Raw genomic sequence first — 72,089 nt, 5'->3', positions numbered from 1 at the left:
ATCACTCCAGTCAAACCGATGGAGAAGAGTTTTAACGAAATTGTTGATATCCTACAGGAACACCTAAATCCTACACCGCTGCTGATAGCAGAAAGATTTAAATTCCACAAGAGAAATCAGCATAAAGATGAGAGCAATGCTGATTACCTTACGGAACTACGCAAGCTATCAAAGCATTGCCAGTTCGGAGCAGGACTGGCAGATACCCTATGGGACAAATTTGTCTGGACTCCTGAGTGAAGGAACCCAGAAGAGGTTACTCTCAGAGAAAGAGCTGATGCTAGATAAGGCTTTCAGCGTGGCAGTATCGTACGAAGCAGCAGCCAGGGGAGCTGCGGAAATACAGCAAAAGCCACAGGAATACGGCACCCATGAAATGACACGGGGATTTGAAAAATGTTATCGCTACGGCAGAACAACCCATGACCAGAAGGACTGCTGGTCCAAGGACAAAACATGCAGGCAATGCGGAAAGATGGGACACATTGCATGAGTTTGCAGGTCCGGGAAGAAGACTAACGACAACAAAAAGACTACTAAGGAAAAGTACAGGAAAGTACAAAAGATGACGGACAGTAGTTCCGAAGACCAGAAGAGCGATAGTGAATCCGGGAACAAGAGACTAAGCTGTCTCAAACTACACAACGTAATCACAAAAGAGGATCACCGAACCATTTGGGTCACCCTCACGATAGCAGGGTCCCAAGTCAAAATGGAATTGGATACAGGATCAGCCCTGACCGCCATGAATCGACGAGACTACGAGCGGCTATTCTCACACATACCCTTGAAAGACACATCCATTGTCTTGAAGAGATATATGGTGCAGAAAGTATACCCCAGAGGGAAAATAAGGGTGCCTGTCGAATACAATGGCAAGGAAATACAGAAATTGTATCTGTACATACTGCAAGATGGTGGACCACCATTATTGGGATGTGAATGGATCAGAAAGATAAGTTTAGACTGGCACTCCATTCAGGCACTGACTGTGGCTGGTAAAAAGGATGACGACGTCACACCTGGACGATTGTCAAAAATCTTGGCTAACGCTAAAGGGGTATTTCAACAAGAACTGGGAACTCTTAAAGGTTAACCGCCTCGATAAAAATAGAAGAGAATGTAATTCCCAAGTTTTTCAAAGCAAGACCGGTACCGTATGCAATTCGCCCAGCCGTCAAGGCAGAGCTGGAGAATCTGGAGAATGCAGGCATGTTAACTAAGGTAGACTGGAGTGAGTGGGCAACACCCATCGTTCCTGTCATGAAGAAAACGTTAAACAATAAGTCTGAGGAGCCAAGGAAGGTTCCCATCTGTGGGGACTTCAAGGTGACTGTGAACCCAGTCCTTCACACAGTACAGTATCCTCTTCCGAGGAGAGAAGATATTTTCGCCTCACTATCTGGAGGGAAACGTTTTACAAAAATTGACCTGGCGCAAGCATATTTGCAGATGGAGGTTGAAGAATCCTCGAGGAAATATCTCACGATAAACACTCACAAAGGTCTTTACCAGTATAATCGACTGGTATTCGGAGTTGCATCAGCTCCGGCTATATGGCAAAGAGCGATGGAACAAGTCCTGCAAGGGATTCCGGGGACTCAGTGTTACTTAGACGACATCCTAGTGACAGGTGAAAATGACAGTCAACACCTTGCCAGCCTAGAGCAGGTGCTCACTAGACTAAGAGAACATGGGCTACGAGCCAATCGCCCCAAGTGCGAGTTTTTTAAGAAACAAATATCGTATTGTGGCCACGTGATTGATGAAGAGGGGTTACGTAAGTCCCCTGACAAAATTGAAGCGGTAGTTAAGGCTCCAGCGCCTGAAAATGTGTCGCAACTGTGGTCATTCCTCGGATTGGTGAATTACTACCATAAGTTTTTGCCGAATTTGTCCACAATTCTGCACCCACTGAACGCCCTGCTACAAACTGGAGTAGCATGGAAATGGAGTGATGAATGTAAGCGGGCCTTTCAGAAGTGTAAAGGCCTGATCACGTCAAGAGAAGTATTGGCTCACTACAACCCATCACTACCGATAAGACTGGCGTGTGATGCGTCTCCCTACGGCGTTGGAGCAGTACTGTCACATAAATCCCTTGATGGTTCAGAGAGGCCGATAGCTTTTGCGTCACGCTCGTTAACTGCAGCCGAGCGTAACTACACCCAGATTGACAGAGAGGCCCTCAGCCTGGTGTGGGGGGTGAAGAAGTTCAATCACTACCTGCACGGACAGAAATTTACTCTACTAACTGATCATCAACCTCTTGTCTCCATTTTCAACCCTAAGAAGGGCGTCCCGATAATGACAGCACAACAGCTGCAGAGGTGGTCCCTTTTCCTAGGGGCACACCAATATGACATCGAGTACAAAGGAACTAAACAGCATGGGAATGCTGATGGATTGTCGCGCCTACTGTTGCCGACGGTGGAAGAAGCACCTGCAGTGGATCCTGTGGAGATATTCCACTCGACCATAGTCGAATGTCTACCTGTGACGAATGCAAACATAGAAAAGGAAACACGAAATGACTCGACACTCTCCAGGGTCTATGATTTAACGGTGAAGGGATGGCCAGCACATGGCGAACCACTGTTGCCAGCATTCTCGCTGAGAAGAGAACAGCTGTCAGTGTGCCGAGGAACCTTGATGTGTGGATCCAGAGTAGTAATCCCACCCAAATTGAAGGATAGAGTGCTCAATGAGCTTCATGAGGGTCACCTGGGAGGGGTAATAATGAAGAACTTAGCCAGAGCGTTTGTGTGGTGGCTGGGAATCGATAGAGAAATCGAAGAGATGACCAAGAGCTGTACAGGATGCCAGAAGGTCCAAAACGCCCCACCACAAGCCCCTCTACATCCATGGGAGTGGCCCTCATCTCCATGGCAAAGGGTACACATTGATTTTGCTGGTCCCTTTATGGACTCGATGTTTTTAATTGCGGTGGATGCACATTCAAAGTGGCCAGAGGTAATAAAAATGTCCTCAACCACCACAGAAAAAACTATCACAGTCTTACGAACCATATTCGCCAGAAATGGGCTGCCTGAACAGATTTGCTCTGACAATGGACCACAGTTTGTGTCTGAAGAGTTCCGGAGGTTCTTAAAGAACAATGGTGTTAAGCATTACACATCCGCCCCATATCATCCAGCCACCAATGGATTGGCTGAGAGGTTCGTTCAAACATTCAAGAAGGCTATCAAGGCAATGTGTAATGAAGACATACCCCTACAACACAAGGTGGATAACTTCTTGTTTGCCTACCGGAATGCGACACATGCGGTTACCAACCAAACTCCAGCCATGATGTTCTTCAATCGAAGACTAAGATGCCGCTTGGATTTGGTTAAGCCTAACATCAGAAGAGATGTGGAGAACAGGCAGTTTCAGAATATGAATGAAAGGCCAACCAAGAGTTTCAAGATAGGTCAACCAGTTTTGGCCCGGGACTACCGCACAGAAAAATGGCAGCCAGGAACGATATGCACACGGCAAGGACCTCTAATGTATACCGTGGACGTTGGAGAGAGCATTGTAAGACGCCATGCTGACCAGATTCTAGAGTCACTGGAAAACGTCAAATCTACACCACGATCCTATACACCTGGTGATGAAACCGAAGTACCAATTGCATCTATCTCAGAATCGGTGATATTGGAAGCAGACGAACCAAACAACGACGTTGATCCCGAATCAACTTTGCCAGAAGAACCTGATACCCCAAAGAGGCGTTATCCAGACAGAATCAGGAAGCCTCCTCAAAGACTGAATTTATAATTGATTAACTTCAACTAATGTATATAGCAACTGTAATTGTAAATATGTTATTTAATTATTAATCGAATGTTATGTAGTGTTTAGCTAAAAGTGGAGGAATTGTAGTGTATGTACCTTGAAGAAGGAACTATATTCTGCAGCCCCTGTATACTGCAGTACCAATAGTGACCACCCCTGTATATAAGCCTGTGCAGTAACTTTGTATAGTAGTTCCAGTTTTGTCTCCATTCAGTAAACACCTGTTATAACCAACTTCTGCAGTCCGTGTCTCAATTACACACGGACGTTACAGTGAGCCTGTGGAATTCTCTGCCACAGAGGGCGGTGGAGGCCAGTTCATTAAATATATTCAAGAAGGAGTTCGATATATTTCTTAAGGCTAAAGGGATCAAGGGGTATGGGGGGAAGGCAGGGACAGGGTACTGAATTTGGATGATCAGCCAGGATCTCATTGAATGGCAGAGCAGGCTCGAGGGGGCGAATGGCCTACTCCTGCTCCTATCTTCTATGTTTCTATGTTTCTATGACACCTGGGTTGGTCAAAAGAATCAAGATCTTTATTTTTGAGACAGGAAAATATACAATACAATAAAACTTATACTCTAAAAGGGTGGGGAACACTCGGAATATGCGAGGGAGAATTACAATAGACAAAATCCCTTACCCTCCCAACCCCACTATCCTAACTAGGTTGAAATCCAGAGGACCAGGAAATGCTCACCAAATGACTTTCTTGGCAGATTGTAGAGGTTCGTGATTTCGGGGTTCTCCTTAGTTGTGGCAGTTGGGGCCTGCCATACCCCGGATGTGGTAGAAGACTGCACCTGCGTTGGGTCTTCAGTTTGGGTTTATCCGCTGATGCGGTTAGTCGCGCTGTTGGATGTATCGGGTAAGTAACCAATTTCCTTTGGTTAGGGCAAGTTTTAGGGTCTTTTGTGTCAAAATCTTTCCCAGGGGTAAGTCAGACTAGCCTGTAGAGTGGAAACAAGTCTTTGGTTTTTGAGTTTTTGGCGGTTGGTTTCTTGTTGGTCGCGGTGGCCCAATATTACCTAATTGGTGGTAATATTGGTGGTTGTTGGTTTCTTTAGGCCTTTGGTTGCCGCGATCTCCATTTCCTCTTCCTTCTCCAAGTCTCCGATCTTGCTGTGTGTTGAGCTGGACTTCTTCTCCGATGATGATCTCTCTGAACTAGCGATGAAACTGACTGTACTGGCGAGCTGACCGTTGAACTGAAAAGGCAGGCCTCAATTATACTAATTTGAGGCCTGGCTTATCTGACTGCCAAATCTCGGGTTTCTTTGTTAAATTTGGCGGGCTCGTTATTTTTAATAGGTTTTTAAACTTTAATGAGCTTCGGGGATGGCCCATCTAACTCTTAACGAGTTTTGGGGATGGTCCATTTAACTCTTAATCGGCCTTTAACTGGTTTCAGGATTGCCTTGAAACTAGTTTAAAATGCAAAATGTATGTCAATCTCTTTGACAGGTTTTTGGACTGCTGTTTGATTGTTGTATCCTGTTGGGCTATGTTCTTTCCTTTGCGTTGCTGGGGGTGTGTACTGTTTTATTCATGTACCTTGGCTCTTCGGTTTTTGGCGGGAACAGGTTTCATTGTCTTTATGTAAAGGCTGGGGTGGCCCAGAACATTCCCAGACTGTCCAATATCCAAACTCGAGGGCCCACCCCACCTCCCCTGTGTCACCGCCTTTCGCAAGTCTGAACATGCCTTTTAAACCAACCAAATGTTCCTGGGGTTTTGATTTTTAAAATCCCTTTGGCCCAATATTCTCTTTCAAACAGTCCAATATCTCTCCTTTCTTCCTTTGGGGAAAAATGTGTAATTTTGCGATCCTTACACCCCCCCCGCCCCCGTGATACTTGATCACTCTAGTATCATGCAGGTGTGAGCAAATTTTCTGATCCTCGGGAGCCAACTTTCCCTTGTGTTTCCTAAACTAATACCCAAATAAAACATTCTCCCATTCCCTTTAGGTGTAGTGTTTATCAAAGTGCACAAAGTACAAAACTGTTATTACATTCACATCCAAGCACGGAGGGGGTCCAACACCTCACACCACTTGGAAAAAATTCCATACACAGAGGAAAAATAAATTGACACACACACTCATCAAACTTTATTTTTAATAACGTTCAAGGTTGATTTTATACCTGGTCATAGACTTTATTTTTGTCCCATGCTCCCTCTTGTTGAAAGCGGAGCATTTGGTCCCTTCCTTTGCACTTTGCACACAACAGGTAGAAAACTATTCCCAGCTGGCAAACCACTAAAATGTGTGAAGCCAGCCTAATCCAAGAGGGGACTTCTATACTCTCAAAAATGTCCCACCAGGGTGGAACCACAATAGGCCACTGCATAGTGTACCCCCTGGTACAGCAGCTTATCTGTTGGTACTAGGACTAAATCATTCCCTGGTCCCTTGCTGGTGGTAGGACACCTCTGGACTATAGTCCGTGATGTTGTGGTTGTGGGCAGGGGCTTTCGGGGGTGGATCACAAGTTCAGTGGCATTCACTGGGATCAGGGAATGTGGGACTGCGCACGCATGCAGGCTGGAATCCCAACCCATTCCTTCCCCGGCATCTTGCCATTGCCGGTGGAAAATGATGGATATGCCTGTGGGGCAGACCTTCTCTGAACCCCACATACAAACATAAATCCCCTGATCCGGTTCCCACCACTTGTCCCAGCACACACTCAATCCCCCTCGGGTCCCTGTAACCATCTGATGGGTATTGTTCTCCAATCATTCCCAATCGACTGCGGGGTTTCCTATATCCTTGCTCAGCTTTTTGAGCCACCACCACCTATCCAAGGGAATCTGTACCTTGCATGTCAAACATACACTTTTACCCACGGTGACACTGACCCTTGTAGCAACGACCTGTACCCTGGAGCACGGGATGGAGGCCTCCCCGTACGTGAACCTGGTCTGGCTGGAGTACTGAGTCAAGTTAGACCCCAGCCACCCTGGCCACCTTCCCTCGTGGAAGTAGATGGCGAGCTCCTCCACACCTCGTTCGCCACCCCCTGCGGTAACGATCGGTGCTCTCTCTCCCGAACACCCAAAGATATGGGAGTTCTTCATGTCTCCTCGATCACTGATGCTCACCCCTACCAGGGCAAGCAGGAGCAGAACCTTCCTCATCCCGATTTCCTTTCTGTAGGAACACACAAACAAAATAGCCATGTCCCTCGAAGGTTCTCTGGCCTGACACAGTTATCAAAATTCAAAACTTAAACTTATCCTATACTAAAAATTAAACAACTAAAATCCCAAACTTCCAAACTGTACACACTTAAAATACTTCAGAAAGCTATATACATCCGCCACCCGTCTCCGGATGGCCAGGTTAATTCCTGATAGGCCTGTACCTTTTATGGAATCTGGGCAGCTTGTACGCCTGGGCATAAGGTGACCTGTGCCACTGGACTCGGAGAGTCCTCCTTAAAACAACTGGGAGTTTTCCTGACTCCCAGTTAACCAGGGGAGTGTATCCTCCTGAGCTGCAACACACTACCCCCTTCGGTGTGGCTGCCGAGTCCCTATCCTGTCCTGTGGGTTTCCCGCAGCCTGATGCCGCAGGCTGGGGACCCTTCTCTCTCTCATTGCCCAACACTCCCTCTCCTGTGAGTCCCTCACCTTTGGAGGCTGTAGGCTGGGGATCCGTATCCTTAGACTTGTCCCAGACCTTTAGTTTTCCCCTTTTGTTAAGGGTTCTCCTGGGGCTGGACCGTTTAATATAATACTCGGGTGACCAAGGTAGTCTAGGCTGTGGTGTACGAGGAGACCTTCTTAAGGCTCCGGCTACTGGGAGTGTACCAGAATCCCACTTGATTGGTGGGAGGACCTCTCCAGTCACACAATTCACTGCCCCCACCTTTGCGGTCTGTGAGTCTGCCACAGCTGCAGGCTGCTGCACTCTAGCCTTAGTGCGGTTAACCCTTGCTGACCATTCTCCACTCTCAGCCTTAAACAGCTTGCACTGATTAATGTGGAACCACTTTGTGCGGCAGGGCATCTTGATGGCATACACCATGGGGCTTGCCTTGTCCACAATGCTGTATGGTCCCATATACAATGGTTCGAAACTTCCCAACCGGGCGAAGTTCCTGACTATGACCTGATCCCCTATCTCCCACTCGTGGTGCTTGTTGGGTTCCAGCAGCAATCGGTTACTCCGATGCTGCTTTCCCGTGTTGCTAGCAGCCTGCCAGTGAATCTGTTTAAGGTGTTCAAACGGATTCCTGACAAAGCTGTCCCAGTTCACCTCTCTGAGCTGGCCTTCTGTCAGCACTGGTGCTAGCACATGGGTGGGGGTCCGCATAACCCTGCCAATCATCAGCTCATGTGGGGAATATCCCGTGCTCTTTGACTGGCTGGCTCGGATCCCCATCAAGACCAACGGTAATGTTATGTTCATAAATAAATAGGCGTTTTATTATGAACAGCTAGCTTGAGCTAGTCATTTATTCAGCCATGTGGACCAGTGTACAGGCATCCATCTTGACTACTGCCTTGTGGGTAGCCCACTACTAAACATACAGCTCCACCTAGTGTACCATTCTAGAATGACATGTTACTGATCATTACATCCCCCTTCCTTAGAGGTTAAACAAAATCAATATCAATCAATATCAATCAATCATAACGACATAAACACCTTCACAACAGTCAACACATTTTCAAAGCTTTACTTTATGAACTCTAAGCTTTTCATTCTTTTATTAAAGTTTTCTTTGTACTCAAAGATTAAGTCTATCAGGCTTTTTTACTTCACGTGTGGATCTTCTCAGCACAGGTAAGTCTGATGTGTTTTCATGAGAGCCTGTGTGTGTGTTTGTGTTAGATTGTTCTGGCGGTGAGTGACAAGATTCAGTTGCAGCATTGTCATTGATTTGCTCTTGGATAGTTTCTTGTGTTTTCAGGAGGGAATGGCAGTTCCTCCTGAGAATCTGTCCTTCCTCAGTTCTAACAGTGTATGACCTTGGTCCTACTTCCTCAAGAACTGTAGCTTTTCTGTTCCATGCATCTGGATCCTCAATCCTGACAACATCATCCCTTGTCAATGGTTTCAGAGTTTTGGATGACTTGTCATAGTATGATTTCTGTTTCAGCTTTAACAGTTGAAGTCTCTGTCTCAGTTCCTTACTCTGCTTTTCTTTTGCACAGCAGGGTAGCATGGTGCGCAACTTGTGACCCATTAGGAGTTCAGCAGGTGAAGAACCACAGTCTAAAGGGGAGGCTCGGTAGCTCAGCAGAGCGAGATAAGGATCAGACTTGCTTTCTGTTGCTTTCTTCAGTAGCTGTTTGAGAACTTGAGCACCTTTCTCTGCCTTACCATTCAACTGAACATACAGAGGACTGGATGTGATGTGTTGAAAGTCATAATGTGCTGCAAACTGTTGCCACTCCTTACAGTTGAAGCATGGACCATTGTCACTAACGGCAATCCTGGGAATTCCATGTCTGGTGAAGATGGATTTAACGTGCATTATGACACTGCTTGCTGATGTGCTTGAGAGCAGCGCCATCTCAGGATAGTTAGAATAGTAGTCAATCACTATTAGATAGTCTTTACCATTCAAATGAAAGAGGTCCATACCAACCTTTTGCCATGGTGCTGTTGGTATGTCAGCTACTATCATTGGTTCCTTTGCTTGTTTGTTTTGGCATTTCTGACATGTCTCACATATGCCTATCATGTTCTCAATGTCCTTATTTATGCCAGGCCAATAAACAGTGTCTCTTGCTCTCCTTTTGCATTTTTCAATTCCGAGGTGTCCCTCATGAATCCTTTTGAGCATGTCTTGACGTAGAGCCTGTGGAATGACTATTCTGTTCTGTTTTAGTAATAGTCCACTTGCGACACTTAACTCTGACCTGATGTGATAATACTTTGGACAGGAACCTTTTGGCCAACCATGATGAATGTTCTCTATTACTGTTTGCAACCCTGTATCTTTTACTGTTTCTTCTGCTATTTGCTTTGATCTTGTGTCTGACACGGGCAGCGCAGCAGTGACCATACTCACATGAACATCCACGTCTTGCTCAGTAGAGCTCACATGACACATTGTGGGTGCTCGGGATAGTGCATCTGCTAACACTGTGTTTGCCTGGTGTGTAGATCAGTTCAAAGTCATATCTTTGCAGCTTCATCATGAGTCGTTGAATCATTGGAGACATCTCATTCAGATTTTTTTTTATGATGGCAACCAGTGGGCAGCGGTCTGTCTCAACTGTGAAGTTGGGAAGTCCATATATGTAGCCATGGAACTTTTCTAGTCCAACTACCAAGCCTAGACATTCCTTTTCAATCTGGGCATATCGACACTCAGAATCAGTCATAGACCTGGAGGCATAGGCAACAGGCTTCCAATCTTCACCCTCTGCTTGTAGCAAGACCACGCCTAGGCCATCTTTTGATGCATCCGTTGACACTTTGATTCTCTTTGTTGGGTCAAAGAAGGTGGGTACAGGTGTGGTTGTCAGCACTGTTTTAAGGTTTATCCACTCTTGTTCATGTCTTTCTGTCCATGCAAACTCATTTGTTTTATGTAGCAGGTCTCGCAGACAGGCTGTCTTGGCTGACAAGTTAGGAATGAATTTTCCAATGAAGTTTATCATCCCCATGATGCATAGCACTCCTTTTTTGTCAGTGGGTCGGGGCTTTTTGAGTATGGCGTTTACTTTTTTCATATCTGGCTCTATTCCTTTACCAGATAGATTATCTCCTAGGAAAGTGACTTCCTGGATGCAAAACTGACACTTGGCTTTGTTGAGCTTCAGTCCATTCCGGCGTATGCTCTGTAGCACTTTAGTCAGTCTCTCATTGTGTTCTTTCAGTGTGGAGCCCCAGATGATGATGTCATCAACATAGACCCGAACTCCTTCCAGACCTTCAATTATGTGTTCCATTGCTCTATGAAAGATTTCAGATGCAGATATTATCCCGAAAGGCATTCTGAGGAAACAATACCTGCCAAATGGTGTATTGAAGGTATAGTATTTGGTGCTCTCTTCATCCAGTTTTAGTTACCAAAATCCTTGTGAGGCATCGAGCTTTGTGAAGTATCTGGCACCTGACATTTCACTGGTGATTTCTTCTCGCTTGGGAATCTGGTAGTGTTCACGTTTTATGTTTGCATTTAAGTCCTTTGGATCCATGGATACTCTTAGATCATTGTTCTTTTTCTTTACACATACCATGGAGTTAACCCAGTCTGTTGGCTCTTCGACTTTTCTGATGACTCCTGGTGTGGTCATTCTGTCCAGTTCTTTCTTGAGCCGGTCACGCAGGGGTGCTGGAACTCTCCGTGGAGCATGTACCACTGGCTGAGCATCCTCCTTTAGCTGGATCTTGTAAGTGAATGGTAGAACTCCAAATCCTTTGAACACATCCTGGAAATTACTCACTACAGAATCCACTGAGTCATCTGGTCTGCTTATGGCACAATTTATACGGTAGACACTCTTGACCAGTTCTGAGTCCTCACAAGCTGTGTCACCTAGTAGTGAATCAAGTCCTTCAGCCACAACAGAAAACATGAGATGATGCACTTTGTCTTTGACTGTCACTTTAAGTCTGCATGCACCTAAGCTATCTATTTTCTGTCCGTTATAGTTCTTCAGTAGTACTGACTTTTTCAGTATTTTGGGCTTTTCTTTCATATTTTTAATGTCACTCATACTGATTAAGTTTGCTTTTGCCCCAGTATCAAGTTTCAATGTAACTAATGCTCCATTTACCTGCAGTGGCATTATCCATTTGTCCTCTTTTACTGCATTAACTTTATGTTCAGCATTGTCCATTCCTGAGGGCTGCACATTTTCTGTATCCTTTTCGATATTGTCACATGACACCATTCCTACAAAAAATGTCTCACTTAAATCAGTGTCCTCAATCACATTGACTTGTTGCCCTTTCTTTGTTTTTACTTTTGAAAAGCATTGTTTGGGAAAGTGATTCTTTCCATTACATTTTGTGCACATTTTTCCTAACGCAGGCCATTGTCTTGACTGGTGCTGGTAACCACAGCATTTATAATTAAAAATTCCATCCTCCTATTGCTTTGCATTTCTGTTCTGCCCATGTTTATTCCCTTTGTAGGACACAGCACCGACAGCAGCACAGTCACTCATTACAGTCGCATCATTATTAATTTCACTGAAAGTCTTTGCGTGCTGTTGAGCTAGCTCACTGGCATGGCATATTTTCACAGCATTCTCCAATGTTAGTTCGGTTTCTCTCAACAAACGTTCCCTGACCTTTTTATTATGAATACCAAACACAATCTGGTCACGAATCATGGATGATTTCAGTTCAGAGAAATTACATGTCTGCGCTTTCAGTTTCAGATTGGTCACAAAGCTATCAAAAGTCTCATTTTGCTGCTGTCCGTGAACGGAACACGTACCTCTCATAGGTCTCGTTCTTTTTGGGCGAACAATGTGTGTCAAACTTCTTTAGCACATCATCCATTTTTTCTCTGTCCTCCTCTTGATCAAATACAAACGTATTAAATACCTCTATCGCCTGCGGGCCTGCAACGTTGAGCAGTAACGCTATTTTTCTTGCCTCTGGCTTTGTACCGAACCCGATGGCAGCAATGTAGAGTTTGAATTGTTGTTTGAAAGTCCGCCAATTGCAGTCGACATTCCCCGTGAGTTTCAAACCCTCCGGTGGCTTCAAATTCTCCATGTCGCATTTCGCAATATTCAGCAGATATTACCAATCCTGGTACCATGTTATTATGTTCATAAATAAATAGACGTTTTCATTATGAACAGCTAGCTTGAGCTAGTCATTTGTTCAGCCATTTGGCCTAGTGTACAGGCAACCATTTTGACTACTGCCTTGTGCGTAGACCACTACTAAACATACAGCTCCACCTAGTGTACCATTCTAGAATGACATGTTACTGATCATTACAGGTAAGACTTCCACCCACTTCTTGGGTGAGTCTCCTGTCTCTTTGCGCAGCTTTTCCTTTATTGTACGGTTTAAACGCTCTACAGGACCCAAAGACTGTGGGTTGTAGGCGACGTGCCATTTCCCTTCAATGCCGAGTACCATGAGGGCCTCCTGCATGACCTGTCCGGTAAAGTGACTCCCTTGGTCAGACTCCACATACTGTGGGAGTCCCCATCGTGAGAACACTTCCCTGACCAGGATCTTGGCTGTACCCAATGCGATAGCTGTACGGCAGCGAAAAGCTTCTACCCACTTTGAGAACACATCTACCAGGACTGGGCAATACTTGTAGCCTCCCTGGATGGTGGGTAGAGGCCCGATGTAATTGAGCTGGATCAACTGCCATGGTCCCTCTACCCTCCTGGTGTGTCCCAAAGATACCTTCCTTTTCTGTGGGTCAGGGTTATTGGCAGCACACACCAAACAGTCGGCACAGAACTCGCGGTCCTGTTCCCTCAGTCCTGGCCACCATCCTGCCTGTTCCACCCTCTGCCAGGTGGCCTCAGGCCTGGGATGCCCCACTCCTGGACCCTAATGGGCCAGTTGGAGGAATTCCCTTCGGTGCTGCTGCGGCACTACCCATTGCTCCCCCCTGAACAGCATGCCTTCCTTGACGGTGATGGCTGCTATACCGTATGGGCCCTCTACTTTCTCCCCTTTTGCGATTGTGTTCAAGACGGCTCTGAGGATGGGATCCTGTACTTGGGCCTGCTTTAGGTCCGGGACCAAGGCTACCACTTGTGTGCCTCCCTTGTCCTGGATTGCGGCTACTGACCCTGTCTGGTAGGGGTCCCAAAACTCTCCATCCCTAGCTCCCTGCTTGACTAGTTCATCTGCCCTTTGATTTCCCTCTCTCAAGGGCTCTGTCTTCGAATGGGCCTGAACCTTATGGATAAAGACCTTCCTGTTATGATCAATAACATGTCATTCTGGAATGGTACACTAAGTGGTGCTGTATGTATATAAGAGTGAGCTACCCAGGATGCACTAGGCTACCCACAAGGCAGCAGTCAAGATGGAGGCCTCTACAGATACTGTGCCTAGTCCACATGTGCTCAATAAAGTGCCTAGCAAAAGCTAGCTGTTCTTAATAAAAACGACTAGTTATTAATGAACATAACATGGTACCAGGATTGGTAAGATCTGCTGAATATTGTGCAATGCGACATGGAGAATTTGAAGCCACCAGAGCGTTTGAAACTCACAGGAAATATTGACTACAATTGGCAGACTTTTAAACAACAATCTGAACTCTCCATTGCTGCCATCGGGTACGGTACGAAGCCAGACGCAAGGAAAATAGCATTGCTGCTCACGGTTGCAGGCCCACAGGCGATAGAGGTATTTAATACATTTGTATTTAATCCAGAGGAGAACAGAGGAAAATTAGACGATGTGCTAAAGAAGTTTGATACACATTGTTGTCCCAAAAAGAATGAAACCTATGAGAGGTACATCTTCTGTTCTCGGACACAGCAGCAAAATGAGACTTTTGATAGCTTTTTGACTGGTCTAAAACTGAAATCACAGACATGTAATTTCTCTGAGCTGAAGCATCCATGATTCGTGACCAGATTGTGTTTGGTATTCATGATAAAAAAAGTCAGGGAACATCTGTTGAGAGAAACCGAACTAACATTGGAAATTGCTGTGAAAATATGCCAAGCCAGTGAGCTAGCTCGAAAGCACGCGAAGACTTTCAGTGAAATCAATAATGATCCGATTGTAATGAGTGATAATGCTGCTGTCAGTGCTGTGTCCTACAAGGGGAAGAAACGTGGGCAGAACAGAAATGAAAAGCAATCGGAGGATGACATTTTTAATTGTAAACACTGTGGTTACAAACACCAGTTAAGACAATGCCCAGCATTTGGAAAAATGTGCACAAAGTGTAATGGAAAGAATCACTTTGCCAAACAATGCTCTTCAAAAGTAAAAACAAAGAAAGGGCAACGAGTTAATGTGATTGAGGACACTGATTTAAGTGAGACATTTTTTGTACGAATGGTGTCATGTGACAATGTCAAAAATTATACAGAAAATGTGCAGCCCTCAGATATGGACAATGCTGAACATAAAATTAATGCAGTAAAAGAGGACAAATGGATGATCCCACTGCAGATAAATGGAGCATTAGTTACACTGAAATTGGACACTGGGGCAAAAGCAAACTTAATCAGCATGAGTGACATTAAAAACATGAAAGAAAAGCCCAAAATACAGAAAAAGTCAGTACTACTGAAGGACTATAATGGACAGAAAATAGATAGCTTAGGTGTATGCAGACTTAAAGTGACAGTCAAAGACAAAGTGCATCATCTCATGTTTTCTGTTGTGGCTGAAGGACTTGATTCACTACTGGGTGACAAAGCTTGTGAGGACTTAGAACTGGTCAAGAGAGTCTACCGTATAAACTGTGCCATAAACAGACCAGATGACTCAGTGGATTCTGTAGTGAGTAATTTCCAGGATGTGTTCAAAGGATTTGGAGTTCTACCATTCACTTACAAGATCCAGCTAAAGGAGGATGCTCAGCCAGTGGTACATGCTCCACGAAGAGTTCCAGCACCCGTGCGTGACCGGCTCAAGAATGAACTGGACAGAATGACCACACTAGGAGTCATCAGGAAAGTTGAAGAGCCAACAGACTGGGTTAACTCCATGGTATGTGTAAAGAAAAAGAACAATGATCTAAGAATGTGCATGGATCCAAAGGACTTAAATACAAACATAAAACGTGAACACTACCAGATTCCCAAGCAAGAAGAAATCACCAGTGAAACGTCAGGTGCTAGATACTTTACAAAGCTCGATGCCTCACAAGGATTTTGGCAACTAAAACTGGATGAAGAGAGCACCAAATACTGTACCTTCAACACACCATTTGGCAGGTATTGTTTTCTCAGAATGCCTTTCGGGATAATATCTGCATCTGTAATCTTTCATAGAGCAATGGGACACATAATTGAAGGTCTGGAAGGAGTTCGGGTCTATGTTGATGACATCATCATCTGGGGCTCCACACTGAAAGAACACAATGAGAGACTGACTAAAGTGCTGCAGAGCACACGCCGGAATGGACTGAAGCTCAACAAAGCCAAGTGTCAGTTTGGCATCCAGGAAGTCACTTTCCTAGGAGACAATCTATCTGGTAAAGGAATAGAGGCAGATATGGAAAAAGTAAATGCCATACTCAAAATGCCCCGACCCACTGACAAAAAAAGAGTGCTACGCATCATGGGGATGATAAACTTCATTGGAAAGCTCATTCCTAACTTGTCAGCCAAGACAGCCTGTCTGCGAGACCTGCTACGTAAAAGAAATGAGTTTGCATGGACAGAAAGACATGAACAAGAGTGGATACACCTCAAAACAGTGCTGACAACCACACCTGTACTCACCTTCTTTGACCCAACAAAAAGAATCAAAGTGTCAACGGATGCATCAAAAGATGGCCTAGGTGCGGTCTTGCTACAAGCAGAGGGTGAAGATTGGAAGCCTGTTGCCTATGCCTCCAGGTCTATGACTGATACTGAGTGTCGATACGCCCAGATTGAAAAGGAATGTCTAGGCTTGGTAGTTGGACTAGAAAAGTTTCATGGCTACATATATGGACTTCTCACCTTCACAGTTGAGACAGACCACAGCCCACTGGTTGCCATCATAAAAAAGAACCTGAATGAGATGTCTCCAAGGAGTCAACGACTCATGATGAAGCTGGAAAGATATGACTTTGACCTGATCTACACACCAGGCAAATACATAGTGTTAGCAGATGCACTATCACGAGCACCCACAATGAGTCATGTGAGCTCTACTGAAGAAGACGTGGATGTTCATGTGAGTATGGTCACTGCTGCGCTGCCCATGTCAGACACAAAATCAAAGCAAATAGCAGAAGAAACAGTAAAAGATACAGTGTTACAAACAATAATAGAGAACATTCATCATGGTTGGCCAAAAGGTTCCTGTCCAAAATATTTTCACATAAGGTCAGAATTGAGTGTCGCAAGTGGACTATTACTAAAACAGAACAGAATAGTCATTCCACAGGCTCTACACCAAGACGTGCTCAAAAGGATTCATGAGGGACACCTTGGAATTGAAAAATGCAAAAGGAGAGCAAGAGACACTGTTTATTGGTGTAGGGTTTTTTTTCCTGCTCTCTTGCCCGTTCTGGCCTCCTGCCAGGCTTCGTGCAAGAATTACCCTTGAGTGGTTCGACCCACTCCCCCTACGGTTCTAGACCTTGGACTTAGATGCAGAGAACAGTAGTGCAGAGAAAAGGACTCAATAGACCAGGCTGAATAGCACGAAATGGATGCTTTTATTTTTAAACAGTTTGAAGCATTACAAAATACATGTCATAGGCACAGATTAAAGTAACTACAATCATGCACAAATTTATGAACTTGACTCTATGGAAATGGGGAACACACGGCACATCGTAAAAGGGGAGACACATTACGATTTCCCTTAACTCCTTCCCCTAAACCTAAACTAACTTTCGACCTGGGGAACCTGGGATCATGCTCACCACTCTCAAAATCGCGAGAAAGGGGGGTTCGCAGCCTTTTTGGCACCGCTTTCCGTCGTCATGTGGATTTGGAAACTTCTGGCGCAGTCGATATTCTCTCTCTCTCTCTCTCTCTCTCTCTCTCTCTCTCTCTCTCTCTCTCGAGGCGATGGGGTAGACACAGCCTCGATGAGCGCTCTTCAAGGTTGAGATCCACTAAGCCTGTCGTGGATTTTTGTTCATGGAGTAGAACAACAACCCAATGGGATGTTGAGACACGGAAGTGTCAGGCCCGGACTGTCTTTTTGTCTCCGGCCTGGTCGGTTCTCCAGAGGGTTTCTTCTCCGTCGGCCTGGGTCGGCGATGATCTCCCGACCCCAGTACCCGGGCCACCCTCATCGTCTTCTCGTCGTGGCCGAGCCTTGTTTGGCTGAACACCGACCACGTTGTCTTTTTACCGAAACCGTCCGTCTTTAAAAAGACGAAAACGTTTTCATCGATTCTGCATCTGCCGAAGTGGAAGAGGCGCCGATCCTGGCCCCGTCCGAAGAAGTTGAAGTAACGTATATGGACTTTCAATCCATAGTTATACTCTTTTGGAACAGTCTTATCTCCCGCCAAATCATAGTCCTGTCTTTGTATTAATTTTGGCGGGCAGAAATCTCTGCAGGGGCGCTTTGTCTTGTAACGGAGCCGGTGATAACTTAAACTGGCCTTCCTGGCCGATAATGTCTTTTAATGTCTTTTGCATTGTCACCGCGGCTCGGTTCGCATATTGATCAGTCCGGAGATTTTCCTTGATGGCTGCTAAACGGTTTTTCCTTTGTACAATAAATGGGTATGAGTGATTTTGCATTGTCCGCCCATATCTTGATGGGCCCCATCCTGTACTTGTAATCCATTGAATATGTATGCTGTTCCTCTGAGTTTCGGTTCCCAGATACTGGCTTTCGCGGGCTCACTGTCTTCAATCCACAAGCCTGTCTGGCTTGCAGTAACAGAAATAAAATGGTTCAGAAACTGATCACGGGGCCTGGCAGCCATTTTGTATGCCCTTTTATCAAAGGTTTTTCTGTGCAAGCTTACTTTGGTCAATAAACAGTCTTATTTTATCCAGTTTTCTTGCATGATTTTTGCTGAAAATTGCGAATCTTACAGGCCCCCCTGTGATACTGATAGCTTGCTTAAAGTATCAATAATCCTTGATGAGCAAATTTTCCCTGATTCCCCACATCCAAACATTCCTGGCACTTAGCTATCTATGACCCTCACGACACATGCAGTTCCCATTTCCGCAGAAAACGAAAATTACCTTTTGTACATTTGGGCAATCATAGACAGCGTATTTTAAACTATAACACATTCACTTGTCAGATGTGCGGGGGTTGATACCCCCTGGCACCATCTGCATGCATCTTTTATTAATCCAAAAAAAACTTAAGAACGACTAATAACATAACAATACTTATTTCCTTATAACCCAGAACAATCACAAAAAAATTTAAAATGGAGGGACGCTTAATCTTATACTAGCAGCTTAGAGTGGGGTATCTGCTTCCCCCATTCGCACATAGCGTTCTCTCCATTCTCCTGTGTTCTCATGCCTCTGGAGGCGTTTGCCTCTTTTGCAATGCACGAAGAGCAAAAATATCACAATCAAAACCTGACATACTACTAGGATATGGGATGCTATTCTAATCCAGGCGGGGACCTCTATGTTGGTGAACAATTCCCACCATGGTGGGATGGTTATGTCCAATATGTCTTTTCCTATCTCTAAAGTCTTCTGCTCCAGTGTGTAGAAATGTTTCTGTGAAATTCTAACGGCTTTTAAAATCTTGGTGAGGTGTTCGGGAAGAGGGGGAATGACATAACCAAAATGCGCGACAAATCGTTGTAAGTCTGTGAAATTCTCTTTGATAGTGATGTGAACGGTGGAGGGCGCAGGAATGGGGACGATTCGTTGTTGTGCCACTTGAACCTCGGCCCTGGGTTTGAAACAGAAACTGCTATCACCGACCGAACACCACTCGTGTTGTCCATATCGGTACTGAGGCGCTGCAGTGGTGACGCAGTATGTCCCACCCCCGATATATGCTACCTGTGGGGGCACATGGTCCTCTGCCATTGCCTCCATGGTGCAATTCACCGGCTTTGCGCTAGCAGTCCTGAACCCGCACTGCGGTTTCAGAAAGGCGTTCAAGTGCTGGGGACACAGGATGATGTTTGCTCCCCGGCTCCGACATCCCGAGAGGTCGGTGCCTGTCATCGTACGCTCCCATCTGATGACGTAAGGCGGGACCGCTGCGTAACAAATGTGTGCGCCCCCCCGAATGACTCCAATGTTCTCTACTCTGTACACCGGGGCGGGCTTTGCTGCGGGACCCAACACCGGCATTCTTACTACTATTCCCATAATAGTGTGATTTGAATGTCCGCAGTCCACTGGGACTGGGTATGCTTCTGCGGCTAGTCTGAGCTGGCACGGGCTTAATGCATTCTCAAAAGGGTGGAGCGCTTGCAAGTGCTTGTTGCTGATCCAGGACGGGACCAAACCCTGTTTTAAATCCTCAAGATTACTGCGGCCCTCGCCCAGTAACCACGCCCCGTACAGCACACAGGCCTCGTTTTGCGCAGCTTGATCGGACGTATTCCGATCCTCCTTAATGAGTGCATTTGCCGTTCTCGCGTGTTTCTCCAGCTCAGCAATTATGTCCTTAAAGTGTAGTGTCATGGCCTGGTCCTCATGCAACTCAGAACCCACTACCTTGTTTTCATCTGTCAATATGTTCCTTAACTGGGCTTTTAAACCGTTGACCTGTGTCTGCAGCTCCACGTTATCTAGAGCGTTGACAACAGATGTCCCGGTATTAAAAGCAGTGAATATGTCATTTACAGTACCCCTTCTTTGCCTCCCGACTCGATCCAAAACTTCTGGCGGTGTGGTGTATAATTTGTCTCTGTCGATGTCGGCAAAGTCAAATTCGTAAAATTGTCTAAACATACGGGTTAACAGGACCTGGTATAATTGTTCCGTTTCTTTGGGACACCACTCCGGCAATCTTACCTCAGTGAGATTTAAAATCACTGAGGCCACCGCGTAGTGTACTCCTTGGTACAGCACCTGACCGGTGGGTACCAATACTAAACCATTCCCGGGTCCCTTGGTGGTGGTTGGGCACCCTCCTTTCTGGGCTAGTGCTACCGGAAGCGTGGGCAGGGGCTTGCGTGGGCGGGTGATGAATTCAGTGGCGTTCACCGGAATAGGGGAGTATGGGGCTCCGCACGCTCGAGTGCTAACATCCCATCTCATCCCCTTCCCTTCATCCTGCCACTGCCTCTGGAAGAAGATGGACACGCCCTTGGGGCAGACGTGTCTCGAACCCCACATACAGACATATATTCCCTCATCTGGTTCCCACCATTTGTCCCAACACACACGTAATTGTCCGTGAGTTCCCGTAATAGTCCGATGGGTATTATTACCCAGTCGCTCCCCCTCGACCGTAGAGTTTCTCATGTCCTTTCCCAGCTTTCGTAGCCACCACCATCGCCTTAGTGGTACGTTCCCATTGCACACCAGACAAATCCTCTTTCCCACGGTGACGCTGACTCTGGGCGCAAGGATCCTCACTCGAGGGCACGTTAACGAAGTCTCTTGGTAGGCAAAACCGAAGTTGCTGGAATATTCCGTGGAATTTGTTCCCAACCAACCTGGCCATCTCCCTTGGTGGAAGTAGGTGGCGGTTTCCTCAACCTCTCGCTTCCCCGTCCCATCCGTTGCGATGGGGGCCGTGTCCCCGGAGCATCCGAAAATGATGACGTCCTTGGTGCGGCCTCGGTAGGCCCACCCGCACCCGATCGCCATGAACGCGATGAAAATCCTTTCCATCATATCCCAGGTTTCTGTAACCAACAAAATTATGTAGCCGGGCTCCCGATAGGTGCTGGCCTAAATTAATTGGACGCGCGGGTCCCTGGACCCCGCTCCCTAACAAACACACATACTGGGCAGACCTCAGAATTGTACTCTTAACACCATATACTTTACATTCCTTAAAACTATGACCATAATTACCTAACTTAACTTATGTACAGCGCCGCCCTCCGTGGGGCGGCTTTCCGAATCCCTATGAGGCCTGTCGTGTGCCACACCCTGCGGTGGGGCTGCATTGATCTTTGGCTTTGATCCCCCGCAGCCTGTCACTGCTGAACGGGGATCATGCCTTCCTGGGGCTGCTCTAAACCGTGGTTGGGAAGGATGGGGAGAATCTGGCCAAAATTTTCTGGGCTGTGGCGCTCGAGCCGACCTACGAGGGGCTGCTTAGGGTCGGGCTCCCGGGGCCGATGGACCGGGGGTTGGGACTGTTACCGTCACAGCCTGTGGTTCCTCCACAGCTGCCGGCTCCAGCTCCACTTCCTCAGGCTCCACCCCCCCGGGGTCGGGATCTGTGGCTTCTGACTCCACCTCACCTGTCCCTACAGGTAGTGGGTCTCCGCCCCCATTCCCTACCTCCCCCAAGCTTGAGTCGAGGGCGGGATCGTCGCCCTCTGACTCTTCCTCCTCCATGACTGGGTCTAAGGCGGGGTCGAGCTGTTCGTGCTCTCTCCTGCCTAAATCCCATTCAAAAGATGAGACCTCCCACTCCAATGGGATGGCCTCTCCCTTTACGCAGGCTACGGTACCAGCCTGTGTGGTCTGTGACTCCGTTACAGGCTGAGGATCTTTGTTCTCCGACCTGGTCCCCTTTGATGGCCCTTGTGCACCTGATTTAAATAGTTTACACTGGTTGATGTGAAACCATTTGGTGCGTCGGGGCGTTTTCACTGCATAAACCATGGGGCTGGCCTTGTCCACAATGCTGTTGGGCCCCATGTACAGTGGTTCAAAACTCCCTACCCTGGCGTAGTTTCGGACCATGACCTGGTCTCCGACTACCCACTCTTGTTGTTTCCGAGGTTCCAACAACAGTTTATTTCCCTGGTGCTGTCTTCCCATGTTCCCAGCCGCCTGCCCATAAATCTGTCTCAGGCGCTCCAAGAGGGTTTGGGCGAATTTGTCCCGTTTCACCTCTCGGAGCTGGCCCTCAGTGAGCACCGGGGCTAGCACATGGGTGGGTGTTCGCATGATCCTTCCAGTCATTAACTCATGCGGGGAATACCCTGTGCTTTTGGACTGGCTGGCTCGGATCCCCATGAGGACTAAAGGCAGGACCTCCGCCCATTTCTGGGGCGAGCCCATTGTCTCTTTCCTCAGCTTTTCCTTGAGGGTCCGATTCATACGCTCAACAATCCCGGATGACTGAGGATTGTATGCTACGTACCACTTTCCCTCAATGCCCAAGAGCATGAGGGCGTTCTGCATTACTTGACCGGTGAACTGACTCCCCTGGTTGGACTCTACAAAACGGGGGAGTCCCCACCGTGAGAACACTTCCCGAATCAAGATCTTAGCAGTACCCAGTGCCGTAGCTGTTCTGCACGGGAAGGCTTCTACCCATTTGGTGAACACATCTACCAGGACAAGGCAGTACTTATAGCTTCCCTGGGCGGCGGGCAGGGGCCCTATGTAGTTGACCTGAATCGACTGCCATGGTCCCTCTACCCTCCTGATGTGCCCCATGGGCACCTTCCTTTTGTGGGGGTCTGGGTTGTTAGCAGCACACACAAGACAGCTTGCGCAGAACTCGCGGACATCGTCCCGAAGTCCCGGCCACCATCCCGCCTGCTCTACCCGTTGCCAGGTGACCTCAGGCCCAGGTTGTCCCGCTCCTGGACCCTCGTGGGCCAGTTGCAGGAATTCCCTCCGGTGCTGCTGCGGCACAACCCACTGCTCCTCTCGGAACAGCATACCTTCTTTGACTGTGAGGGCTGCCGTACTGTACGGACCTTCTACCTGTTTGCCCTCTGTGATGGCTTTTAGGACTGCTTTTAGGGCGGGATCCAGGGTTTGGACGGTCTTTAGGTCTGGGGGCGGTGTCACCCCTGTGTTCCCGGGAATTCCCTCCCTGCCTTGGATCGCCGCCACGGGTCCGGGTTCGTATGGGTCCCAGAGAATGCCGTTGCGGGCACCCTCCCTGGCTAGCGCATCCGCCTGCTGGTTGCCCTGACTGCGGGGTTCTGTGGTGGAGTGAGCCTTCACCTTATGGATGAACACCTCTCCTTTCTCCCCCACAGCTGCTAGGATCTTCTCCAGCAAGGGCTTAACTGTTAAAGGCCGCCCGTCCGCGGAGGTGTACCCGTGTCGGGACCAGATGGCGAGGTACTCTGTACACGAATTGCACGTGAACATGCTGTCTGAGCAAATCGTGTATGGGGTTGGGAAAATCTCGGGGTGGGTAACCACGTACGCCACTGCGGACAGTTCAGCCTGCTGCGTGCTCATAGTGCTGGGGAGCTTAATTGCCATGGCAATGTTTGCCGCAGGGTCATAAACTCCACACCCTGTGAGTCGCTTGCCGTCAGCTACAGTGCTAGAACCGTCTACGTAGATCTTGCGGCCTGTGGGATGTATCCCGGCCCGTAAACCTATGTTAACTTCCCATACCCCTTCTACGGAACATTGATGGGCTGTCCCGGGATATGCCATATTGGCTGCGAGCCTTGGCGCGCAGAGGCCTTTAACTTTGAGATCCATCTGGGAAAGGAGGAGTGTCCAGCGTGCAATCCGAGCGCTGCTTACGGTCCCATCCTTAATCCTCCCATTCAGAAGCATCTTCGTGGGGGTGTGATGGGTGAGGAGCGTAATGGGAGAGGTCCCTGTGAAGATCACTGATCTGTTCACAGCCCAATGCGTGGCCAGGAGATGCCGTTCGCAATTGGAGAAACTCCTCTCCACATCCGTGAGCACCCTGGAGGAATAAACTACTGGTCTTAGCTTGCCGTGCCGCTCTTGGAGCAGCACTGCGCTCAGGCTGTCCCCACTAGCGGCTACCTCCAGAAAGAACTCCTCTCCCCCATCTATGGCCCCTAGGGCTGGCGCGGTCTGCAGATCTCTTTTCAACTTCTCGAGCGCTGCCTGGCACCCCTTGTCCCAAGACCACTCGACTCCCTTGTGTAAGAGTCGAAGTAGCGGGGCCGCTGTGGCAGCATAGTCCTCGATGAAATCTCTGCAGTACCCGGTCAATCCCAAAAAGGACCTTACACCCGTTACTGTGTTGGGAATCGGCAGATCTTGTATAGATTCCCGCCTGGCCTTATCTATGGCTCTTTCTCCCTCGCGGATGGCCAGACCCAGGAATTTGACTTCCTGCTGGCCGATCTGGGCTTTCTTTGGGTTTACTTTGAAACCCTTCCTTTCTAACAGTTCCAACAATTCGGCTAACAGTGGGCCGTGCTGCTCCCTTGTATCTGTGAACAGGAGTAAGTCGTCCACATACTGCACTATCTGGTTGGGCTGGCTGAACTCTTTCAAACTCCCCACCATGCACTGATGGAAAATGCTGGGGCTGTTGTGAAAACCCTGTGGTAAGCAGTTCCAAGTGTACTGTTGCCCTTTGAATGTAAAGGCGAACTTGTACTGGTCCTCCCGCCGCAGCGGAATGGACCAAAAATCGTTCGAGATGTCCAGCACCGTGAATGTGGTCGCCGATGCTGGAATACTCCCTATTAAGTCTGCAACTGCTGTTACCGTGGGCGCGCAGGCCGGGATATTACTATTGAGGACTCTGTAGTCCACCGTGGCTCTCCACGAATTGTCCGGTTTCTTTACCGGCCATAATGGGGAGTTTACGTGGGTGGCTATCGTCCTCAACACGCCCTGCTGTACCAATGAAGATGTTGCTGTCTCCATGTCGGGTTCTGCCTCCTTGGGGAAATTATACTGCTTTTGGGGTCGGATCATGGGGTCCCCGTCTACGCTGACTTCGAACCCAGTGACTCCCGCAGTCGTGCTTGTGGGTGGCGAACGCGGTCAGATTTTCTGACACACACGCCTGCAAGTCCGTTGGGACGTTTGTTATCATGAGCTCGAGATCGTAACCTCCTGACGGCTTCATAGTGCACAGGGTCCCCTTTTCTTCCTTCCCCGGGATTACGACTACCTGACCTAAACCGCCCTCGGCTCCCCAGAGACAGTGATTTCTCAGGTCCACGAGGATCCCGTGTTCCACCAAGAAATCAGCCCCGAGGATGCCTTTCCCCCCCCCCTCATTCCACTTCAATAGGATGCACGTCCATGTGGTGTGGAGTGCTCCCAACTGAATGGAGAGCGGGAGGGAGTACGCGCCAGCCTGTTCTCTACCTGTGAAACCCGCTACTAAATATGGAGCCTGGGCGGACAGAGGTGAGGCAAAAGGTTTGTCCGTGTGGATCACGGTACACGAAGCTCCCGTATCCAACAGGTAACTACCCCTTTGTTTCTCCACCTCCATCTCCACCACAGGTCTTCTCCAAGCATCATAGCGGAGCGGACACAAGTAGACGGGCTGCGCGGGCGTCAGTCATTTAGGTGTTTCGGCTGGGGTCTCGGGGGCGATAGGGCTGTTAGCAACCGCTACCTTCCCCTGCCAGGTCATCAGAGACCGCATAGTCTCCAAGACTGACTCGATCGCAGCGGGGTCCACAACCGCACCACCCCCTTTAGTCGGGGCAGAGGCTACGGTTGGGTTCTGGACTGGTGTTGGGGCAGCGGTCTGCACTTGTGGTTGTGCTGGTGTTGGGTAAACTCTCGGGCCGTTGGCGACTCGGGCTTGGGCTTGATCTTGGGCTGCGGCGAACGCTCTCTCCCTCTTATCCTTCCAAGGATTCCTACAGTCCTTGCGCCAATGACCCTCCTTCCCACACCCGTAACAACTGCTATTGGCTTGAGGAGGGCGATATCCCTCCTGACGCCATTCCCTTTTAGCAGAGGCTGCGGGCCTCACCTCATGCACCTTTCCTTTTACAACAGGCGTTTTCTTGCCCTTGTTATTCCTATAACTGATCGTGAGCTGATCTAGCACTAGATCCTCCGTGGAGCGGGCGTTGGTGGGGTCAAACCATGCTTTGGCCTGTTCCTTCACTACTGGCAGGCAACCTGCTACCAGGCACCGAAGCCAGTGAGCCCTTTGTTCGCCATCCAGCCCGGCCCGGGCCGGCCCGCCCGTGCAGCTGCGCCGATACACTGGCCACAACCTGTCGGCGAAAACCCGTGGGGGTTCTCCCTCTAGCTGCACTGTCTTTTCTAAATGGAGGAACGGAGTTCCGTCCCCCTCTCCCATGATCTCCAGAATCTCATCCCGTAGCAACTCATAGTCCCTGTGCCCTCTCTTGCTCTCGTCAGGGAGACACTGGAGGAGCGAACTGTCCAGGGAGAACAGCAGCATTTTAGACTGTTCAACCCCGTCGCAGTCATTGACTGCTGCGGTCTGCTCCACGTCCCTGAAATGCACGGAGGGATCTCCTGACTCAGAGAGTTTTGGGATGTGACTTATCATCTCTCTTAGCTGTCGTGCGCTATGTGGCATTATGATCTGACTCTCAAGGGGTCCGTCATCGCCATTTTCTTCATTTGGACCGAGCTTCCGGTGCCTCGTTGGACACAACGGCGCTGGCCCCAACTCTACTGTCTGGGGTTGCTCTACCTCAGGGCTCTCTTCCTCTACCGCCTCCGTCTCCTGTCCCAGAGTCCAAGACTCCTCATAGGCAGGAGGCGCAGAGGGTTCGGGGGTTGGTACCCCAACTGCCTCTTGTGGAATCGGTCTTTTGGATTCCTTGGCTAGCAACAGCTGACTCGCTGGTGGATTTATGAGACACACCAACCCATTTGCCTTCGCTAGGGCCTTTCTCAGGTCCTCTAGCTCCCGGCGGCAAGCGCTGTGGTCGGTGTTCTCAGATCTATCCTCCATGGCCATCTTATATGCTGCCCTGGCTCCCAGGAGCTTTTCCTCTTGGGCATCTACTTGTTTGGCTAGACGGAAACACCTCTCTCTCATTCTACCTTCACTGGCCTTGGCCTCAACGACCTGGCATTTTAAATATTCTACCCGGGTTTCGTGGCGGCAAATTACGGAGCGGCGTTCCTGATTCAGCGCGTCAAGCAATTCAATCAGTTTTTGACCTCCCGCAACCTTTTCCTCTACGTCTTTAAGCAAGCCGTTGATCTGGACTGTCTGTGCTGCAACTACCTGGTCCAAAAGCTGGACTTGCTTCTTGTAGTACATCAGCCAGACCGCCTTTTCTACAGATTTCTTATGCTCTCTACCCGCTGTCCACTTGATGGCTGCGTCTAGCGGGCGCCTATCCCTTAATAGATCAGATATCCATTGTTTTGTGAGGTTGACTTTTCCGAAAACATAATCTGCTATTCTTTCATCCATCACATTTCGTTTATTCAGATCTTGATCTAACACACTACTTTCCTGCTGCCAAGGTCCTGCTGTGGTCGCCATTTCTGTCGGGGTTTTTTTCCTGCTCTCTTGCCCATTCTGGCCTCCTGCCAGGCTTCGTGCAAGAATTACCCTTGAGTGGTTCAACCCACTCCCCCTACGGTTCTAGACCTTGGACTTAGATGCAGAGAACAGTAGTGCAGAGAAAAGGACTCAATAGACCAGGCTGAATAGCACGAAATGGATGCTTTTATTTTTAACAGTTTGAAGCATTACAAAATACATGTCATAGGCACAGATTAAAGTAACTACAATCATGCACAAATTTATGAACTTGACTCTATGGAAATGGGGAACACACGGCACATCGTAAAAGGGGAAACACATTACGATTTCCCTTAACTCCCTCCCCATACCTAAACTAAGTTTCGACCTGGGGAACCTGGGATCATGCTCACCACTCTCGAAATCGCGAGAAAGGGGGGTTCGCAGCCTTTTTGGCACCGCTTTCCGTCGTCACGTGGATTTGGAAACTTCTGGCGCAGTCGATATTCTCTCTCTCTCTCTCTCTCTCTCTCTCGAGGTGATGGGGTAGACACAGCCTCGATGAGCGCTCGTCAAGGTTGAGATCCACTAAGCCTGTCGTGGATTTTTGTTCATGGAGTAGAACAACAACCCAATGGGATGTTGAGACACGGAAGTGTCAGGCCCGGACTGTCTTTTTGTCTCCGGCCTGGTCGGTTCTCCAGAGGGTTTCTTCTCCGTCGGCCTGGGTCGTCGATGATCTCCCGACCCCAGTACCCGGGCCACCCTCGTCGTCTTCTCGTCGTGGCCGAGCCTTGTTTGGCTGAACACCGACCACGTTGTCTTTTTACCGAAACCGTCCGTCTTTAAAAAGACGAAAACGTTTTCATCGATTCTGCATCTGCCGAAGTGGAAGAGGCGCCGATCCTGGCCCCGTCCGAAGAAGTTGAAGTAACGTATATGGACTTTCAATCCATAGTTATACTCTTTTGGAACAGTCTTATCTCCCGCCAAATCATAGTCCTGTCTTTGTATTAATTTTGGCGGGCAGAAATCTCTGCAGGGGCGCTTTGTCTTGTAACGGAGCCAGTGATAACTTAAACTGGCCTTCCTGGCCGATAATGTCTTTTAATGTCTTTTGCATTGTCACCGCGGCTCGGTTCGCATATTGATCGGTCCGGAGATTTTCCTTGATGGCTACTAAACGGTTTTTCCTTTGTACAATAAATGGGTATGAGTGATTTTGCATTGTCCGCCCATATCTTGATGGGCCCCATCCTGTACTTGTAATCCATTGAATATGTATGCTGTTCCTCTGAGTTTCGGTTCCCAGATACTGGCTTTCGCGGGCTCACTGTCTTCAATCCACAAGCCTGTCTGGCTTGCAGTAACAGAAATAAAATGGTTCAGAAACTGATCACGGGGCCTGGCGGCCATTTTGTATGCCCTTTTATCAAAGGTTTTTCTGTGCAAGCTTACTTTGGTCAATAAACAGTCTTATTTTATCCAGTTTTCTTGCGTGATTTTTGCTGAAAATTGCGAATCTTACATTGGCCTGGCATAAATAAGGACACTGAGAGCATGATAGGCAAATGTGAGACATGTCAGAAACACCAAAACAAACAAGCAAAGGAACCAATGATAGTAGCTGACATACCAACAGCACCATGGCAAAAGGTTAGTATGGACCTTTTTCATTTAAATGGTAAAGACTACCTAATAGTGATTGACTACTATTCTAACTATCCTGAGATGGTGCTGCTCTCAAGCACCACAGCAAGCAGTGATGCATGTGAAATCCATCTTCGCCAGACATGGAATTCCCAGGATTGCCGTTAGCGACAATGGTCCATGCTTCAACTGTAAGGAGTGACAACAGTTTGCAGCACATTATGACTTTCAACACATCACATCCAGTCCTTTCTTTGCTCAGTCGAATGGTAAGGCTGAGAAAGGTGTTCAAGTTCTCAAGCAGCTACTGAAGAAAGTGACAGAAAGCAAGTCTGATCCTTATCTCGCCCTGCTGAGCTACCGAGCCTTACCTTTAGACTCTGGTTCTTCACCTGCTGAACTCCTAATGGGTCGCAAGTTGCGTACCATGCTACCCTGCTGTGCAAAAGAAAAGCAGAGTAAGGAACTGAGACAGAGGGCTGGATTTTGCTACGGGGGCGGGTTGGAGGTGGGAAACCCACATTCGGGCTTGTTGTCCCGCCTCCATGGAGATGTGGCCAACCCACTGGATTTTCCTCTGATTGTCCTTGTTGAGCCCGCCCTGTGGGCTCAGCAGGCCAATTAAGGGCCACCCGGCAACAGGTGACGTCAGAGATTGACATTTCATCTGTCAAAAGCTTTTGGCAGATGAAAGATCAGTGTTTAGCAGCTGTTTGAAGCTGTCAAGCACTGAAAAACTACTAATTCAGCCTCAGTCCTTTCTCAGGATAACTTTAAAATCATTTTGCTGCAGAAACCAAGAAGCTGATTTTCTTTTTAAATCGGAGCTTCTGTGGTTCTTGCAGCCGACTCCCAACACCGGAATGCAGGACTCCTGTAAAGGTAAGTAAAAGTAAGATAAACTTATTTAAACACTTTAAACACTTGCAAAACACTTACCTATGCACTCCTGCACCCCTCACTCACCTGAACACTGGGCATCTCGACCCGTCCAAGGCCTCAGACCCACGTCCCGCCTCGAAAACTTTTCGTGGTTTGGAGCTGTCGGGAAGCCCACAAACCAGCAATAAAAATCGCGAATAGGCAAAAAACTACCTGTTAACTACCTGTTAACAGGCAGTTTAATTGCCTTTAATCCCTTCCCGCCTCTGGGAGTCGGGTTCCAGCACTTGTCGGCAACCCGACTCCTATGAAATTGACATGGAGGCGGGTTGGAGGCGGGATGGGGTCGGGACCCCCGGATCTCCGATTTTTATCGCCCGCACGCCTCCAACCCAACTCCAGGGGCTTAGGAAAATCCAGCCCTGTGACTTCAACTGTTAAAGCTGAAACAGAAAACACACTATGACAAGTCATCCAAAACTCTGAAACCATTGACAAGGGATGATGTTGTCAGGATTAAGGATCCAGATGCATGGAACAGGAAAGCTACAGTTCTTGAGGAAGTAGGACCAAGGTCATACACTGTTAGAACTGAGGAAGGACAGATTCTCAGGAGGAACCGTTGTTCCCTCCTAAAAACACAAGAGACTATCGAAGAGCAAATCGATGACAATGCCGCAGCTGAATCTTGTCACACACCACCAGAACAATCTAACACAAATACACATACAGGCTCTCATGAAAACACATCAGACTTACCTGTGCTGAGAAGATCCACACGTGAAGTAAAAAAGCCTGACAGACTTAATCTTTGAGTACAAAAAACTACATTGAAAATGTATTGACTGTTGAAGATGTTTATGTTGTTATTCATTGAAAGTTGATTGATGTTGATTTTGTTTAACCTCAAAGAAAGGGGGATGTAATGATCAATAACATGTCATTCTGGAATGGTACACTAGGTGGTGCTGTATGTATATAAGAGTGAGCTACCCAGGATGCACTAGGCTACCAACAAGGCAGCAGTCAAGATGGAGGCCTCTACAGATACTGCACCTAGTCCACATGTGCTCAATAAAGTGTCTAGCAAAAGCTAGCTGTTCTTAATAAAAACGACTAGTTATTAATGAACATAACACTTCCCTTCTTTCCCTACTGCTGTCATGATTTTCTCCAGCAGAGGCTTGATAGCCAGAGGTCTCCCATCAGCGGAGGTGTATCCCCGACGGGACCAGATGGCCAGGTATTCCGTACACGAATTGCACGTGAACATGCTGTCCGAGCAAATTGTGTATGGGGTAGGGAATTTCTCTGGGTGTGTAACCACGTACATTACCACGGACAGTTCAACCTGGTGGGCGCTCATGGTGCTAGGGAGTTTAATTGCCAGGGCAATATCTGCCCCTGGGTCATAAACTCCACACCCTGTGAGTCGTTTCCCAGCAGATACCGTGCTGGAACCATCCACATAGATTTCGCGGCCTGTGGGGTGTATCCCGGCCCGAAAACCTATGTTGAATTCCCATACCCCTTCAATGGAACACTGTTGGGCCGTCCCTGGATAAATCATGTTGGCTGCGAGCTTTGGCTCACAGAGTCCTTTCACCCTTAGATCCATCTGGGAGAGAAGCAGGGTCCAGCAAGCAATTCGGGCTCTGCTACCTGTCCTATCTTTAATTCTCCCATCTAGGAGCATCTGGGTGGGGTGTGATAGGTGAGGAGGGTGATGGTCGAGGTGCCTGTGAAGATCAATAATCCTTTCACAGCCCAGTGAGTGGCAAGGAGGTGCCTCTCACAGTTGGAATAGCCCTTTTCCACCTCTGTGAGTATCCTGGAGGAGTAAACCACTGGTCTCAGCTGACTGTGCCGCTCCTGGAGCAGCACTGCACTCAGACTGTCCCCGCTGGCTGCTACCTCCAAGAAAAACTCTTTCTCCACATCAATCGCCCCTAGAGCTGGTGCGGTCTGCAGATTTTTGTTGAGGCTTACAAATGCTGCCTCGCAATGCTCATCCCAAACCCACTCCACTCCCTTGTGTAGGAGTCGGAGCAGAGGGGCTGCTGTGGCAGCGTAATCTTCAATAAAATCCCTGCAGTACCCTGTTAGCCCTAGAAAAGATCTCACTCCTGTCACTGTACTGGGGGCTGGTAGCTCCTGTACTGCTTCCCTTCTGGCTTTATCTATGGCCCTTTCCCCTGCTCGCACAGCCAGCCCTAGGAACTTTACTTCCTTTTGGCCGATCTGTACCTTCTTGGGGTTTACCTTAAAACCTTCCTGCTTGAGCAACTCCAGCAGTTCAGCCAGTAGTGGACCGTGTTCCTCTCCTTCATCAGTGAATAGGAGCAGGTCATCCATGCACTGGACTAATTGTCGGGGTCGGATGAAGCCTTTTAAGCAATCTGCCATACACTGATGGAAGATGCTGGGGCTATTCTGGAACCCCTGTGGTAGGCAGTTCCAGGTGTACTGTTGGCCCTTAAATGTGAAGGCGAACTTGTACTGGTCCTCTCTCTGCAGAGGGATGGACCAAAATCCGTTGGAAATATCCAGCACTGTGAAGGTGGTCGCGGAGGCTGGAATACTTCCAATGAGGTCAGCGACAGCTGCGACCGTGGGTGCAAAGCCGGGGATGTTCCTATTGAGCACCCGATAGTTCACCGTGGCTCTCCAGGAGTTGTCCGGTTTCCTAACCGGCCACAACGGAGAGTTTACATGGGTAACTATTGGTCTCAATACCCCCTGTTTGACCAGAGAGGTCATGGCCATTTCCATGTCTGCCTCTGCCTCTGCCTCTTTGGGGAAATGATACTGCTTTTGTGGTCGGGTCATGGGGTCCCCATCTACACTTTCTTCGATCCCGTTCACCCTCCCACAATCATGCTTGTGAGTGGCAAATGCGCCGAGGTGTGCTCGCACAAATGCCTGGTACTCCACTGGAGTGTTACTGACCATTTGCTCGAGGTCGTAACCCTCCTTCGGTTTTAGGGTACGCAAGGTCCCCTTTCCCTGTTTTCCTGTGATAACTGCTACTTCACTCTCTTTGCTGGTGCATGCTCCCCACAGACAGTGGTTCCTGAGATCCACTCGGATCATGTGGCCTATAATAAAATCAGTCCCCAGGAACCCTTTCCCTTCCCGCTCCCACTTCATTAAAACAAAAGTCCACTTGGTGTGGGGTGCTCCTAAATGAATGGACAGCGGGATAGAGAACGAGCCAACCTGCTCGTTACCTGTGAACCCCACTATGCTGTACGGGACCCCGTTAGACAGAGGTGAGGTAGCGGGGTTATCTGAGTAGACTATGGTGCTTGAAGCTCCCGTGTCCAACAGATAGGTCCCTTTTACCTTTTCCACCTCCATCTTAACAAGCGGTCTTTTCCATACATCCTACTCAAGGGGACACAGATGGACAGGCTGTGCTGGCTCCAGTCATAAGTCTGTGTTAACTGGGGGGGCAGATGGAGTTAAAGCACCCGTGGCTGTGGCTACCCTCCCTGGGCCAGCCAACAAAACTCGAAGTGCAGCTACTATCGAATCTACTGTGGGGGAAGAGGTCTGTGTTTCTGCCTTTGGGGCGGGAGCTGGGGCATTCTTTCCTGCACTATCCTTCCAAGGATTTTTACAGTCCCTTCTCCAATGCCCACTCTTCCCGCACCCGAAGCAGTTACGCCTCACATCGGAAGGGTTACCCCCTTCCTGGTGCCATTCCTTCTTACCCTGGCTGGGTTTTAACTCGTGAATTTTCCCTTTTGCCTGTGGTTCTTCTACCCCCCTACCGTTATGGTAAGCCAGGGTCAGTTGGCTGTCCACTGCCTCCTCGGTGACCTGGGGACCCTTTTGGGTCGAACCACAGCTCGGCCTTGGCTCTGATCCGTGGCAAGCTGTTTGCCACCAGACTTCGGAGCCAGTGAGCCAGCTCATCCTGGTTCAAGTTAGTCCAGTCAAGATCCCCATTACAGGCACTCCTGTACACAGGCCACAGCCTGTCTGCGAAAGCCTGTGGAGTCTCACCTGCTAACTGTGTAGTCTTCTCCACCCGGGAGAACGGACTACCATCATTCATCCCCATCGCCTCCAGAACTTGATCCCGGATGGCAGCGTACCCTCCCTGTCCCTTCTTGCACTCAGCAGAGAGGGACTGGTACAGCTTGCCATCCAAGGTGAACAGGAGCATCATGGCCATTTCTGAGTCATCGAACTCATTAATGCCTGCTGCTTGTTCCACTTCCATAAAGTGGACTGAGGGGTCTCCCTTGTGTGTGAGCTTACTCAAGTGGCTTACCATAGCCCTAAGCTGTTGGGTCCCATGGGGAATCACAAACTGGCTTTCAAGGGGCCCCAGGCCCCCACCTACCCCAGGTGGGCCAAACTTTTGCTGTCGAGCTGGGCACATCGGCCCCGGCTCCGACCTTTCCTGCATTTGTTTGCCCACTTCTGCCTGCTGCCAAACCGAGACAAAACCCGGTTCCACAGGTGGCGGTGGTGTGCACTCCGCCCTGTCTTCCCTTCAGATTGCTTGTCCCTCCTGCTGCCCAACCGAATTGCTCCCCGGCGCCACAGGTGGCATCTGCACAGTTTCTACTTCTACTTCTAGGTCTACCTGGGCCGCACCCGGGCTCACTAGGCATACCATGCCTTTTGCCCTGGACAGAGCAAGTTTTAAACTTTCTCTCTGCTTTTGACAGGGGCCGTGATCTCCCGCTTCAAAATCCCTAGTGCTTGCTACTTTATAAGCTGCCTTTATATTTCTGTACTGCTCCTCCTGTTCCCTTAACTGTCTGGTTAGGCGCGCGTTCTCCTCTTTCAGTACCAGCTCATTTAGTTTTGCCTCAGTGACTTGACACCGAAAATACTCATGCCTGTTTCTGTGTTTCTCTACTAGCTGTAATTTCTGTTGGTTTTGGGCTTGTAATTCCTGCAGTAGTTCCTCCCCTGCTAAAGCTCTTGCCTGAGACAGTTTGGCTGCCTCCTGCAGCTCTGCTGTCAAAGCTTTAACCTGCTGATCTAAAAGCTGGATCTGTCATAGGGCACAGACCAACCAGATGGCCTTCTCTATCGACTTCTTATGATCCTTGCTCTTAGTCCATTTGGCTGCAGCACCCATGGGAAGCCCAGCATGCAACAGACTGGTCACCCACTTCTTTGTGATATTCACCTTCTCAAAAACATAAGAGGAAATCCTCTCTTCCATCTTCGTTCTCTCATCGAACACAGGGTCTATTGCATTACTTCCCTTTTGCCAAATCCTGCCGTGGTCGCCATGCTGTAAGGGGTGGTGTGTGGGTTGTTTGTCAGCTTCACCGCTGACTCCTTTGAGCGGTTTGAATTGCTCCCAATCCCTTTTGTTCTAGACTTTGGACATATTTGGGGGGTTGTAATGAACTTGCAACAGACACCGGGGTTGGTCAAAAATATCAAGATCTTTATTTTTAGACAGGAAAATATACAATACAATAAAACTTATACTCTAAAAGGGTGGGGAACTCTTGGAATATGTGAGGGAGAATTACAATAGACAAAATCCCTTACACTCCCAATCCCACTATCCTAACTAGGTTGAAATCCAGAGGACCAGGAAATGCTCACCAAACGACTTTCTTGACAGATTGTAGAGATTCGCAATTTTGGGGTTCTCCTTAGTTGTGGTGGTTGGGGCCTGCCTACCCCAGTAATGGTAGAAGACTGCACCTGCGTTGGGTCTTCAGTTTGGGTTTATCCGCTGATGCGGTTAGTCGCGCTGTTGGATGTATCGGGTAAGTAACCAATTTCCTTTGGTTAGGGCAAGTTTTAGGGTCTTTTGTGTCAAAATCTTACCCAGGGGTAAGTCAGACTAGCCTGTAGAGTGGAAACAAGTCTTTGGTTTTCGAGTTTTTGGCAGTTGGTTTCTTGTTGGTCGCGGTGGCCCAATATTACCTGGTTGGTGGTAATATTGGTGGTTATTGGTTTCTTTAGGCCTTTGGTTGTTGCGATATCCATTTCTTCTTCCTTCTTCAAGTCTCCGATCTTGCTGTGTGTTGAGCTGGACTTCTTCGCCGATGATGATCTCTCTGAACTGGCGATGAAACTGACTGTACTGGCGAGCTAACCGTTGAACTGAAAAGGCAGGCCTCAATTATACTAATTTGAGGCCTGGCTTATCTGACTGCCAAATCTCGGGTTTCTTTGTTAAATTTGGCGGGCTCGTTATTTTTAATAGGTTTTGAAAACTTTAACGAGCTTCAGGAATGGCTCATCTAACTCTTAACGAGTTTCGGGGATGGTCCATCTAACTCTTAATCAGCCTTTAACAGGTTTCAGGATTGCCTTGAAACTTGTTTAAAATGCAAAATGTTTGTCAATCTCTTTGATTGGTTTTTGGACTGCTGTTTGATTGTTGTATCCTGTTGGGCTATGTTCTTTCCTTTGCGTTGCTGGGGGTATGTATTGTTTTATTCATGTACCTTGGCTCTGCGGTTTTTGGCGGGAAGAGGTTTCATTGTCTTTATGTAAAGGCTGAGGTGGCCGAGAACATTCCCAGACTGTCCAAGATCCAAACTCGAGGGCCCACCCCACCTCTCCTGTGTCACAGCCTTTCACAAGTCTGAACATGCCTTTTAAACCATCCAAATCTTCCTGGGGTTTTGATTTTAAAATCCCTTTGGCCCAATATTCTCCATCAAACAGTCCAATATCTCTCCTTTCTTCCTTTGGGGAAAAATGTGTAATTTTGCGATCCTTACAACCAAAGGAAGCTGTCTACATTTACACATGGTCAGTAGTAATGATAAGCATTCCAGTACTATACAGAAAGAATAATGGATGACCATTCTCGTTTGAAAGTTGATGAATGATATGTTTTTCTTTCATAATGTACTGAGTGGAGTAGGAACTCAGTACTGTGCAGGTCAGATATACAAGTGATTAACTTGGTTTGCCATCAACAATAAGTATTGTGGATGATTCCGTATCTGTGACAACAGTTGGCAGTTCCTCCCCTCCCTACAGCAGGCTGATGCCTTCTCTAGGTAATGAGTGCCACTCTCAGCATCCAATACACTCGATGGACTGCTGTGTTTGACACTGGACCTGACCTTGGATAACAACAAATTGTTGTAAAATCTGTGGAACTGGTGGAATACTGAAGATGATTGAGAGAACAGGATGAAAACAAGACAAAAAGAGAAACAATCGGCAGTAAGAACATCCATTTAGCTGTCCCTTAACTGTATTAAACAATGGCTGGTTTAATAAGGGCTTTGTGTAAGCCTGAGATGATAAAAAAGCAGCTTGGTGGCAGAGGTCATCTGAAATGTGACTCAACAAACTAGTTAGATGTGCAAACAAAGCAGAACTAGCTAAAGTCATTTACTGATAACGTTTACAGTAACAGCTGTACATCAAAACATTACTGGCAGCTACTGAGGACATCTGGTGGGACTCCTAAATCACTGGTGATCTTGCCTAAGAATGATTACTATTTATATTACAGTAAAGGCTAATGCAGAGTTTTTGAATCGTGTCACTTTTGAGTCTCAGTTTAATGATGGAGGCAGGGAAGTTCCAGCTGGAGAATTAAATGTCAGAGTGGTACCCTTCATAATATTGGGGCAGATGTTCAGAATGTTGAGTGTCAAGTGTAAACGCACTTTAGACAGCTTTCCAATGAGCCATGAATGTTAAATATTCTGATCCAATCCATCCTACCCTTTCACTGGTGAGGGAGGGAGTAGATGAAGATATCCAATTGGATAGTTGTTGAAATTATTTAAATTTGCCACTCTAATTAGCAGAAATAAGGCTCTTGACCTATTTGAAATAATGTGATTTATTACACTAGTGCTGATAAAGGGCACAAAATGGTAAAGAAATACAGGGAGACGATGGCATTTTAGTGAAGCTGAGCTGTTTGTATTTGCAAACAATACATTAAATTCAAATATGAATTATTTTGGTAACAAAATAGCATTGCAAACACAAGCCAGAGATAGCCAGCAAAATTTCAGTGTGTTGGTAATAGTTCAAATATCTGTGTTGTTGATAATGGTTGACGTGCTGAGAAGAACTGCTCACCAAACTCCAGAGGAGGGAGGGCACTTGGAGCAAGCAAATAACACAAAGGGAATATATCAGTAGCTTAAAGCAAGTAACAAATTTTAAAGGCACACATAATAAAAACAAAAACATCTTCAGTGCACAAGCATACGCATGAAAAGGCTCCCCAAATGGCTTACTGTGTAAAGGTTTAATCCAGTGTAGGACTAACGTGTATAGACCAGAACATCTCAGGTTTGATTCCTGGTCTGTACTGAGATAGCTGAGCTCCACTCACGGTGGCAATTACACCACAACATTAGGCCTTAGTGTCTCTGGGCTAGAGAGGTACAAAAATCATCCAGAGTTCCTGTTCCTACTTGTTAACCCCTGACTTCTGGTGTGTGCGCATGCGTGTGTGTGCATGCATTTCTGGATGCAAATGTAAGATGAGGACAAGATCATATTGTTTTTATGCATGGTTATGTGGCCATCACCAATAAGGTTGACATTTGTTACCCATCCTTAGTTGCCCTTGAGAAGGTGGTGGTGGTTGTGGGCCACCTTCTTGAACCACTGCAATCCATGTGGTGAAGATACTCCCACCATATTATTGGTAGGGAGTTCCAGGATTTTGACCCAGCGACAATGAAAGAATGATGATATATATCCAAGTTGGGATTGTGTGTGCCTTGAAGGGGAACTTGAAGGTGATGGTGTTCCTGTGCCCCTGCTGCCCTTGTCCTTCTAGATGATGGAGTTTGCAGGTTTGGGAGGTGCTGCCGAAGAAGCCTTGGTGACTTGCTGAAGTCATCAACAAACAGTCCCACTTCTGACCATTTGATGGAGGGAAGGTCATTGAAGCAGCTGAAGATGGTTGGGCCTAGGACACTGCCCTGAGGAACTCCTGCAGTGATGTCCTAGGGCTGACATGATTGGCCTCTAACAAGCACAACCATCTTTGTTTGTTCCAGGTATGACTTCAGTCAGTGGAGAGTTTTACACCGATCCCCATTGACTTCAATTTTACTAGAGCTTCTTGGTGCCACACTCGGTCGAATGCTGCCTTGATGTTAAGGGCAGTCACTCTCACCTCAAGAAATCAGCTTTTGTGTCCATGTTTGGACCAAGGCAGTAATGAGGCCTGGAGCCGAGTGGTCCTGGTGGAACCCAAACTGAGCATCGGTGAGCAGTTATTGTTGTGTAAGTGCCACTTGATAGCAGTGTTGATGAATCTTTCCACCACTTTGCTGATGATTGAGAGTAGGCAAATAGGGCGATAATTGGCAAGGTTCAAATTGTTCTACTTCTTGCGGATTGGACATACCTGGGCAATTTTTCATATTGTCGGGTAGATGTTGTAGTTGTAATGGAACAGCTCAGTTATGGTGCCCTATAATGATTGAACATCCTGTATCACACATGAAATTGGTCAACTTGGGAAAGTATCGAAGAGCATATCCACCAATGGCAGTGTAGGGAACAGTACCCGAGTCTGAAGCCCCAGGAATACAAACATGTTTTAGTGAAGAAACATAAGTAGCCAACAGCCTGAGACAAATTTGCATATTTTATTTGCAATTTGCAAAAAAAATGGAAATTTGTTCCAGGATATTCACCTTGTGAAGAGTGGCCATTTGTATGAGATACTTACTGCCATCTAGAAAACCATAAGCAAGCATAAGTTATCATCTTTAAGAGAGGAGGCATATCTTTGAAGGTGGCACGACAAGTTGATAAGGCTCGGCTTGGCAGAGTACAAAAGCAAGGAAGTTATGCTGAACCTTTCTAAATCACTGTTTAGGTCTCAGCTGGAGTACTGTGGCCAATCCTGGGCACCACACTTCAGGAAGGAGGCCCTGGAGAGGGTGCCGAGGAGATTTACCAGAATGATACTAGGGATGAGGGATTTTGGTAATGTGGAGAGATTAGAGAAGCTGGAATTGTTCTCCTTAGAGCAGAGAAGGTTAAGGGGAAATTTAAAATAGGTTCAAAATTATGAGGTGTTTTGATAAAGTAAATAAGGAGAAACTGTTTCCACTGGCAGGAGGGTCGGTAACCAGAGGACACAGTTTTAAGATAATTGGAAAAAGAACCAGGGGGACATGAGGAGAATTTTTTTTACGCAGCGGGTTGTTATGATCTGGAATACACTGCCTGAAAGGGTGGTGGAAGCAGATTCAATCGTAATTTTCAAAAGGGAATTGGATATATATGTAAAAAGGAAATATTTGCAGAGCTATGGGGAATGAGCGAGGGAGTGGGGCTAACAGAACAGTTCTTTCTAAGAGCCGGGACAGGCACAATGGGCCTAAAAAGCCTAGGTTTGTGTGTAACAACACATGGGAGGAACAGTGAAACAGAAGGGGGAAGGACCTTTACAATTCCTTCAGTGAGAAAATAAGGGACAGTAAAGTTTAAAGTAGCCTAAAGTATTGTGTAGGACAAAATTCAAAGGAAGGAATGATATGGAACTGATGAGGGAGGCTAAAGGTCACCAGGAAAGGCCATTACAGGAAAGGTTAAAAGGTTTAAGAAAGAGGAAAATCGAACTGAGCAATTCAAAGAAAGGTTAAGTGAAAAAAAATATTTTGAGGATCTTCTAAAAAGATTGGAGAGAAAGCACAGTATGAAACAATTTAAAGAACTTAGGAAACTGACTGAAACAGTGGAACAAAGTCAAAGAAGTAATGGAGAGGAGCAGGGAGTTTGACAGAATCACTAAGGCTTACACAAGACTTGATCATTGAGTTGGACCAATGCATATGGCAAATAACTGCTTAACCCTTAAGCTGCCGACATGCACAGTGAAACCCCAATTGAGCCAATTGTTTTTGTTTCACGTCACACACTGACGCTGAAATCTATCTGTATAATTCAAAGTCTTACATGCATTGCATGCTGTAACAAATATGTAGGTCACACCCAGAGGGTGACAGATATGTGCAGATAGTACAAAAAGTGATCCGTCATACTTTTCTTATTGAGTCAAATAGCCACCATCTGTTTAGTTAACTACACTAATTTATTCAACTGTTTGACAGCTAGGAAAGCTACAATTACCTAAAGGGCTCAGTGCCCTTTACAAGCTCTGTTGGTATCTGTGCAAGCGCGCCATTGGTGTTCCTTAATAACCCAGACTTTTCTGCTCTGATTTGTTTTTGTGTGTTTTGTATTTCTTTTTGCTGCTCCCCAGTGCTTTCGAGGGAGCTTGCTCCTGAGTTCTGCTCACCTCCTGTATATTATTCTCATAGACATTATATGCATGTATGTGCAGGTGCAGCTATTGTTCAGTTTTTTTTAAATAGCAAGGGAGTTGGATTAATAGAATCAAATTCTTCTTGATGCCATTTGGAGCCAAGGGAATGTTCAATTGGTGATTACATTTTGAAGGGAAAGAGTCGTCACCATTCACATTGTGCCACTGGCAGTATACTTCTGTACCACTTTAATCTGTGCACAATGTTATAGATTCAGCCTCTGCCGAGTGGCATTTTCATCTGCAGCCACTGCTCACCACATGGTGAGCATCCAGTTCTCAAAGAGAGAAGCCGGGAACAAAGGAGAAGGTGTCATGGCCGTGCTCCTTTAACATAGTCAAAATTGGGGACGGGAAAGGGAAAGCAGGCATGTTTAACCCTTGAATGATTTTTTGAAAAAAATGTTTTAAAAAATTGTCATTGTAAAAAAACAAAATGAATAATATGGTCTGTAATTACTATATACAATAATGTAAATTAAACTGAAGCATGAACCAATTCGGAACCTGGACAAAATCAACAATTTTTGTCTTGGACATAGTGCAAAATATCAATGCACTGCACTGCTTAAAGGGTTACATAATGAAAGAAAGAACTTGCATTTATATAGCACCTTTCATGACCGTAGGATGTCCCAAAGCACTTGATAGCCAATGAAGCATTTTTGAAGTGTAGTCATTGTTGTAATCATAGAATCTTACAGCACAAAAGGAGGCCATTCGGTCCATCGTGCCTGTACCAGTTCTTTGAAAGAGCTATCCAATTTAGTCCCACACCCAATGTCAACTGCATCATTAACTTTATCCCCTTCTTTTGTGAAGACAGGTGCCAAAGTATTCATTCAGTACCTCAGTCATGCCCTCTGCCTCCACAAGATTTTCTACTTTGTCCCTAATTGGACCCACCATTAATTTAACTATCCTTTTACTTTTTATATGTTTATAAAATATTTTTGGGTTCCCTTTTATGTTACTCACTAATCCTTTCTCATACTCTCTCGTTCCCTTCTTATTATTCTTTTTTCAATTTCCCCCTGCACTCTCTCTATATTTTGCATGGTTTTCTATTATATGCTGTACCTGGCATTTGTCATGAACCTCCTTTTTCTGTTTCCTTTGTCATCCAAGGAGCTCTAGCTTTGGATGCCCCATCTTTCCACCTTATGGAAATATGCTTGGTTTGTACGCGAACTAGCTCTGCCTTGAATGCCTGCCATTACTCATTTACTGTAGGAAACGTGGCAGCCAATTTGCGCACTGCAAGCTCCTACAAACAGCAATGAAATAAATGACCAAATAAATGTCAGGTATGGTAGCATATTGGTTATGTTACTGGACAGCCATATCCTTGCCAAGAATGGCCAGCACTGTCTCCTCCAAGTGGATGAGGTGAAGCTAGGAATGGGAGATGTGCCTCGTGATTGGTACAGATTGTTGGTAGGAGAGTGATTGCAGGGGGCAGTTGTGCATTGAAAAGTGTGTGAGGGCTAGTGATGCAGTTGGTAGGAAGTGGCTTTTGAACATGCATTCACTGACCTTGACCACTGGTCTGAGGTCATGAAGCTTCTTTGGGCACTGGAGCCAGGGGTGAGAGCAACACTGCTAGCAGTGACGGCCTCGGTAATCTGGCCCTACATTGTTCTTTCTGGAGGACCTCCTGGCTCCTGTGGGTAGAGGGCCTCTCTTGCAGTGTTGATCCCCTGCTCAAAGCTGGAGTGCTGCATGCAAGACCCTGGGTTCCCCTTCCCTGGCTTTAAGGGCTGAAGACTCTCATTTGGGAATTCTTTTCAATGTTAATTTTTTTTCAAAGGGCAGTTGAGCTGTAAGAGCTAAAAGCTACATATTTTTACATCATTTTTATTTTTACCATTTCAGAAGGCATTGCACTTTTAAGAAAACGGCAATGCATTGCCCATTTAAGATCCCACAATGCTTTGTGAAATCACAGCCTCGCTTTCAGAGGCTGTTGAAGCAACAACGCCGCTTGGACACACCACATTGGGACCTGTTGCCGGGACAAACGCCACCAGGACGGTGTTACACTGTGAGTTTAGCGCTGAACTAATGATAATTAGTCCTCAACACCAATTTTTCAGTCCTGCTAGCGCCACCATTTTCGGCGGCTGTTAACCCCCGGCTCTGGTGGCGTGGCAGCTTTTGTGGATGCCAAGAATTTCTAGGCCCTAATGTCCTTAAGGAAACCTGCTGTCCTTACCTGGTATGGCCTATATGTGACTCCAGACACACAGAAATGTGGTTGACTCTTAACTGCCCTCAGAAATAGCAAGCCACTCAGTTGTATCAAAACCGCTATGAAAAACTATAATAAGAATAAAACCAGATGGACCAATTGGCCACTCTAGGACTGTGAGTCTGACAAGACAAAGGCACACCCAGCCCAGTCAACCCTGCAAAGTCCACCTCACTTTGAAGGACATCTGGGGACTTGTGCTAAAATTGGGAGAGCTGTCCCAACAGCCTGACATAGTCATACTCACAGAACATGATTCAGCCAACATCCTAGACTCCTCCATCACCATTCCATTGTATGTCCTGTCCCATTGGCAGGACAGACCCACCAGAGATGGTGGCACAGGGGTATACAGTCACCCTGGGACCCCATGAAGTCTCATGGCATCAGGTCAAATCCTATTAATTTCCACCTACCTCTCTCAGCTGATGTATCAGTACTCATGGTGAACACCACTTGGAAGAAGTACTGAGGGTAGCAAGGGCATGGAATCTATTCTGGGTGGGGGACTTCAATGTCCATCACCTAGAGTGGCTCAGTAGCATCAATAATGACTGAGCTGACCGAGTCCTGAAGGACATCACTGCCAGACTGGGCCTGCAGCAGGTGGTGAGAGAACCAATGCGAGGGAAAAACCTACTTAACCTCGTCCTCACCAATCTACTTATCGCAGATGCATCTGTCCATGACCACCACACAGTCCTTGTGGAGGCGAGCTCCCGTCTCCATACTGAGGACACCCTCCATCGTGTTGTGTGGCGCTACCACCTCAAATCTAGGCATCCATGAGGTGCTGTGGGTCATCATCAGCAGCAGAATTGTATTCCTCCACAATCTGTAACCTCATGGTCCGGCATATCTGTCATTCTACCATTACCATCAAGCCAGGGGACCAATTCTGGTTCAATGAGGAGTGTAGAAGACCATCTCAGGAACAGCAGCAGGCGTACCTAAAAATGAAGTGCCAACCTGGTGAATCTACAACACAGGACTACACGCATGCTAAACAGCGATCCGACAACCAATGGATCAGATCAAAGCTTTGCAGTCCTGCCACATTCAGTCATAAATGGTGGTGGGCAATTAAACAACCAATGGGAGGAGGAGGCTCCATGAACATTCCCATCCTCAATGATGGCGGAGCCCAGCACGTGAATGCCAAAGGCAACGCTCTATTGTTTGCAAACATCTTCAGCCAGAAGTGCCGAGTGGATGATCCATCTCGGCCTCTTCTTGAGGCCCCCAATACCACAGAAGCCAGTCTTCAGCCAATTCGATTCATTCCACATGATATCAAGAAACGGTTAAACACACTGGATACATCTAAAGCTATGGACTCACCTCCTGACTCCCCAAAGCCTTTCCACCACCTACAAGACACAAGTCAGGATTGTGATGGAATACTCTTCACTTGCCTGGATGAATGCAGCTCCAACAACACTCAAGAAGCTCAAGTCCATCCAGGACAAAGCAGCCTGCTGATTGGCACCCCAGCTACTACATTAAACATTCACTCCCTCCACCACCGGCTGCAGTGTGTACCATCTACAAGATGCACTGCAGCAACTCACCAAGGTTTCCTCGATAGCACCTCCCAAGCCCGCGACCTCTACCACCTAGAACGACAAGGGCAGCAGGTGCATGGGAACACCACCACCTCCACGTTCTTCTTCAAGTCACACACTGTCCTGACTTGGAAGTATATCAACTTTCGTTCATCATCGCTGGTACAAAATCCTAGAACTCCCTACCTAACTGCACTGTGGGAGTGCCTTCACCACACAAACTGCAGAGGTTCAAGAAGGTGATTCACCACCACCTTCTCAAGGGCAATTAGGGATGGGCAATAAATGCTGGTCTTGCCAGTGATGCCTACAATCCGTGAATGAATAAATAACATTTTAAAAGGAAATCTGTTTTTAAGTGTTGCTTGAGGGACACCGAAGAGAACTCAACTGCTTTTATTTGAAATAGTGCCGTGGCATCTTTTATGTCCACCAGAGAGGGCCGATGGCACCTCCGTTTAATGTCTCATTGAAAAGATGCCACCTGCGACTGTACAGCACTACCTCAGTACTGCACTGATGTGTTGGCCTAGATTTTGTGCTTAAGTTGCTGGGTTAGGACCTGAATCCACAATCTTCTGACTCCAGGCGCAGCACCAGACATACCTAAAAATGAAGTGCCAACTAGGTGAAGCTACATACATGGGAACAGCTTGCTATTGACAGAGCTATGTGATCCCACAACCAACAGATCAGATCAAAGCTCTGCAGTCCTGCCACATCCCGTCGTGAATGGTGATGGACAATTAAACAACTAACAGGAGGAGGAGGCTCCATGAACATCCCCATCCTCAATAATGGCAGAGTCTAGCACGTGATTGCAAAAGAAAAGGCTGAAGCGTTTGGAACTAACTTCAGCCAGAAGCCAGTCTTTAGCCAATTCGATTCACTCCATATGACATCAAGAAACGGCTGAGTGCACTGGATACAGCAAAGAGTCTCTGGGCCCCAACAACATCCTGTCGTGCTGAATACTTGTGCTCCAGAACTAGTCATACCTCTAGCCAAGCTGTTCCAGTACAACTATAACACTGGTATTTACCCGACAATGTGGAAAATTGCCCAGGTATGTCTGGTCCATAAAAAGCAGACAAATCCAATCTGGCAAATTACCGCCCCATCAGTCTACTCTCAATCATCGGCAAAGTGATGGAAGGTGTCGTCGACAGTGTTATCAAGCGGCACTTACTCACCAATCACCTGCTTAGCAATGCTCAGTTTGGGTTCCGTCAGGACCGCTCGGCTCCGGACCTCATTGCAACCTTGGTCCAAACATGGACAAAAGAGCTGAATTCCAGAGGTGAGGTGCGAGTGACTGCCCTTGACACGAAATTAACTAGACATTTTGCGGTGGGGCTAACTACTACCGCCACGATCTCCTGTGCCGGCAGATCATGATGTCAGTCGAGTATGCAATGTCCCGGTAGCGCCCTGGATCGGATATTAAGTGGCGCCCCCCTGCCTTACCGCCTGCCGCTAGCAACGACAGGTTGAGGGGAGCGTTTTGCAGTCAGGAAGGGACTGGGAGAGTGCTATTTAAAGGCGACTGCTTCCTGCCATTTTTTGTTGGTGACATTTTTGCACCATGCATTCTGAGAGAAAGAGAGACTTCTGGAGAGATTCAAGTCTGTGTGAAGGAGTTTTGGGTACTGAGCAGCACTTTGCAGGTTCATTTTGATTTGCCCTTCCTTGTATCGATTTAGAAGAGACTGTGGGGGCTGAACTCTGAGCTCTTTCCCTGGGCCTCTCCATTGCTCTTTCCAGTAGATTTGATGTACAGGTCTCTCCAGGCCAAGATTCAAGGCTGCAATGAGCAGGATGTGGATGGAGAGCAAGATCAACCCTCCGCTTTAAGAACTGGCCGGCGCCATTGTGTCTGTGTTCCATTGCTGACTGACATCACATGAGCTTCGCCAGCGCTCTGAGGCCTTTGCACCTTAAGAGAGGTGTGTAGCGCCTGATTTAGCGCTCCAATCAACTCCGGGGGCGGTAAAAGCTAAGGTTGCAGTTGGAGGCAATAATTAGCACCAGGCGCTAAACTTTGCGCACGGCCGATAATCGCGCCCCAAACGGGGCGATACTGAATTTTTCCCCCTAAAGCTTTTAATGCAACATTCGGCGTGTCAAGTGCCATTCTGCACCCTCCTTTCTCCTATAAGCCTGACGCTTGGTTCCCACATATCTGTCAACACTGTGGGTCTATCTGTTAACATTGTAAGAGAAAACTCGGTGCTTCCACTGATTGGAGCACCAGACTCACGTGATCCCAGGTACGCTTCCGCATACGTTGCCCCCATGGGATCTGTGGGCCATTACACTGCCCTCTAGTATGTAGTGTCAAACAGCAAGTTCGTGAAGGAGGGTCCCCATTAGGTAAGTTTGCATTCTATTCGGATGCTGCCGATCACAAAATCTAGGCCATTAATATATTCAACAGATCTTCAGATGGTGGCGGAAACATTTCATGCACCATATTCAATAAAGGCAGGACATCAGCTGACTGTTAGCTGGACCCATCTTTTGAACTTTCAATAGCTTTTATATTTAATAACATGGAATCTTGGTGAAGTCTCCAGTATCGCTTCGGTATGGTTTCCAACAGAAAGATAACCTGATTTGAGACCATTCAATCTACAGCAAAGAAGATAGGGCAGATAACTCGACCCCTCAGAATATTTGCCAAATGAAAATTCAAATGATGATACATAAGAGTTTTATTCAACTATAAGTTGGACTATTTAGCAAGAGAATTTCCACACTGTCACATTGTGACAATATCCAGAGATGATTGTTAAGAAACATGAAGCTATCAAAAAAATGAAGAAACAAATAAATAGGATTCAACGCCTTGTTGAAGGACAGGAAGCTGGATCATCCTGCTTCCTGCATGCGATGCTTAATCCCATTTACTGAACCCTAACTATCACCGCCAAAAATATAATTCAGGCATGCACCAAATGGTAACCCATAGGGGAGTAATACCAACTTTTGTCGATAGTGTAAAATGGCGATATCGAATTGGCGTCCTGTTATACACCTCTCCCGATTTTTGCTTCCATAGAAGTGCTGGAAATGAAAATGGGTCAACATTACCTCCAAGTGATTAGAACGGAAGATCAAATGCTATTGGTTATTCCTGTAATGAATGGTACTGCAGAGGTAATAGTATCACCTCTATTTGGATTTGAAATTATGAACACACCAAATGTTAAGGGAAATAACCAGAAAATATATTAGTACCAATGGGTATTGTGGTTGACATTGCCTTTCATATTCAGCCTTTTATAGCCTGTTAATGTAATGTATGATTATATTAAGGGAAAATAGATCACTCACTTTCAATGCTGATGTATATTAACATTGTAATTGAATAACATTGTATAAACAAATAGCAGCTGGGCTCAGGGACAAACTGGAAATATACAATAATAGACTTGGGTTGGGAGGTAAATATCAACCACTGTTCTGTTCTGAAAGTTTTAGGTAATATATCTTCCAATTACAAAATATTCCAGTTAGAATATTTGATAATCTAGTGAAACAATAAATGGTTTCTTTAACACATTCCTAGGTATAACACACACTGATCAAATAACAACAACAACTTGCTTTTATATAGTGCCTTTAACGCAGTAAAACATCCCAAGGCACATCACAGGAATGTAATCAGACAAAAATTGAGACTAAGCCAAAGATGGAGACATTAGGACAGGTTGGCCACAGAGGTAGGTTTTAAGGAGTGTCTTCAAGGAGAATGGAATGCGGAAAGGTTTGGGGAGGGAATTCCACAGTTTAGGGCCTAGACAACTGAAGGCACGGCCACCAATTACATGGAATTATATTGAATGTACAGCACAAAACAGCCACTCGGTCTAACTAGTCTGTACTGGTGTTAATACTCCACACGAGTCTCTTCCCATTCCATCTACTTCATCTCAAACTTTCAGCATATCTTTCTATTCTCTTTTCTCTCATGTACTCGTCTAGTTTCCTTTTGAAAGCATCAAGCTATTTGCCTTAACCACTTCCTGTGGTAGCACATTCTAACTACTATCTGAATAAAGAAATTCCCTATTAGATTTATTAGTAACTATCATGAAATTATGACCCCTAGTTTGGATTCTCACACAAGTGGAAACATTCTGTCCACATCTACCCTGCCTAACCCATTCATAATTTTATAGACTTCTATCAGGTCTCCTCTAAGTATTCTCTTTTCTAAAGAAAAAAGCCCCAACCTGTCCAAACTTTCCCGATAGTTGTAATCTCTCAGTTCTGGTACCATTCTTGTAAATCTTTTTTGCGCTTTCTCCAGCGCTTCTATGTTCTTTTTATAGTATAAAGACAGAATTATGCATGCTACTCTAAGTACAGCCTGACCAGGGTCCTATACAAGTTTAATATAACTTCACTACTTCTGAATTCTATACTCCTAGAAATAAATCCCAGTGCTTTGTTAGCATTTTTAATTGCTTTGCTGACCTATGATGCTGCTTTTAATGATTTGTTCACCTGTATTCATAGATTCCTTTGCTATTCTACCCCTTTCAGTTTTTAAGGCGTAGGTGATGTTTCTGCTTTTCCTATCAAACTGTATCACTTCACAGTAATTTATGTTAAAGTTCATTTGCCACTTAACTGCGCAGTCTGCAAGTATTCTAATGTCTTCTTGTATTAGGTTGCATTCTTCCTCAGTGTTAGCTATTCTGGGAGGGTTGTAGGGCTGAAGGAGAGTACAGAGATCGGGAGGAGCGAGGAGCAAGGCCATTATGGGATTTGAAACACAAGGATGAGAATTTTTAAATTGAGGCGTTTTCAAAATGCACAGCTTCCATATTGCATTTCTTGTGTGCTACTTATTTTGTAGATGTGCCTAAATTGTAGCAAATGCTTACTGCAGGCTATTTAGATAGACTAGTGGAGTAAAGGCTGAGATTGTGCAAATAATAGAATAGCATGGAGAGTTGGCATGAAATTATGAAGCTGAAATCATTGTGGATCGTAACTGGCAGTTGTAGGGGGTGGCGGGTTGGCACGTGTGCCCAGTCAGTTATGCTCCTGACTGTCTGTGAGCGGTTCAAATCGCTCCCACACCCCTGGGTTCTAGACACCGGACTTAGGTACAGGAGGCGATACAGAAAACTCGAGTAGACAAGTGGTTTGGATGTAAGAAAACCAAGATTTTATTAAAACAGAAATAAAACACAGTCTTATGAGAAATTACTAGTATAAAATACAGGCAAATACAAAATAACTATACTTATACAGGGAATGGGGAACACATGGCACAGCGAGGGAAAAACAACTACGTTAACAATCCCCTTATCCTTATCCCACCCCTATACCTAGCTAGGTTAAGCTATGAGGGGCCAGAATTCATGCTCACCAATCCAAAGCAAAGCCAACTGTTTTAACGGATGCAGGTTTTGAGGTTTGGTCTTCTGTCCTTTTAGGTACCCCGTCACCATGAGGTCTCAGGGGCGCGGTGCTGGAGTTGCTGCTGCGACACACCTTTCTTATCCTCAGCTACCGTCGTCATCTCGTCGCGATGGGTTCTCCTCTTCTACTCCCTCGGGCGGTCGTCGGCGGTAACGTTGTGCCTATAGGGTAGTTGGCAGTCTTAACTGCTTAGATTTTCCTACCCAAGCGTCAAAATGCCAGTATATTCGTTGTGGCATGGACACCTGCATTTTCGCAGTGCTCAACAAGATGTTCGCCTCCCCAAGCGCCAGCTTATAACTAGGCGCTTGGCCTGATCAATATGATTTTCGCTGCCCTGCTCTGCTCTTATCGAGTTGTTACCTTCTTCTTCGTCTCTTTTCGTCTCATCTCATTCGGCTGCTATACAAGTCCTGGGCTGCCCGCTCAGTTTCGTCTCCCCCCCCCTCCTTTTTGCGGCCTGGGTGTCCTGGGTGACTATGGACTCGGGTCTCGTTCCCCTCCCCTGCAGTTGGTATGGTGTCCTTGACTGTTTGAAAATTTGTCACGGGGAGCGAGGAGAGAACCCGCCACAAGGCCAGGGCACGAGTATGGGCGGTGACAGCCCAAGAGGCCGGAGCCACGAGAGCAGGAGTAAGGGCAAGAGCAAGAGAGAGATTGTTACCCGGGGCCTGCAGTTATACTCCTTTCGATAGCCCCTTATCTGCGCGCCAAATCAGGTTAGTTCATTGTTTCAATTTTGGCGGGCTGTTTTAAGTGATTATAGCAATCTAAGTTAACTGGATTTAGATAGCCGTTTATCGCACCTAATGGCCTGATGTCCGGGCTGTATTGTCATTAATGCATTCTAATCGGCCTGTCCAGCCTTGATGGCTCCCATGAGCTGTTTCGATTATTTATGCGGACAACCTAATGGCCTCAAGTATAGGCCTAACTGGTTTTGATCTGTCTACGATCTGGCGTAATGCATATTCAATGTTTGCTGTCTGGCTTCCAAAACAGAAAGTCACTTTTCACAGAAACTGCATTTTAAGTTTTGATTTCCCCAAAGCTGCTTGTGCTGCTACAGAGTCCAAGCTTTTAAAATCTTGCAGGCTTTTGGTCACGAGGTGCGGATGCCATCTTTTGGGTACCCTTTTTAAAATGTCCATGCAGGGTCCCTTTTCTTAATAACCTTGGGGGAAATGTGGGAATTTTGCAAATCTTACACTCCCCCCTGTGATACTAAAACTTGCTTAAAGTATCATTCTTACAAGGTGAGCAAAATTTTCTGACCCTCCATAGTCAAACTTCCCCTGTAATTACCTATCTAACACACCCACGACACATGCACTTCCCATTCCATAAAAATGTAGTGTACATAAGCATACATAGGATAAATTACAGACTTTTACATGCATCCAAGCATGGAGGGGTCCAACACCCCTGCACCACTTGGTACACATACATCTTTATTAACCACGTCGCAAAAAAAAAACTTTATTAAAAACAACAAACACAAAAAATACCCACAATCTTTAATCAAAATACAAGGAAAAGACTCAAACAGGCGTATCTCCCTCCACCTTCACATAATGTTCCTTCCAGATCTTCTGGTTTTGGAATTCTAGTATCTGACCTTTTCCCATGCACTGAATGCAAACTAGATACAGCACTATCCCTAACTGGCAAACCACGAGAATGTGGGAAGCCAGTCTGATCCACGAAGGGACCTCGATGTTATTGAAAATGTCCCACCAGGGTGGAATCACATTATCCAATATCTTACCCCCTATCTCTACTGTTTTCTGCTCTAGAGTGTAAAAATGTTTCTGTGAAACTATAACGGCTTTGAGTATTTTGGTAAGGTGTTCAGGGAGAGGGGGGATTTCGTAGCTGAATTGCGCTACATACTTCTGCAAATTCATAAAATTCTCCTTCACAGTAAGCTGAACAGTGGAGGGTTCAGGAATGGAGACAATTCGCTCCTGGGCCACTTGAACTTCTGCCTCGGGTTTAAAACAGAAACTGCTGTCACTGCCCGGACACCAGCTATGCTGTCCATGCTGGTAGTGGGACGCGCCGGTGGTGACACAATATGTCCCACCTTCTATATATGCTACCTGCGGGGGAACATGGCCTTGTGCCATTGCCTCCATTGTACAATTTATAGGTTTCGCGCCAGCAGCTCTGAACCCACACTGCGGTTTTGAATAGGCATTCAAGTGCTGGGGACACAGGATTATGTGTGCTCCCCGGCTCCGGCACCCCGAGAGGTAAGTACCTGTCATAGCGTGCTCCCACTTTATGACGTAAGGCGGAACCACGGTGAAATGAATGTGCGCACCCCCTTGAATGACTCCAGTGTTCTCAACCCTGTATACCGGTGCGGGTCGGGCTGTCCTACCCATGACCGGCATCCTAACTACTACTCGCATGATCTTGTGGTTGGACCGCCCACAGTCCACGGGGACTGGGTAGGCTTCGGAAGCTAGCAGGAGTTGGTACGGGCTTAATGTATTCTCAAATGGGTGGAGGGCTGCGAGGTGCTTGTTGCTGATACAGGAGGAGATTAAACCCTGTTTTAAATCCTCCAGATTACTGCGGCCTTTGCCCAGCAACCACGCCCCGTATAACACGCACACCTCGTTCTGCGCAGCCTGGTCAGAAGCATTTCTGTCCTCCCTTATGAGGGCATTTACTGTCTTTGCGTGCTTCTCCAACTCGGCTATGATCTCTTTTAAATGGACCATCATGGCCTGGTCCTCATGCAACTCCGAGCCCACTACCTTGTTCTCATCCATTAATATCTTCCTTAACTGTGTTTTTAAACCATTTATCTGGGTCTGCAGCTCTATGTCATCCAAACTGTTGATGACAGAGGACCCAGTATTAAACACAGTAAAAACATCATTCCATACTCCCCTTCTTTGCCACCCTGCATTACCCAAAAACTCTCGGTGTGTGGTATACAGTTCGATTTTGTCAACATGGGCGAAATCGAACTCATAAAACTTCTTGAACATGTCCTTTAATAGGGCCTGGTATAGCTGCTCTGTTTCTTTGGGACACCACTCCGGTAAATGCACCTCGGTGAGATTTAAAATCACAGAGGCTACCGCGTACTGCACCTCATGGTACAGTACGTGATCCATAAGCACCAATACCAGCCCATTCCCTGGTCCCTTGGTGGTGGTGGGGCACCTCTCTTGGCGTGTCCTTGCTACCTGAGTCGTGAGCAAGGGCTTTCGGGCGCAAGCCACTAGCTCAGTGGCTTTAACTGGGGTTGGGTACCGTGGGACTATACATGTGTGTATGTGGGAATCCCATTCTACCCCCTTCCCCTTATCCTGCCAGGCTGCAGAGAAGATGATAGATACGCCCGTAGGGCAGGCCCTTTTCGACCCCCACACACAGACATAGATCCCCTGTTCCGATTCCCACCACTTGTCCCAACATACACTAATCCCTTCTTGGGTCCCGGTGACCGTTCGGTGGGTGTCGTTTCCCATCCGTTCCCAGTCAGTGGTGCGATCCCCCATGTCCATGCTCAGCTTCCTGAGCCACCACCATCTTCCCAGGGGAATCTGTCCTGTGCAAGTCAGGCACACGCGTTTCCCCTCAGTGACCCCGATCCGTGAGGCCACAACCTGTACGCTGGGACAGGGGAGCGAGGCCTCCCCGTAGGTGAATCCGGTCTGGCTGGAGTACTGGGTGGAGTTGGATCCCAACAACCCGACCCATCTTCCCTCGTGGGCGTAGACGGCAGGTCCCTCTGTGCCTTGTTCGCTGCTCCCGGCAGACACCACTGGAGCCTTTTCTCCCGAGCACCCGTAGATGTGGGAATCTTCCACATCGCTTCGCCTTCCAACACTCATCCCTATCAGGGCGAATAGGATTACGCTCCCCTTCACCCTGAAATCCTCTCTGCAAAGAGCTACAGAAACATGCAGCCAGGTCCCCAAGAGATTCTCTGGCTTGGTGAAGCATAGTCGGGCGCCGCAACCTCGACTCAAATAAATACACGCTTAGCAGATTACTACTTAATTAAAACTACCCATCACCTTACTTAAATTAAGCTAAAACACCCAAACTTAAGCTAAATACTTAAACTTAACAATAACCAAAACTTAAATTACCTAAATTATGTACATCCGCCACCCGTCTCCGGGTGGCCAGGCTAATTCCTGGTTGGACTGCCTACCTCCGGCATGGCCGCACCGTCCTGCACTGTTGGTCCCTCGCAGCTCGTGGCTGCTGGCTGAGGACTTCTATCCTTGGACCTCCCCCTGACTCGAGGGGTGGCCCTTGGTAATTGGAGAGCTGGTGATCATGGCTTTCTCAGCTGGAGCGGCTGTGGGGACCTTCTAGGGGCCTTGGTAGTTGGGGCTTTCTTGGCCGATGAACCTTTAACCCGAACCGCTGCTCCCTCAGGCTTGACCTCTCCCGAACCTTGGCCAGGGGCAGGTAACTATTCACAGCCCGCTGCTGCAAGCTGAAAGTCTCCACCCCCAGGTCCCATGGCTGGGTTCGGGCCGAGGTTTTTGACCTCGGGTCCCTCCCCCTCTACACCTGGGTTAGGGGCAGGGTTTTTGCCCTCAGGTCCCACCTCCTCGTCTGGATCCCAGAAGAGTGGGGGAGTGTCCCAATCGATCGGCAGGATGGCCCCTCCCTTTAAGCAAGCCACAGCGCCTGCTTGTGCAGTCTGTGAATTCACTCCTGCTGCAGGCTGAGGATCTCTATCCTCAGACCTTTCCCCAACTGGCTGTTTTCCCCTTTCAGGACTAAACAGCTTGCACTGGTTGATATGAAACCATTTTGTGCGCCCGGGCATCTTCACGGCATATACCATGGGGCTGGCTTTATCTACAACTAGCTGGAGTGCCCGGCGGTGCTGAGGGTTTTTTGAGGGCATGTTGTTATGAAAAAAGTACAAATAATTTTAATATATATAAATGAGTTTGTCTGTCTGTCTGTCTGTGTGGGAAGGAGAGAGAGAGGGAAAGAGAGGGGGAAGGAGAGAGAGAGGGAAAGGGGGAAGGAGAGAGAGAGAGAGGGGGAAGGAGAGAGAGAGAGAGGGGGAAGGAGAGAGAGAGAAAGGGGGAAGGAGAGAAAGAGAGGGAGAAGGAGAGAGAGTGTAGGATTCGCAAAATTGGACTTTGTATTAATAAGGGTCAAATGGCAGAAGAGGCCGTGATTTTAAAGACTGTTTTAAAAGAAGCCCAGAAAAAGAGGCATACAAAATCGCCACCATACCATGTGACCAGCTTATTGGGACACTTTAAAATGGTTCCTGCGCAACCTCAGACAGCTTTGTGCATTCAACCCACAGTAAGTTCTGGAAGCCGTTTCTGAGAGAACGAAACCAGACCCACACGTATACATATGGATTAGATGCAGATCCAGTCAAGATCGGCCTGGAGACAGAGGCCATCTAAATGTTGACCCAGACAAAAGGGGACAATTTCATATTCATGAGAACAGCACCCAGGACTAGATAACGAGATCAGCAGGACATTAAAAACAATGAAGGTCATTCCAGACCAGAGATGGGCCTTTACCGGCCATCAAGAACATTTTAAAATATAATAACTACCCCACTGTGCGCCCAGCCCACCAAAAGTTACACAAAGACTAACCTGATTTTGGGCGGGAGACGGAAGTTTCTGGAAGAAAGGTATATCTGGAAGACTTTTCGGCAGTTGGGGCAAGCTTGAATCCGGACACTCAGAAGAAGAAGCAGGCACTCGGAGGAGGAAGAAGAACCAAGCCAACATCAAGAAGGCCGTCTTGAAGCCGGCATCCCGCCCCGGGGAAACACATCGGGAGATCATCGACCATCCCCGGGCCATTGCCGGAACGAGAGGCCATCGACCCAACTTGGGAGAAGAAACAAAAAAAATAAAGCCCCAAGAGAAGAAACCTTCCAGCCACTCCGGCTTGAAAAGAGACAGTAATGAACCAAGGAAATCTAAGGGAGCCAGCCCAAGGCTCCTCTGACCAGGGTCGAGCCGACGATCCTCGACCCCGCCGGCATCCAGGCCCGCCGGTGTCCAGCTGCCCCCGACCCCCACCTCAGGAGAGAGGTGTGGCGCAGCTCGCAGGGGCTCCACGATCCATGTGGAGACGGACAGCCTGAAAGGATCAAACGCAGACTGGTTCAAAACCTTGCACTTCCTAGTGGGATTGTTGAGCATGTTTCTGGCCCTTCACAATCAGATCTAGATAGGTTTAATAAGGGGGTGGATTTAAGGGTACAATTAACATGAGTTGTTGTCCCTCGATGTTCCATGTGTTTCCTTATTTCATGATGATCTTTGTAGAGTATAAGATGCCTGTATTTGCCTTAGTTAGCACTGTGTCGTTATGATTTGTTCGTGTGTTTTTCCCTCCCATGTATTCTCTTATCTGCTTGCATTTGATTTGATATTTTTCCTTATGCAATAAAATTTCATTTTGTTTCATCAAACTTGGTCTACAAGAGTTTTCTCTACATTGTAGTTCCTGCACCTAAGTCCAGAGTATAGAATCTAAGGGGCGAGTGGGTCGAACCACTCAAGGTTTTACTGTGCAAGAGAGAGAGGCCTCTAGAGAGAGAAACCTCAGGGACATCTCTCAAGGAAAACCCCTTACAGAAAATGGCAACCGCGGCAGGACTCTGGCAGCAGGATTGCAATGTAGTAGATCCAAGTTTGAATGGTCGAAATGCAATGCATGAGAGGATAGCGGATTATGTCTTTGGCAAGGTAAATCTCACTAAACAGTGGATTTCCGATCCCTTGCTTGATGGGCGTCCGGTGGACACAGCCATCAGGTGGACAGAGAGCAAAGAGCATAAGAAGTCAATGGAAAAGGCAGAATGGCTGATGGGTTACAAGAAGCAGGTCCAGATCTTGGACCGGGTCGTTGCAGCACAGGCAGCCAAGATCACAACCCAGGCAGCAGAGATAGAGGAAAAGGCCATGGGTGGGGAAAAACTCATCACAGCGCTTCACGCGCTGAATCAGGAACGCCAAGTGGTAGCTAGTCAACATCATGCTTGGATAGAGTACCTGGAGTGCCAGGTTACTGAGACAAAGATTAATGAAATGAGGATACGGGAGAAAAACGCCCGCCTCGCACAACAGCTAAGAGCGCAGGAGGAGAGAGTAGTGGAGGTTAAGGCAGCTTACAAGCTAGCCCTCGAGCGCGGGTTTGAGAGCACAGACCACGGCCCCTGCCAAAAGACCATAGAGGACCTAAGTACGGCCCTGGTTAAGGCAAAAGGCATGGTGTGTCTCGTCAGCCCGAAAGCCAGTCACATGGAATTTTTAAAGGAATCAAAACAGCCGATTCCAGCTGAGGTAATTGTGGTACGAGCCACCGAGCCCTCAGCACTGCCGAGCTATAGTGAGACTTGGCCGGAAAAGGAGGGGGTAGTGAAAGAGGAGGTAGCCGAGGTGGAGTGTGAGGAAGAACCACTGGTAGCAAAGCCGGGACCGGCACCAATGTGTCCCGCTCGGCACCAGAGGTTCGGTCGCAACGCTGCCGATGGCAGTATCGGACCCCACCAGAACCAGCTCGTGGTGCCCTACGCTGGCCCCCAATTAAGGTCCATGGTGAGCCATCTCGCACGACTCACAGTAAAGGGAGATCCCTCGATTCATTTCAGGGAGATAGAGGAAACAGCAGCCATTAATGACTGTGATGATCAGGAGCAGGTGAAACTGTTGCTTTTCTCCCTGGATTGCACGATCCTTCAGTGCCTCTCAGAGGCTAGTAAGAGGGGACGGAAAGGGTATACGGATCTCAGGGAGGAAGTTTTAGAAGTAATGGGAGTGGACGACGGTAGTCCGTTCGACCGTGTGGAAGGGACCGTGCAACTATCTGGAGAACCCCCACGGGTTTTCGCAGAAAGACTGTGGCCGGTGTATCGACGCAGCTGTCCGGGCATGCCTGAACGGGCTCTAATGAGCGACGAACAGCAGGTTCATGGGCTCCATTGCTTGGTTACCAACAGCTTGCCAGAGATACGGGCCCTAGCCAGATCTTGGTTTGATCCCCAAGGTCCCGGCGTCACGGAGGAGACGGTACTCCGTCAGCTCAATGTGGCGTACAAGAATTGAAGGGGTCAGGAAACACCTCCCCAGAAAGGAAAGGTGCATGAGGCAAAACCCGCAGCCCCAAGCAAGAAGGAGTGGCATCAGGAGGGGAATCGCCCTGTCCAAGCCAAGCTCAATTGCTACGGGTGCAGGAAGGATGGACATTGGTGCAAGGACTGTAGAAATCCGTGGAAGGATCGTAAAGGGAGATTTTCCGCAGCCCAAGCCCAAGCCCAGACCACTGCCCCAGCACCAGCCCAAACCCAAGCCGTAGCTCCTGCCCCAGCACGAGGAGCTGGTGCAGTTATGGATCTGTTAGAATAAAATTTTGCTGGACAAGATTGCTGGACAAGATTTTGCTGGAAAAGACACAAACAACAAATTCGCTGACTGGGACTAATTGAATCACTGCACAGTGAGACATGCCACGCTTACGCATGGCTGGAACAAAGTTCGTCTCGTGTCCTGACTGGGACTAATTGGATAACTGAGGACTAACAAGGTTCACTGGTATCCTATCATCAAACTAATCACTTGTATCCTATTATCGAACTAATCACATTCCGCCGGGGAACAAGACGGAACGGAGACCTGAAGAGGCAGAATTGGCAACACAAGTGTGTAAACTCCTGACTGGAGGAAAATAATGATATGCGCTAATAAACGAATTGATTGGATGAATGTAAATGATCTAAAACCAACTTCTTGGAATTGTATATAAGCTCGGCACGTACTACAATCGGGGAGAAGGTGCTCTCGCAGACCGCGTGGTTGCAGACGCTTCTCCCAGAGCTCTGCCATTTAATAAAGTTGTCTCTCTTACTCAAAGTCTAGTTTCCGAGGAATCATTTTTCCTACAACAGATCCCGCTGCGATTGAATCAATTTTAGAGACAATGCGGTCTCTGATGATTTCGCAGGGGAAAATAGCCGTCACCACTGGTCTTGTCGCTCCCGAAACCCCGACCGCTGTGCCCAAATGACTAGAGCCGGCGCAGCCCGTTTACTTGTGTGCGCTGCGATATGATATATGGAGGCGACCCCTCATGGAGATGGAAGTGCAGGAGGTAAAAGGGACCTATTTGTTGGATACGGGGGCATCGTGCACCGTGATCCACACAGATAACCCCACCGCCTCGCCTCTGTCCACCGGTGTTCCATATATTCTGTCGGGCTTCACAGGCAAGGAACAGGCTGGCGCACATTCCATTCCCCTCTCCATTCATTTAGGACCACTCCGCACCAAGCGGAGGTGTATACTGATGAAATGGGAGGTGGAGAATGGGAAAGGGATCCTCGGGTCCGATTTCTTGGTTCAACACAGGATCCTCGTGGACCTAAGAAACCATTGTCTTTGGGGTGCGGGTAAGGGTGAGCTGGGCCAGGTAGTCGTTATCCCAGGGGAAGGAGAAAGAGGGACCCTGTGTACTGTGAAGCCAAAAGAGGGCTATGACCTTGAGCTCATGGTCACGGGCTTCCCACAAGATTTGCAGGCATTCGTGTGCGACCACCTGACGACGTTTGCCACTCACAAGCACGATTGCGGGAGGGTCACCGGGTTTGAGGTCAGCGTAGATGGGGACCCCATGGCCCGACCCCAAAAACAGTACAACTTCCCCCGGGAAGCGGAGCCCGACATGGAGACAGCAATATCTTCACTGGTGCAGCAGGGCGTGTTGAGACCGATAGTCACCCATGTGAACTCTCCGTTATGGCCGGTGAGGAAGCCGGACGATTCCTGGAGAGCCACGGTGGACTACAGAGTCCTCAATAGCAACATCCCAGCCTGCGCGCCGACAGTAGCAGCAGTTGCCGACCTGATAGGAAGTATTCCAGCCTCCGTGACCAAGTTCACGGTACTGGATATTTCTAATGGGTTTTGGTCCATCCCTTTAAGGAGGGAGGATCAGTACAAGTTTGCCTTTACATTTAAAGGGCAACAGTACACCTGGAACTGCCTGCCACAGGGTTTCCACAACAGCCCCAGCATTTTCCATCAATGCATGGCAGGGAGTTTAAAAGAGTTCAGCCAGCCCAATCAGCTAGTGCAGTATGTGGACGGCCTGCTCCTGTTCACAGACTCAAGAGAGGAGCATGGCCCACTATTGGCCAAGTTATAGGAGCTGCTAGGTAGAAAGGGTTTCAAAGTAAACCCAAAGAAGGCACGGATCGGCCACCAGGAAGTGAAATTCCTGGGTCTGACCTTCCGCGCCGGTGAGAGAGCCATATATAAGGCCAGGCGGGAATCGGTGCAAAATCTACCGATCCCCAACACCGTAACGGGTGTGAGGTCCTTTCTGGGACTGACCGGGTACTGCAGAGACTTTATTGAGGACTATGCAGCCACAGCAGCCCCGCTGCTCCGACTCCTACACAAGGGAATGGAGTGATCCTGGGATGAGGGTTGCCAGGCAGCATTTGAGAAACTCAAGAGAGACTTGCAGACCGCGCCAGCCCTGGGGGCCATAGATGGGGGAGAGGAGTTTTTCCTGGAGGTAGCGGCTAGTGGGGATAGCTTGAGCGCTGTACTGCTTCAAGAGCGACACGGCAAGCTGAGGCCAGTGGTCTATTCCGCCAGGGTGCTCACTGACGTGGAAAGGAGCTTTTCCAATTGCGAGTGGCATCTCCTGGCCACGCATTGGGCTGTGAAAAGGTCTCTGATCTTCACAGGCACCTCTCCCATCACTCTCCTCACCCATCACACACCTACCCGAATGCTTCTAGACGGAAGGATTAAGGATGGGACAGTAAGCAGTGCACGCATTGTGCGCTGGACCCTCCTCCTTTCACAGATGGAGCTGAAGGTGAAGGGTCTCTGCGAGCCCAAGCTCGGGGCCAACATGGTATATCCCGGAACAGCCCATCGGTGTTCCGTAGAAGGGGTATGGGAGGTGGACGTAGGTTTACGGGCCGGGATACATCCCACGGGCCGTGAGATCTACGTGGACGGTTCCAGCACGGTATCCGCTGGCGAGTGTCTCACGGGGTGTGGAGTTTATGACCCCACGGCAAACATTGCCCTGGCGATTAAGCTCCCCAGCACCATGAGCGCCCAGCAGGCTGAACTGGCCGCGGTAGTGTACGTCGTTACACACCCCGAGATCTTCCCCACCCATACACGATTTGCTCGGACAGCATGTTCACATGTAACTCGTGTACGGAGTACCTAGCCATCTGGTCCTGCCTTGGATATACCTCTGTGGACGGGCGACCCTTAACCGTGAAGCCCCTGTTTGAAAAAATCTTAGCTGTGGTGGGAGAGAAAGGGGAAGTCTTTACCCAAAAGGTAAAGGCCCATTCCTCCACGGAACCCCGTGGCGAGGGTACTCAGCGAGCGGATACGCTAGCCAGGGAGGGTGCCCACACCAGTACCTTTTGGGATCCCTATGGGGCCAAACCCGTGGTAGTGATCCAAGGCAGGGATGGGACTCAGGGAACCACAGGGGTAACACTGCCCCCAGACCTCAAGACCGTCCAAACCCTAGATCCCGCCCTAAAAACAGTCCTCAAGGCCATCGCTGAGGGCAAGGAAGTAGAGGGTCCATACGGTACAGCAGCCCTCTCCATCAAGGAAGGCAAGCTGTTCCGAGAGGACCAGTGGGTTGTGCCACAGCAGCACTGGAGGGAATTCCTTCAACTGGCCCACGAGGGTCCAGGAGCAGGACACCCCGGGCCTGAGGTCACCTGGCAACGGGCGGAACAGGCGGGGTGGTGGCCGAGACTTCGGGACGACGTCCGCGAGTTCTGCGCCAATTGCCTAGTGTGCGCTGCAAACAACCCAGACCCCCAGAAAAGGAAGGTGCCCATGGGGTGTAGTGTATGTGCCTTTAAGAGCCCCCTGTGTACTGTAATGCCGGTAATGGCCACTCGGGCTATATAAGCCTGTATATTGTGTTGTATCAGTTAGTTCCCCTCCAGACTTTGTTCAGTAAACACCTGTGAAACCAACTCCTGTCTTCAGTGTTGTAGGGGGTTTCTCTTGCTTGCTCTGGTCTCCTGCCAGGCTTCTTGCAATAATTACCCGTGAGTGGTTCGACCCACTCGCCCCTACGGTTCTCGACCTTGGACTTAGGTGCAGGGAGCTGTAGTGCAGAAAAACTCAATAGACCAGGTCGACTAGCACGAAATGGATGCCTTTATTGAACAGTTTGCAACATTATAAAATACATGTCATATGCACAGATTAAAGAAACTACAAGCATGCACACATCTATGAACTTAACTCTATGGAAATGGGGAACACACGGCACATCGTAAAAGGGGTAACACATTACAACTACCCTTAACCCCCTCCCATAGACCTAACTAAGTTTCGATTTGAGGAACTCGGGATCATGCTCACCACTTTAAGAATTGCGAAAAAGGGTTTGCAGCCTTTCGACACAGCTTTCCGTCGTCACGTGGGTTTGGAAAGTTCTGGCGCAGCTTGTTTTCCTCTTGGTTCCCCTGCGATGAGGCAGCCGATACAGCCTTGGTGAGTGCTCGCCACGGATGCATCTGTTACCGACGTGACTTTAAGAACTGGATGCACATGGGTGAATCCATTACCGATGTGATGTTGAGACACTGGAGTGCCGGGCCCTGAGTGTCCTCTTATACAGTCATAATGATTGTCCTTCTGAGGGTGTCTTCTTCTTCGGCCTGGGACGTCGATGATCTCCCGACCAAAGTACCCGGGCCACCCTCGTCGTCTTTTCGTCGTTGCCGGGCCTTGCCTGCCCGAACACCGAACACGGTCTGAACCGAAATGCTGCTTGGTTCCGATGGAGTCTGTCCCGAAGCGTTTTTGAAGCGTCCAAGAAGTGAAGCCGAAGTGAAGCTCGAAGTGAAACGTAGTGAATCGTGAAGTGAAGCGTCAAGTGAAGCGTACTGATGGACCTTTTCAATCCACAGTTATACCTTTTTGGAACATTCTTATCTCCCGCCAAATCATAGTCCTGTCTTTGTAATAATTTTGGCGGGCAGAACTCTCTGCAGGGGTGTTTTGTCTTCATAACGGGAGTCGGTGATAGCTGAACTGGCCTTCCTGGGCCGATAATGTCTTTGCTTTGTCACCGTAACTCGGCTTGTATATTGATCGGTCTGGAGATGGCCCTTGATGGCTGTTAAACGGCTTTTCCTTTGTACAGTAAATGGGTTAAAGTGTTCATTCAATTGTCCGCCCGTTTCTTGATGGGCCTCATCCTGCTACCCAAATCTGTCCTGTACTTATAATCTAATCAATATGTATACTCAGTTCCATGAGTTTCGGTTTCCCGAAACTGGTTTTCGCGGGCTTTAATGTCCTTAATCCACAAGCCTGTCTGGCTTGCAGTAACAGAAATTCAAATGGTCCCAGAAGCTGGTCACGAGGTCTGGCGGCCATTTTGTGTGCCCTTTTATCAAAGGTTTCTCTGTACAAGCTTCTTTTTGGTCAATAAAGCTGTTTTATTAACCCTAACTTCTTGCGTGATTACTCATGAAAATTTCGTGAATTCTACAGTCCCTCCTGTGATACTGATAGCTTGCTTAAAGTATCAATAATCCTTGGTGAGCAAATTTTCCCTGATTCCCCACATCCAAACATTCCTGGTAATTAACTACCCATAACCCCCACGACACATGCAGTTCCCATTTCAGAAATTACATTGTGTACAGTTGGACAACCATAGGCAGTACTACCTTAAACTATAACACATTCATCTTTCAGATGTGAAAGGGGCCGATACCCTTTACACCACCTGCATACACATTTTGTTAATCAAAAATTAGAAAACCAATCAACGGTTACATCACAACAGTATCCATACACTTAAATCATATAGTAACCAAAACCCAAGAGTGGAGGGACGCTTTATCCTTTAATACATAGCAGCCTTAGCGGGGGTCTCTTCACCCACTCGTACATAGCGTTCTCTCCATTCTCCTGTGTTCTCGTGCCTCTGGAGGCGTTTGCCTCTCTTGCAATGCACGAACAGTAAATATATTACAATCAAAACCTGACACACTACTAGGATGTGGGATGCTATTCTAATCCAGGGCGGGATCTCTATATTAGTGAACAGGTCCCACCATGGTGGGGTGACTATGTCCAATATGTCTTTCCCTATCTCCAATGTCTTCTGCTCTGGTGTGTAAAAATGTTTCTGTGAGACTATTACGGCTTTTAAAATCTTGGTGAGGTGTTCGGGGAGAGGGGGAATGGCATAACCAAAATGCGTGACGAATCGCTGCAGATCCGTGAAATTCTCTTTTACAGTGAGGTGAACAGTGGAAGGTACAGGAATGGGGACAATTCATTGTTGTGCCACTTGAACTTCAGCCCTGGGTTTGAAACAGAAACTGCTGTCACTGACCGGACACCACCCGTGCTGTCCGTGTTGGTAGTGAGGCGCTGCAGTGGTAACACAGTATGTCCCACCTCCGATATATGCCACCTGCGGGGGCACATGGTCTTTTGCCATTGCCTCCATGGTGCAATTTACCGGCTTTGCGCTAGCGGCTCTGAACCCGCACTGTGGTTTTAAAAAGGCATTCAAGTGCTGGGGACACAGGATGATGTGTGCTCCCCGGCTTCGACACCCTGAGAGGTCGGTGCCTGTCATCGTACGTTCCCATCTGATGACATAAGGCGGGACCACTGCGTAACGAATGTGCGCACCCCCCCTGAATGACTCCAATGTTTTCCACCCTGTATACCGGGGCGGGTTTTGCTGTGGGACCCAACACCGGCATCCTCACCACTATTCCCATGATCGTGTGATTCGAGCGTCCCAGTCCACTGGGACTGGGTACGCCTCTGCAGCTAGTCTGAGCTGGCACGGACTTAATGCGTTCTCAAAAGGGTGGAGCGCTTGCAAGTGCTTATTGCTGATCCAGGACGGGACCAAACCTTGTTTTAAATCCTCCAGATTACTGCGGCCCTCGCCCAGTAACCACGCCCCGTATAGCACACAAGCCTCGTTCTGTGCTGCCTGATTGGACGCATTCCGATCCTCTCTAATGAGTGCATTTACCGTTCTAGCGTGCTTCTCCAGCTCAGCGATAATCTCTTTTAAGTGTAGTGTCATGGCCTGGTCCTCATGTAGCTCAGAGCCCACTACCTTATTTTCGTTTGTCAGTATGTTCTTTAACTGGGCCTTTAGACCATTAACCTGTGTCTGCAGCTCCATGTTGTCTAGAGCGTTGACAACAGATGTCCCGGTACTAAAAGCAGTGAAAATGTCATTTACAGTACCCCTTCTTTGCCTTCCTACCCGATCCAAAACTTCCTGTGGTGTGGTGTACAATTTGGCTTTGTCGATGTCGGCAAAGTCAAATTCATAAAATTGTCTGAATATCCTGGTTAACAGAACCTGGTACAATTGCTCCGTTTCCTTGGGACACCACTCCGGCAATCGTACCTCAGTGAGGTTTAAAATCACTGAGGCCACCGCGTAGTGTACCCCTTGGTACAGCATCTGACCGGTGGGTACCAATACTAAACCGTTCCCGGGTCCCTTTGTGGTGGTGGGGCACCCTTCCTTCTGGGCTCGTGCTACCGGAATCGTGGGCAGGGGCTTGCGTGGGCGGGTGATGAGTTCAGTGGCGTTTACCGGAATTGGGGAGAATGGGGCTCCGCACGCCCGGGTGCTGACGTCCCACCTCATCCCTTTCCCTTCATCTTGCCACTGCCTCTGGAAAAAGATGGATATGCCTTTGGGGCAAGCGCGCTTCGAACCCCACATGCAGACATATATCCCTTCATCTGGTTCCCGCCATTTGTCCCAACACACACGTAATTGTCCGTGAGTCCCTGTAATTGTCCGATGGGTAGTATTACCCAGTCGCTCCCACTCGATTGTAGAGTTCTTCATATTCTTTCCCAGCTTTCGGAGCCACCACCATCTACTTAGCGGTATGTTCCCATTACACACCAAACAGATCCTCTTTCCCACGGTAACGCTGACTCTGGGTGCAATGATCCTCACTCGAGGGCACATTAACGAAGTCTCTTGGTAGGCAAACCCGGATTTGCTGGAGTATTCTGTAGAATTCGACTCCAGCCATCCTGGCCATTTCCCTTGGTGGAAGTAGGTGGCGGTTTCCTCAACCTCTCGCTTCCCCATCCCATCCGTCGCGATGGGGGCTGTGTCCCCGGAGCACCCGAACACGATGACGTCCTTGGTGCGGCCTCGGTAGGCCAACCCGCACCCGATCGCCGCGAGCACCACGAGAATCCTCTCCATTGTATCCCTGGTTTCTGTAACCGATAAGATGATGTAGCCAGGCTCCCAATAGGTGCTGGCCTAATTAAACGGACGCCCGGGTCCCCTGACCCTGCTTCCAAACACACACACATACTGGGCAGACTTCGAGAACTACCTTCTAGAACATCCCATCATCTTAAACTTTACATGCCTTAAATCAACATTAAAAATTACTTAGCTTAACTTATCATTACCTAAACTTATGTACAGCGCCGCCCTCCTTCGGGCGGCCTACCTAATTCCTGTGAGGGTTGCAGCGTTCCGCCCCCTGTGGCGGGGCTGCACTGACCTTCGGCTTTGATCCCCCACAGCCTGTCGCTGCTGCTGAACGGGAATCGTGTCTTTCCTGGGCTTTCTGAAGTCGGCGTCTACTGGGAGTGGGTGACTCGGGCCAAGACTTTACAGGCTGAGGCATTCGGGTCGACCTACGAGGGAGCGCCTTGGGCGAGGCTCCCAGGGCTAATGGACCGGGGATCGGGACCTTCACCGTCGCAGCCTGTGGTCCCACCACAGCTGCCGGCTCCGGCTCCCCTCCCTCAGGCTCCGTACCCCGGGGCCGGGATCTGTGGCATCCGACTCCCCTCCACCTGCCCCCACAGGTGGTGAGTCTCTGCCTCCAACCCCTACCTCCCCTAAGCTCGAGTCGGGGTCGGGACTTTCGGCCTCCGACTCCTCCTCCTCCTCCGTGATCGGGTCCGGGGCGGGGTTGAGCTGTTCGGGCTCTTCCTCGTCCGAATCCCAGATCAACGGGGAGACCTCCCACTCCAATGGGATGACTTCTCCCCTCACGCAAGCTACGGTTCCAGCCTGTGTGGTCTGTGACCCGGTCTCAGGCTGAGGATTTTTGTCCTCAGACCTGGCCACGGTTGTTGGCCCTTGTGCACCCGACTTAAACAGTTTACACTGGTTAATGTGAAACCATTTAGTATGTCGGGGCACCTTCACTGCGTAGACCATGGGGCTGGCCTTGTCTACAATGCTGTAGGGCCTCATGTACAGTGGTTCTAGACTCCCTACTCGGGCATAGTTCCTAACCATGACCTGGTCTCCGACTTCCCACTCTTGCTTCTTACGGGGTTCCAGCAACAGTCGATTGCCCTGATGCTGTCTCCCCATATTCCCAGCCACTTGCTCATAAACCTGGTTCAGGCGCTCCAAAAGGGTTTGGACGAACTTGTCCCGATTCACCTCTTGGAGCTGGCCCTCAGTGAGCACCGGGGCTAGTACATGGGTGGGTGTTCGCATGATCCTCCCAGTCATTAACTCGTGCGGGGAGTACCCCGTACTTTTGGACTGGCTGGCCCGGATCCCCATGAGGACTAGAGGCAGGACCTCCGCCCATTTCTGGGGCGAGCCCATTGTCTCCTTCCTCAGCTTTTCCTTGAGGGTCCGGTTCATGCGTTCAACAATCCCGGATGACTGGGGATTGTGCGCTACGTGCCACTTCCCTTCAATGCCCAAGAGCATGAAGGTGTTCTGCATCACTTGGCCGGTGAAATGACTCCCTTGGTCGGACTCCACAAACCGGGGGAGCCCCCACCGTGAGAACACTTCCCGGACCACAATCTTGGCAGTACCCAGCGCCGTAGCTGTTCTACACGGGAAGGCTTCTACCCACTTGGTAAACACATCCACCAGGACAAGGCAGTACTTATAGCCTCCCTGGGCGGTGGGCAGGGGCCCTATGTAGTCGACCTGGATCGACTGCCATGGTCCCTCTACCCTCCTGATGTGCCCCATGGGCACCTTCCTTTTCTGGGGGTCTGGGTTGTTTGCAGCGCACACAAGACAGCTTGCACAGAACTCGCGGACATCATCCCGAAGTCCCGGCCACCATCCCGCCTGCTCTACCCATTGCCAGGTAACCTCAGGCCCGGGGTGTCCTGCCCCTGGACCCTCATGGGCCAGTTGAAGGAATTCCCTCCGGTGCTGCTGCGGCACAACCCACTTTTCCTCTCGGAACAACATGCCTTCCTTGACTGAGAGGGCTGCCGTACTGTACGGACCCTCTACCTACTTGCCCTCAGTAATAGCATTGAGGACTGTTTTCAGGGCAGGATCCTAGGTTTGGACGGTCTTTAGGTCTAGGGGCGGTGTCACCCCTGTGTTCCCTGGAGTCCCCTCCCTGCCTCGGAACGCTGCCACGGGTCCGGGTCCATAGGGGTCCCAGAAAATGCCGTTGCGGGCACCCTCCCTGGCTAGCGCATCCGCCTGCTGGTTGCCCTGACTGCGGGGTTCTGTGGTGGAATGAGCCTTCACCTTGTGGATGAACACTTCCCCTTCCTCCCCCACTGCTGCCAGGATCTTTTCCAGCAAGGGTTTAACTGTTAAAGGTCGCCCGTCCGCGGAGGTACATCCGCGACGAGACCAAATGGCCAGGTATTCCGTACACGAATTGCATGTGAACATGCTGTCCGAGCAAATCGTGTATGGGGTTGGGAGATCTCGGGGTGGGTAACCACGTACGCCACCGCAGACAGTTCAGCCTGCTGTGCGCTCATAGTGCTGGGGAGCCTAATCGCCAGGGCAATGTTTGCCGCGGGGTCATAAACTCCACACCCTGTGAGTCGTTCGCCAGCAGATACCGTGCTGGAACTGTCTACGTAGATCTCGCGGCCTGTGGGGTGTATCCCGGCCCGTAAACCTATGTTGACCTCCCATACCCCTTCGACGGAACACCGATGGGCTGTTCCGGGATATACCAGATTGGCCGCGAGCTTCGGCTCGCAAAGACCTTTAACTTTGAGATCCATCTGAGAAAGGAGGAGGGTCCAGCGCGCAATCCGAGCGCTGCTTACGGTCCCATCCTTAATCCTTCCATCCAGAAGCATCTTTGTGGGTGTGTGGTGGGTGAGGAGAGTGATGGGAGAGGTTCCTGTGAAGATCGCTGATCTGTTCACAGCCCAATGCGTGGCCAGGAGATGCCGTTCGCAATTGGAAAAACTCCTCTCCACATCCGTAAGCACCCTGGAGGAGTAGACCACCGGACTCAGCTTGCCGTGTCGCTCCTGGAGCAGCACGGCACTCAGGCTGTCTCCACTGGCGGCTACTTCCAGGAAAAACTCCTCTCCCCCATCTATGGCCCCTAGGGCCGGCGCGGCCTGCAGGTCCCTTTTCAACTTCTCGAATGCTGCCTGACAACCCTCGTCCCAAGACCACTCGACTCCCTTGTGTAAGAGTCGGAGTAGCGGGGCTGCTGTGGCTGCATAGTCCTCGATGAAGTCTCTGCAGTACCCGGTCAGTCCCAAAAAGGACCTCACACCCGTTACTGTGTTAGGAATCGGCAAATCTTGCACCGATTCCCGCCTAGCCTTACCTATGGCTCTTTCCCCAGCGCGGATGGTCAGACCCAGGAATTTCACCTCCTGCTGGCTGATCCGTGCTTTCTTTGGGTTTACTTTAAAACCCTTCCTTTCCAGTAGCTCCAACAATTCGGCTAATAGTGGGCCGTGCTCCTCCCTTGAATCCGTGAACAGGAGCAAGTCGTCCACATACTGCACTATCTGATTGGGCTGGCTAAATTCCTTTAAACTTCCTGCCATGCACTGATGGAAAATGCTGGGGCTGTTGTGGAAACCCTGTGGCAAGCAGTTCCAAGTGTACTGTTGCCTTTTAAAAGTAAAGGCAAACTTGTACTGATCCTCCCGCCGCAACGGAATGGACCAAAAACTGTTCGAGATATCCAGCACCATGAAAGTGGTCGCGGATGCTGGAATACTCCCTATTAGGTCGGCAACTGCTGCTACCGTGGGCGCGCAGGCTGGGATGTTACTGTTGAGGACTCTGTAGTCCACCGTGGCCCTCCACGAATTGTCCGGCTTCTTTACTGGCCATAAAGGGGAGTTCACGTGAGTGGCTATCGGCCTCAACACGCCCTGCTGCACCAATGAAGATATTGCTGTCTCCATGTCGGGTTCTGCTTCCTTGGGGAAGTTATACTGCTTTTGGGGTCGGATCATGGGGTCCCCGTCTACGCTGACCTCAAACCCGGTGACCCTCCCACAGTCGTGCTTGTGGGTGGCAAACGCGGTCAGATTGTCCGACACACACGCTTGCAAGTCCGTTGGGACGCCCGCGACCATAAGCTCGAGGTCGTAACCTCCTGACGGCTTCATGGTGCACAGGGCCCCTTTTTCTCCCTTCCCTGGGATCACGACTACCTTGCCTAACCCATTCTCGGCTCCCCAGAGACAGTGATTTCTAAGGTCCACGAGGATCCCGTGTTCCACCAAGAAATCAGACCCGAGGATGGCTTTTCCCCCCCCCTCACTCCACTTCAGCAGGATACACGTCCATGTGGTTTGGAGTGCTCCCAAATGGATGGAGAGCGGGATGGAGAACGCGCCAGCCTGTTCTTTGCCTGTGAAACCCGCTACTGAGAACAGAGCCTGGGTAGACAGAGGTGAGGCAAAAGGTTCAGCTGTGTGGATCACGGTACATGATGCCCCCGTATCCAACAGGTAACTACCCTTCTCCTTCTCTACCTCCATCTCCACAAGGGGTCTTCTCCACGCGTCATAACGGAGCGGACACAGGTAGACGGGCTGCGCTGGCTTTAGTCATTTGGGCTCTGCGGTTTGGGCTGGGGGAGCAACAGGGCCGTTGGTGACTGCCACCTTCCCCTGCGAGGTCATTAGAGACCGCATTGCCTCTAAAACTGACTCGATCGCATCGGGATGGATCGACACATCGGCTCCCTTCTCCCGGACGGGCGTTTGGGCTGGGGCTGAGGGAGCTTTTCCCTTTGAATTCTTCCAAGGATTTTTACAGTCCCGGCGTCAGTGACCTTCCTTCCCACACCCGTAACAACCACTTTTGGCTTGGGGAGGGCGATTCCCCTCCTGATGCCATTCCTTTTTAACAGGAGCTGCAGGCCTCGCTTCATGCACCTTTCCCTTCGGGGGAGGCACTTCCTTACTCCTGCTGTTCCTGTAACCTATCGTGAGCTGATCTAGTACTAACTCTTCCGTGGAGCGGGGGTTATTGGGGTCAAACCATGTTTTGGCCTGCTCCCTCACCTGGGGCAAGCAATTGGTGACCAGGCACCGGAGCCAATGAGCCCTTTGGCCATCGTCCAGCCCGTTCCGGGCCGGCCCGCCC

Source organism: Somniosus microcephalus, chromosome 10, assembly GCF_052327205.1.
Source record: "Somniosus microcephalus isolate GS21.2 chromosome 10, FLI_Smic_1.0, whole genome shotgun sequence".
NCBI lineage: Eukaryota > Metazoa > Chordata > Chondrichthyes > Squaliformes > Somniosidae > Somniosus > Somniosus microcephalus.
The sequence above is the reverse complement of the archived record's forward strand: the minus strand, read 5'-3'. Positions refer to the sequence as shown.